Source organism: Malaclemys terrapin, chromosome 3 (assembly GCF_027887155.1).
Source record: "Malaclemys terrapin pileata isolate rMalTer1 chromosome 3, rMalTer1.hap1, whole genome shotgun sequence".
Taxonomy (NCBI): Eukaryota; Metazoa; Chordata; order Testudines; family Emydidae; genus Malaclemys; species Malaclemys terrapin.
The window spans coordinates 187,747,872-187,819,960 of NC_071507.1; the positions used below are offsets into that span (position 1 = coordinate 187,747,872).

At 39.5% G+C, this 72,089-nt stretch overlaps 1 protein-coding gene across 1 annotated transcript; it reads right to left on the reverse strand.

Annotated features, from left to right (window-relative positions):
- Nucleotides 1–1,472: 1,472 nt before the first annotated feature.
- Nucleotides 1,473–46,481, reverse strand: APOB (apolipoprotein B). Its single transcript, XM_054021617.1, has 29 exons — nucleotides 46,356–46,481; nucleotides 44,635–44,670; nucleotides 38,936–39,051; nucleotides 37,372–37,517; nucleotides 35,333–35,486; nucleotides 35,016–35,171; nucleotides 33,678–33,802; nucleotides 33,443–33,528; nucleotides 31,774–31,993; nucleotides 30,032–30,259; nucleotides 29,739–29,856; nucleotides 29,476–29,622; nucleotides 27,959–28,170; nucleotides 27,395–27,632; nucleotides 26,648–26,824; nucleotides 26,103–26,294; nucleotides 24,890–25,057; nucleotides 23,794–24,005; nucleotides 22,953–23,135; nucleotides 22,596–22,717; nucleotides 21,701–21,911; nucleotides 20,079–20,254; nucleotides 19,711–19,898; nucleotides 19,308–19,453; nucleotides 16,596–16,969; nucleotides 7,862–15,445; nucleotides 6,745–6,859; nucleotides 5,693–5,879; nucleotides 1,473–3,472 (listed from the first exon to the last, which is right to left on the reverse strand). The coding sequence occupies exons 1-29, from the start codon at nucleotides 46,414–46,416 to the stop codon at nucleotides 1,655–1,657; spliced, it is 13,896 nt and encodes a 4,631-aa protein (XP_053877592.1). The 5' UTR covers nucleotides 46,417–46,481; the 3' UTR covers nucleotides 1,473–1,654.
- Nucleotides 46,482–72,089: the final 25,608 nt, after the last annotated feature.

Here is a 72,089-nt window from a genome sequence, read left to right on the forward strand (position 1 = left end):
CGGAATCAAAAGTCTGTTTGCACTCAGGAGATGTCATGAAAAGGGCTTCTTATGGCAATGTTCTTCCCAATTCTCAGGAAGCGAGGGAAGCAGGAAGGTGTCCGGATCCTACGTTAGTCCTATTTGGAGAAAGAACTCCTTTTACAGTTCACAACCCAGCTCTTCCACTGAGCATTACTGCATTACTTGTCATGACTGAGATCCCTGGGAACACAGGACCTGTGGACACAGCTGTGGTAGTTTTACTTTCCAAGGGTCAGTCTTCCCTCCTAATGACTGGACAGATGTATGCACTTGATTGGATGTGGCTGACTCTTTGTTTCTCTGGGTTAGTCTTGCCCATCTGATTCCCATTATTAATGGTATCTGATAATGGCATAGCTCACAATTACACCATGGAAGGAACCCTGCCTCCAAAAGCATCCAGATCAGGGTGGTGTAGAGGCACATGAGAAACGTGTGCTATACAAAACCTCATATAAAAGCACCCCTTTCCCATGAATAAACAGAGAAAAAAACCCAGGGTGAACCAACTACACCAAAATAAACATACTCACTCACAAAATGTCTAGTGACATTTTTAAAGAGTATATTTTGAATGAGGCAACAAGGAGTAAAAAGCCCATTATTTCAGCCTTTTCTGGGTGTTTTTGCAAGGACTATCTACATAACATTCTAACTGCTGTATATAAACCTGAAAAAAATTATGTCCACATGTTTTCCTCTCAGAAATGGAAGTATTCATATTTTGGTGTTTCTTTCATATGACGCCTGACCCCAAGGCCATGGGAGTCAGTAGTAAAACTCCCTTTGACTCCTATGGTGATCAATGTTGGCAGTAAAACTTGTGAAGAATAAAATAATCACACAATTTGATGAAAAACCTAAAATTTTGCAGTGCACAAAAATAAAAAAATCCCTAAATTTCTGGGTCACAAAAGTAGCCCAGAATATTATTTTATTTTTTCCTGAAATTCATGGTCTATTTTTCTAAATAATACTGCTAGATACACATATTGTTTATTATTCGTTTTTAACAAAACATTATTTATTTATTTAATTATTATTTTTTATAATTTAGTGGAGGAAACTATCTGACTTTTTTTTACAATGGGAGGAATTTTTCCTTCTTGATTTTATTCCCAGAATGTATTTACTTTCCTCTTTGGTTTGTTTGCAGTGCACATATTCATCTCCATTTCTTTTTCTCCCAGAGATAACTATGAGGGTATTTTTGTGGTTAATTTCTATACTTTGAAATAATTGCATTTTTATTTCCAAGTTGTTCTTTAACAGGATCACAAATCTGACCTTTATCTGAAACCCTAGGTTTTGAGACTATTTACAAAATTTACTGTACATTACTGACTTGGTCTAACACAAAGTGAAGTCAATGTAAAGACTTCCATTGTTCCTAATGGATCAGGCTCATGGCCCAAGTAAAACTGGTTATAATGAATAACACAACAATGTAATAAAGAATTCATTTATTGGCTTTTGAAGCACATTAAAATAACCTGCTGTAGATTATTCAGTTTCATTTACAAGTACAAACTCAGACAGTATCTTCCCTAAGTTCCAGTATGTTGATTGCTGTCATCTTTTAAATACAGTGTGATACAAATTTGTGATTTTTGCTCTTCTACATGTCCATTCAGGTTCTTATGCGCTGCTGTACATTTTCAATAATCTGCTGAATATTCAGTTGCTCATCAGCAAGCTGCTCGTCAATAAATGTTTGCAATTCTATCCATGTCTTGGAGTCTTGGTCCATGCCTTTCTGAATCAACATGCGTGTTATTTCCAATTTTTTTCTGAGTGACTCCTCATATAATTGGGGCATTGATTGCCAGTCAAATGGTGTAGGCACATCTATTCTAAGCTCTCCTTGACGAACAGCTATGTATGGCCTTATGCTATCAGTTGTCATTTTCTCAAGGTGATGGAGAAACTCTGTGATGTACTGGAGGAATGTAGAGTACTTTTCTATAGTCAGATCAATTAATTTTTGTGTTGCACTAATTAGCCTTTCATAGGCTTGGCTGAGTTGGTCATAGGCATCCTGTATTTTCACTTTGAGCAGTTTGTTATATTCAGCAGAACTCTTTCTGGCAGTTGCAGACCAAGATCGGATCTTTTCCTGAGCAGCAGAAGAGAGCTCAATGGCTTTCTGTTTTCCTTTTCCATCAGCATCAGTAACCAGATCATAATACCTCCGGCCATGGTTTTCCACAAATTCTTGTACTTGATCAGTCAGACGTGAAACCAAGTCAGCAGTATCTCCAATGTATTTGGCATGCCAGTCCACTAGAGCATCTATTAGATTATTTAACCAATCTAGCACCTTGACTTCTATTTCATAGTATCTGACTGACCACCCAACTAAACTTGGATCAAAATATTCCTCCCGCAGTGCTTTTACATATAGAAGAATCTGATGTAACTTCTCTGAAATCTCTTGAAATGTCTTCTGGCTAAAGTCTTTTAACTGAGAAAGGTGTATTTTAATATTCTCTGTCGAGGATCTCAATTTTTCTGCATAGTCTGAGTTGATGGCATCACTGTACATCTGTTGTGCTTGAACTTTAATCTCTTCAAAGTTTGTCGATTGTAAGTTTCTAATAATTTCTTCTACGTTTTGGAAAACTTGCTGCACTAATTGTTTCAGTTGCCTAAGCTTTTCTGCAAAGTCAGCCTCATGAAGAGTAGCAAATATCTGTCTGGCTTTGTTCTGCAAATGTTTTAGCATTTCTTTAATTTGATCAAGCACTTCACTGCCTTTGAGAATTCTGTCAGAAGCAGGAACTTTAACTTCCATCTCATTGACAAATGCAATCAAAACGTCGAAATACTCCTGCATTTTTGAAATGCATAGATCAGTAGCTTTTGCTGCCTCCTCTGTAGCCATTACGTAGAGTTCTTCACCGGTGTACTTCTCAGCCAGTCCAGGGACCCGGAATTTTGTGATCTTCAGGAATTCGATGGTTGAGTCAATCAGATGCTTTACCCTCTTGTGGTATTCCCTTATTACATCCATTGTAGCATCAAAAATCTTTGCTCTTATTTGCTGGTAGTCAATCTGGCCTGCTTGATCTGATGCTTCTTGATATAACTGTTGAGCTTTGACTGTCATCTCTTGGTATTTCCCAGTGGCCTGGTTGGCAGCTGTGCGGAGGTGAAGATCCATTTCAGCTATTTTTGTTGTGGCTAATTGGTATGCTTTGTCAGCCTTGTTTTGCATGATGTTCTTCAGCTTTAGGGTGGCTGCACTGATTTCCATCCCTGTATGCTCGCGGTGGTACTTGTTAATACTGTTATAGAGTGCCTCCGTAATTGTAGGTACCTTTTCTTTTAGACCACTCAGCATGTCTGTAGCAGCAGCATCGTTCCAGTTAGTTTTGATCTTAATCAGGTCAGGTTTCTTGAATGATATCTCACTTTTTAATAGGTCAATTTCTTTCTGAGAGGAAGACTGAAAATCCAAAACGGGATAAGTGAAAAAACAGATTCTGATTCAAACAATTAAAATATTATTACATGCTACTTCTGTTCTAAAAACATGACCCTAAATTATAGAGGGATTTTAGATAGGCATTTTCTTATCTTGCATTCAATTTTAATATAAACTCAGTTTTGTCTATCATGTGTCTGCATATTTTTAATTGCTGTATTGGATTAAATTCTGTCCTTACACCTAAAAATAGTGGAATAAGAAAGTAAATCAGGGCAGAATTTGGTCTCATTATTTTTTATGACATCTTTCTGATTCCTTTGTATTACCTGTTAATTGTATCAAAGCAAGATGCAAGAATTACTTGGAAAGGTGTCAGTTCTGCTCATTCACTAAGCTCCCGTCATACTATTGTTAAGATTCTATTTAATTATTTTACATGATGAATTGAAAGAGATCCACTATCTTAATACAAAAGCATTACAAGTATGCGATCCTCCAATGTTTTAAATCAACAAGACTACTAGCATAAATGTTACTCTAGTTTTGGTCTCCCCACTACAGAAAGGATGTGGACAAATTGAAGAGAGTCCAGCGGAGGGCAACAAAAATGATTAGGGGGCTGGGACACATGACTTATGAGGAGAGGCTAAGGGAACTGGGTTTATTTAGTCTGCAGAAGAGAAGAGTGAGGGGGGATTTGATAGCAGCCTTCAACTACCTGAAGGAGGGTTCCAAAGAGGATGGAGCTAAGCTGTTCTCAGTGGTGGCAGATGACAGAACAAGAAGTAAAGGTCTCAAGTTGCAGTGTGGGAGGTCTAGGTTGGATATTAGGAAACATTATTTCACTAGGAGGATGGTGAAGCACTGGAATGGGTTACCTGGGGAGGTGGTGGAATCTCCATCCTTAGAGGTTTTTAAGGCCCGTTTTGAGAAAGCCTTGGCTGGGATGATTTAGTTGGTGTTGGTCCTGCTTTGAGCAGGGGATTGGACTAGATGACCTCCTGAGGTCTCTTCCAACCCTAATATTCTATGATTCTATGATACTCAATATGATTGAGGGTTGTTAAATCAGACCCTAAGAAAGTAAATACATTTCTCTGATTTCAATTTTACACAAGTTAAATTGTGAATTTTATGTGATACCTAAATTAATGTATCGCAATCTTGGAATATTAAGTCTGTAATTGTGAAGTTATTGCAGTAGACTCTCAGGAATGGCATTTTTGGTTGCCAAACCCAATAAATGGCTTTTAGCTCTGTTCCTCACAATATACCTGAGGTGTGTTAATGATTCCACACAAGAACCTTGACAGGGACCTAGAACTTAGGCTCATTATCTCATTACCATCACTTCTAGGTTCCTGGTTCTAGTTTGGGCTATTGCTACAGTAATTACAAGTACAGTAGAACCTCAATTTTTATGAACACTGATCTTACATATGACCAGTTATACAATCCATTTTCCCCAACAGAAGAAAAATCACATAACAAGAGATAACAAGGAGTCCGGTGGGGTTTTTCACCCATGAAAGCTTATGCCCAAATAAATCTCTTAGTCTTTAAGGTGCCAGAGGTGGGTTTTTTTACCCATGAAAGCTTATGCCCAAATAAATCTGTTAGGCTTTAAGGTGCCACCGGACTCCTGATTGTTTTTGTGGATACAGTCTCACATTGCTATCGCTCTGATACATAATAAGAGATGTCATGAAGAACAAATCAACATCCCTTCACATTCCCATGCCTTCAATGCATTGGAAATTGCTTTGCAGTGATTTGAAGGACAAAGAGAAAGTAGTGCAGTGCATCATAGAGCAAATTTTGCACCACACCTTCTGTAACTGCTCAATCCTCAATTAGTTCATAAAATAGGGCTTCTACTGTAATCTGATGGTTGTACCGTGGTTTATACGCAATTAGTTTGATGCCCTTTGTTCACTTCCTAATGGATGCATATTTTTGATCTCAAAGCTCTGCCAAGACTAAATAGGTAGGGAGCTTGAACTATTTTCTTACCTCTAAAAGTGTTTACAGAGATATTATTTCCAGACTGGGGTTAAGTCATATTGATGAGATTGGATGGTGTAAAGGAAGCTCACATTGCAGGGTTTATGGTATATTTTCTTTGGACAGAAGTCAGTTTTCAAAACTATCACTCTAGCCCCTTTAGTAAGCATTACAGTCACTTTAAAAGGTAAAAAACCCAAGCCCCGTTTTTGCTTCATTTCAAGCCTTGCCTACCTGTTGAGTTTGGTAGTAAATTTTCCCCCGGAGAATATCTGTGTCCCTCTCAACACGAAAACCTAGGGTGCCCGCAGAAGGTGAAGATATCGATGAGGAGATCCTGTGGATATCTCCCCAATAACGCATCTGAACATCAGTAAAGGTTGGGCTGGTGATCTTGAGTGATGCAGTGTGGGCCAAGACACTGGTATAACCAAGAACAAACAGCGTTTAAGAAACAAATGAATGCTAAGCTACAGGGCCGCTCCTAAAGAAATACATATTGCAGTATGATTTCTTACAGTATCTCTGGTGATTAATAAAAGTATAAACAAAGCCAAAGCAAGCAAAAGAAAATGAAGAGTTTTACTATCAACATTTTATCTTGGGACTCTGACTAACACATATGCAAATTCAGGGTCATATCCTACACTGTTTTCTTAGGCAAAACTCCATACTGAGGTTGGTCAGGAGTTTTGCTTGAATTAGGACTACAAAATAGGCCCTTGATGTTGTTAGCTGATTCTTACAGCTTATAAAGTCAGATTTTTACAAACGAGCCTCCTTCTTTTTCCATCTGTGTACTGCAGGCACAAATAAGTGTAGGTAGAAATTTTGTGCCCACAGTTATTGTTGCTTGCAGTCACTGTTACTAAGCCCCTGATTGGCAGATGAAATCAAGTAGTTGGACATCCAAGTCACTGTAAATCTGAGCATAAATAATTGCGGGTGAAAATTAGGCTTCTAATGACTTGTGCTCACAGAAAGAGAGCCTCGGTGGAGGCTGTGTTGAAAATCAGGATCTTTGATTATATGAAAACCTTAGTTACATCTCACCAATTATGTGAAATGGCAGGCTCTTCAGAACAGTCATATTAGAAAAGAGTGCTTTCCAGCTTCCCAGTTATCTAATGGGAGTGGAGTGGTGAGGGGTAGCCCAGGGAGCAAAGGGAGCACATTTATTCTTTATAATTACCACGAAGCGCTTTGTAGGAGTTAGGTTTCTAATCCATAGTCTGTTTCTTATCATTTTGTCTATTATAAACCATGTCACCTGAGCAAATCTTTACCTAAATCCTTGCATAGTCACATCTTCCTTGTACTCCACACTCATGTCACGATGTGAAAAGCTGCTTGATGTCTTTGCCACAGACACATCAGCTTCAACTCTGTAGGTTAATAGAGCTGCAAAAGAGAGATTTTGCATTGTGTGAATTTCTGGAATCACTGCAGAAAACAGATCACATGGTATCCTGTATTTCAGCTGGATACATCACTGTGGTTCCACAGTCACACACCACTGTGTGGTAAGAAGTTAGATGCTCACAATGCAAAATACAAAAGGTCATGCATGTATCTGTTTTGTCCCAGACATTTTAAAATGCAAGACATGTACTGTAGCTAGAAAAGTAGGGAAAAATAGGGAAATAAAAATTGGGAATTTTACAATTCCTTCTTCATGTCTTTTATTGTAATTTGGATATAAAAGGCCCTTTTGCTTTGCTTTTTGCCCTTGATGTAGATTATAAATGGAGCTTTCTCTTCTACGGCATGTCATTTTAAATTTACTTCATGTTTTTACTATAACTTTGAAGTTTCGTAGTGCTCAGAGAAGTGGCTTTAAAAATGTTTTTGTGGCATTCTGAGTGTGTGTTTCAATAATTTTTAAAATCAGATGTGTTCAGTTTCCAAGCAAAAAGATGGATGTTTTTTTAACTGACAGCCTTACAAACTGAGCCTGGGATCAGTCAAGCTGGATTCTGCATTACCACCAGTGACAGAGCCTAACTAATCCAGATCCCATTCAAATCAATGAAAAACTTGCTACAGAACAAATTATTCCCTTAGTTAACCTGTGCAACCCTCTGAGCTTTCGGTTGATTTGTACAGGTGTAAAAGATTGAGCCTTTAATTGATACTAAAAATAAATGGGTTGATGATGTGCAAGAAGGAATAGATACTAGCTCTCTTTCTTTTAGCTGTACTGGCTAAGCAGGGCTAACAGGAGTGAGAAGATATAAAGTTATTTTGCCACTAAAATGAACACAGAGAAGGAAAAGGGATCCTGTTTTACATTCCTCTTTCACAGTACAACTGCACTTCAAACACAAAATAATTGTTGGGAAAAAATAATGTTAACATTTTCAACCCAAATTTTGGAGTATGAAATTCCAAAGTTCATCTTACCTTCCAGGTCATATTCCAGGAACTGTAGTGTTGAACTGGAGGTAGAATCAATGGAATGTGTAAAAGAGTCCTTGTTGTTTTTTAGGTCTGTTTTCCAGGTGACATTATACAATGGTGAAGCAACTCTGAAAGATCCAGTCAAAGCACCAAATGCAGGGAAATAAATTCCAGCAGGCAAGGACATTTTGAGAGGTGGGATCTCTATTTTCTGCTCAGGAATTGTAATTGTTGGCAAGTCAAAGTCTGCAATCTTATTAGCCACATCACTCAGATCCACATACATATTACCAAGGGAAATGCTTTTTGGAAGAGTGAACTGAGATAGAGTTATTTGGTACTGAGGTACTGTCACCTCGAAGTATGGAATTTTATATTCTTCCAGTGTAATGTACTTGTTTCCTACATCTACTTTGGGGAATCTCATTCTTGGCAGAGAGGGTAAATTGACATCAAAAGGCATTATGCTTAGCTTGTGTGGAACTTTTATATTGCGCAAGTCAATGGTATACGATGGAACTTGCAGGGTTGTGAAAGGAACTCGAAATTCTGGAGTTGTGAGAACTGGATTTGGAGCTTCTAGATGCATCTCAGGAACAGTGATTGTGAAGCCATCAGCCAGTCTGTTCACATATATAGGGAAAAAGTAACCATCTTCACTTTTTGTATAAACTATGGATGCAGAAGTATTTAGGTACTGCTTTGTGTCAGCACTGGTAGTGAGGTCCAGTTTCAAGATATCCCATAAACTCTTTTCATAAACTGGAAGCACAATGTTCCTGAGGAAACTGACCTGTCCTTCCAAAGACCCAGAAATGTCAAATTGTACCTTTGATTTTTCATTTGATAACTGCATATCATGACTGAGAGATAATGACTGAATTTGGCCTTCACCCTTCCAGCCAAGTTTTTGGTTTTCAGTGTTGATGTTCATTAAGACTTCCTGATTAACTGAAGCTATGTCCAGGAAGGAATTTGGTTGAGTAGCTTGTAACTGAAGAGATGCTGACATACTCCAAGGAACCAGTTCTAAGGTTACTCTGCAGCTCTGAGTTCCTTTAGTTCTCAGAAGAGGGGTACATTGTGCATAGTTTTCCCCATTGTGCTCCCAGACTGCATAAACACGATGTGTAGATGCTTCAACAGCAACTTTTTCTGTCATTTCCACATTCCAGATTCCATCTGCTTTAGAGTTAGCCTCCAGCTTGACTGAGGAGCGAGCTCCATTAGAGTTCAGGTAGGTATTTGCCTCATGGATTAGCATCCCAGAAAATGGATTTCGGGTGTATAACATTCCATCGATGTTTCCTTTTGTTGCTGTCTCTACAGAAATGTAAGATGTAAGACTTTCTAGAGTAAGTTTGTGATCAACTGCACCTTTAGCACTGGCACCATATCTAAGAGTATCAAAATCATAATTTAAATTAATTGCTGAGGAAACAGTAGGCTTGGACTTAGTGTTTCCTGTAAGCTCTTGCTTGAAATTCATTTTAAAAACTGGCATGTTGATCTTTGCATTTGTTGTCACTGAAGCTTCCATGTTCCTCTTTGTGAGGCTAACAGTGCTGTCATGCTTTCCTTCCACAAATTTATTATTACTCAGGGACAATGCTGTGGCCAGTTTCAAACCCCTTTTCCTCGTCAGGCTTGTTGTAGCATCTAAATTAAACTGTAGTGCATCAATGACAGAAGAAGATGAGGAACTGAAGCGAGTAACAACATCAGACTGGTTGAAAAGCCCAACATTTGTATTCAAGGTAATCACACTGGATTTAAATGAAAAGTCATAGGTAATGTTTCCCAAGGCAGGAATCAAGATATGGTTTGATGGGCTGTGCACTGTGAATTTAGGAAGCTTAAGTGTGCGCAGATCTTTGGGAACATGAAGGACCGGCATCTCCAGTGATGGTAGGACTAATGTGTAAGATGGTACTGAAAACCCAATAAGTGGGATGGTGAAGCCTGTTGTGCTTATTTCTTTGGGGATCACATAACCAAATGCTGGCAGCTCTGCTGTAAAGGGAGACACCTCAATGTTCATAATTGGAATGGTATATCCAGGAATCCTGAAAGTCCGTGGTAGTTTGTTGAATGAAGTTTCTACTTTATATTTGTCAAACTCTATCTTGGCTTTGTTATATGAAGTGGTGAGAAAATCTAATGCATTGTCCCTTCCTTTCTCAAAATATCTATTGAAGAAGATGATGTACTGATTAACTGCTTCATGCACTGCTTTTAAAGGAAGCGGGAGTGAGTGCATGTCTTTGTTCTTCTTATATTGGGCATTCAGATTTAAATCAAATGATTGCTTTGTAGTCTTCAATAAATCCTTCAGGCCTGTCTGTTCCCACAGTGAATACCCTTTCATCATCTGAGAAGTTTTGATTCCAACATAAGGAATGTGAAATTCAGGAATTGATAGAGGAATATTTAGGAAGTCCAGGTTGGCTTCACCGTTCATTCCCACATGAGCTTCAATTGTGTCTTCAGTGTTCCCAGCAGACATGCTGTGGGAATATTTGTACTGATTGAACCTGCCACTAGCTTGCCATTGGACTTGCTGAACAGAGGAACTAAGCACCAGACCATAGTTATTCAGAAATTCAATTTTGCCAGTCAGCTTCACTGGAAAACTAACTTTCACATTCCCATCATTGTTTGTTGATATGCTAACTTCAAAGGGCTGCACCAAAAAGGCAACATTATTATTTATGGTCCCAGCAACTCTCCCACTGAGCTTAGCCACATGATTTCCTTTTATTTCTACTTTCATTGTTGCAAGCTGCCCTGTGCCTTGTACACTTAAAGTGCTACGACCCACATGTTGCAACTCAACTTCAGACAGAAGCTGAAGTGTTGCATAATTTAGGAGACCACATTCATAATTCACATTCTGGTTGATTTTCAAGTATTTATCATTTATCCTGTTTTCAGCAGCAAATGCAATAATGGGCCCCTCCATCGTAAAAGTGACACGGGAGTCATGGGTGCCTTCATCAGAGAAATCAGGAGAAGCCCATTTCCAGTTTCCTTTACCACTGGAAGTAAATGATATGTGTCCCGCTTCTAACTCTGTTATCATGTCATTCATCAGATCAGCCTGGCTGGAGAGATCAGCTTGTGGGATGTTCAGTCTGTGAGAATATGTTGTCCTGCTCTGCATCAGAATTTTCCTCTGTAGCTTGACTAGTAAGTTGTTGTGTACTTCCATCAAATTCTTTGTAGTACGTAAGCTTGTAGTAGTTTCAGCTTTCCCCTGTACAGAAGTCCCCAAAAATATCACTTCACTGTTGTGATCAACTTTAAGGAGTGTATGGGTGACCTTCATGGTTTCTTTCAGGATCAGTTGCTGCATCTCAGGGGCTGAGAGGCGTGCATCAGCGTTCACAGTGAAAGCAAGGAAATCTAATCTGGATGTTGCTTGAGCTGAAACAGTGGCTACAAATTCTGGGCTGTTTACGGAAGCTGTAGTGTTCTGAATGCCAGCAAAAGTGGACAGTGTGAAGAATGGAGAAGCTATTCTGAAAGCACCAGACAGTTTGCCGAATGTAGGGACAGTGACTGTGTGTGGAATACGTGGCAGTTGGTACTCTGGTATTTGAATGTTAGGAATCTGGAACTCATTTAGATTTAGTTTAGGGATCAAGAATTCTGGTATTTGTGGCTCAGGTATATGAAATTCTGGGAAAGAAATGTCAGAAAAAAGCATATCTTTCATCTTTAGTTCTCTAAAATACATGTCAGGTACTGGCAAGTGAAATTCACTGGACATCATTTGGTCTATTGTTTTCACAATCTTCAGTTTGATTTCATTCAGGTCAATTGTATAGGAAGGAACCTTATAGGTATTTAGAATAGTAAATTCTGGGGTAGTAAACCTGACTGGAATTTGTATGTCTTTAAGTTTCTTTATGTGGATTTGATAAGAGGGGATATGCAGGTCAGTTAATGGAACTACGAAATCTGGTGTTTGAAATGTCGCTTCCCGGAGAGCTCGGAGACTGACTTCAAAGGCAGGTATGTTGACTATGCCGGTTCTGATTTCAGGAACATTGAAACCTGTTTCAACAAACACATTCACTTTTTCAGCCCAGTCTTTTACATCATACTGCTCAGCTAAAAGAGCAATCTTCTTAGAAGCAATGTTCCATTGGTCAGAAATATATGCGACAATGGTATTGTAGAACTGGCTTGCCTTCTGAAGATATCTCTGGCATTCTTTTGGAATGTCCATTTGATAAATCCTGTCTCGTAGATCTTCCAGGTTTTCATTTAGCTTGACTTTCAGATCAGCAAACGCTGCTGAATTTAGGAGGTCCCTGAACCAATCAATGACTGCTGTAAGCTTGGTGTCTCTTAATTGTTCCATGAATTTTGAAACTGCAGCACTGACATCCTTCATATACTGTTTTAATGCTTCTGCTTTCTGTGGGAGTTCTAGGGTTCTGATTTCATCATTGATTTTCTGGGTAATTTCCCGGATTTTGTTGTTTGTTTGATCTACAAACTGGTTATAGTCAAAATGCTTTAGCTGTTTTATAACCATGTCAAGGAACTTGTTGACTTCATCCATCAATTTTTGATAATCAAATGCTTGCACTTGCTTGACAGCATCATCAATAATACTAACAATTTTATCAAAGAATGATTTTATGTCAATTTTTTTCAGGGAAACGGTTAGCTTTTGGACAGTTTCTTTCATTTTATATTGGTCAGACAATTGTATCATCCTGTCCATTAGAAACTGAGCCTGCTTGTCAATCTCATACTTCATGATCATGTCATGCATTTTGCCTCGGAAAGCACTGATCTTCTCAGCAACTTCATAATCTTCCATCAAATTGAGGAGAATATCTTTAATTTGTTCAATAATTTCATTCATTTTTTGAACTGGTAATGAACTCCTGATTTTTTCTAGAAGCTTTTTAATGTCAACAGTCTGTACCTGTTGTTTCAAATTTTCTGCAATACGTTTGGCATCAATATTGTGAATCTGACTCTTGAGCTGTTCTAGTTTTCCTTGTACCTGAGCTATGATTTTGTACTCAGCGTCCATATTTTGAATCCAGGCTTTGGCACTGCTTTCTAGTTTGCTTGGGTCATACTGAGCAATAATGGACTGTAAGTCTTGAATAGTGTTAATCATCGTTGCACTGATTTTATACTGTTGATCCAGAACTTTCATTTTTTCAACTATTTGGTCAATCAGTTTTTCAATAACTGTTCTAATGTCATACTGATCATAATTATCTCTGATAAGTTGCTCAAGTTGTATCAGGTAAATCTGCAGCTGAAACAGTGCTTCCTGCAAATTGATTCTGGCATTTTCCAGTGCACTTTGGATGTCATCAGCTGTTATTCTATAGTCCTTTGTGAAAGCCACCAATTTCTCTTTCATGCCGTTAACCTTGCTTTTGAAATCTAATTTGTTCATGTAGTCATTTACCTGCCGTGGGAGCTTATCCAGAGTTGCCCTGTATTTCCTCATATATTGATCTATATTTATGCTTTTAAAGTACCTTTGTATAGACTGCAGACTGGATAGAATCACACCCCTGATTCGTTCAAAGTAAGCGGGCAGGGATTCTAGGAATGGCAGGTTGATAACGTGCTCGTCCTTGTTCTTATCATATTTCACAGAACCAGAGATGCTGAATTCTTGAGGCTGTTCCATGGCATCCCTCAGACCTAGAACATCAATTAAATTAATTGGCTCAGACTTTAATGGCACTTGAATTGGTGAGTCCATTATAGTGAGGTCTGCTAAAGCCTGTCCGCTAAGTTCCACACCAGTTTTTTCTGCATCATTGTAAGCACCAAGGTCCTGTGTGTATACATTATTGTTTACTTGACTCTTCAATTTCCAGGCACTTGACTGCTCTGATGGAGTGAAAAGCATGTGGATTTTGTTATCAAGTAATGTAATGTATTTTTTTCCAGTAGTTAGGCTGTGGCTGGTAGATCCTTTGTAATCATGGGAGAAAGTGAAAGCTAGGGGCTCTGCTTTAAACAGGAATTTGCTGTACAGTTGTCCAGTATGTTCTCCCATAGCAAATAGTCTCCCATCACCAGTGGTGTGTACATCAGCACTGACAGTAAATGGGGCCATAGCAGAACGTACTACATTGGTGAAATGCAGGGATTTTGCATCATAGTTTGTATTGATAGTAATTGAGGAAGCCAGCCCTGCAACATCCAGGTTAATTTTGTGGATGAGTGCTGTGCCTTGAAGTTTTGCAGCTGTGTCTGTTTTAAAATTTGCAGCCAGATCAGCATAAGTGATGGCGTATGTATGCTTCACTTCATCTGTTCTGTAGGCTCCTCTCACATTACCCGTCAGCGTCAGCTTCAGTGGCTCCAGTCGTAACTGTGCTTTGTTGGTTACATCAGTTTCACTGTATTTTAAGTCATTGTTCAATTTAGCTGTGAGTGAATAGGGCTGCAGCTGTAGCTCAAAATTATGCTTGTGGGACTTGTCAGAGCTGATGGTATTGTCTAATTTTGAAGTAAATGTTAGGGATAAGCCAGGAATGTTCAGCTCATTCACATGCTCAAGATTCATTTCCTTGTATGATCCTATCAAGTTATTTGAAAACTTGAGTCCTTCTCTATTAACTCTAAAGTTTAAGACATTTTTGCTGTCCACGCCCCGAATTGTGCTCTGATATACACTTCCTAGTGCTACTTCCATTAGGGCCATTCTTCCATCTACGCTGAATTGTGCATTGTGTTTACCATAGCGTCCCTTAGCAATAACTGCCAAGGTGCCTCCAGAAGCATCAATTCTAGCATTCATTTCTTTCTGCAACATTAGTGGATTAAACTGCACGTTTGTGGTTGCGCTGCTGGCCAAACCGTCCTGGTTAATCCTTAATGTAGACTTATGTGCTGCTCGGTTTCGTTGACCATTCACAGCAACATCACAATTTAGTTCAAGACCCTGGGAATTAAGGGAACCTGAAAGGAGGGTGTAATACCGGTTTTCTTCATAAGTTACTTGGTATTCAGAGTGAACTGCAGCCATCTGCTTTGCCAAACGTAATTCAAACTTGTTGAGACCTGCGAGGTTTTGGTATCTTCCATTTGTTTCCGACTTCACATTCACCTGGCTCTTTTCATACTTCAGTGAAGCTGTGTTTGTTATGATACCACTCTGAATATTAGAGACTGAAGTGACTGACAGTACATCACCAGTTCGCTTGCCAGTTATCTGATTGGTAGCGTGAAGGTAAGATGAGTCAAACGTCAGATTGGATTTCCCAGTTAACTCATGGCTGTTTTTGTTATAGGTGCTTGAGAGAGTGTAAATTCCTTTAGCAAAGGCTGAAGCAACTCTCAACTCCCCTTCCATTTGTACTTTGTTGATATTCAAATTATTTTTTTGGCTGAAATCCGTATCTGTAGAAAAGGAGAGCTGAGTGCCCAGAGCGCTAGATGCCATAAGTGAAACGGTCTGTTTTACAGTGAGAGTAGGTTCATATTTGTTTGTCCTGATAAATTTAAAATTTGAATCTAGGAGTCTGTGATGTAGGGAACTTTCATATGTGCAATCAAATGCATTCTGATCATAAAATGCTTCTCCAGAACCTGGAATAGGAGATAGGGAAGGGGGAAGACAAAAGATGTAAAGGTATAATAAATATCTTACATTTCTAAGACAAAATAATATACTATAGATGATATCATTAAGCTTTCAGAATTGCATATTATTTTGTTCAAAAAGCAAACACTGTTTTGGTAAAGTAGATACTAAACATTTCTATAATACTGGATATTTGATATCTGGGGCTAAATTTTCAAAAAACAACCTTAAAATTAACTCTTATTGTGATGTTACATATCAATCTATAAGATGAAATAGGCCATGCCATTGTTTACACTACGTGCCAAACAAATCATCCAAATCACAGTGTTCTTGACACATCTCTTTCATTGTCTTCATTTTTATTGTGCTTCATGATGGGATTTTCAAAAAAAGTCTAAAGGTGTTAGGCAGCTAACTCCCATTGAAATTTAGATTTGGATGCTTAGTTGCCTTTGAAAATCTCAGTTTCATGACCTAATCCTTAGAGTAGCTAACTGTCTAGACCACCCATTGACCGCTCACTAGGAGTTTGAGTTAATTCAATAGGAATTTGTGGCACCTAGATCCTTTCAAGATCAGATCCTTGGGCTGTGATTTCCTCAGGGCAAGGTCTTTGTTTACATACGTATGTGTTTTTGTATATATATGTATAGGCACACATACACACACACTATGGGGCTGTATAAATAATTAACAATAATAATAGCAATACAACTGCACCTGCATATTTGCATGGAAAACTGTTTGTGCACATAAATCAGTGTTTGTGATCTAACTATCTGAATTGCATGCACAAATAATTGCAAATACTAATATAGCCCCTGATTCTGCAGGCACTTAAGCATATGACTAGTCCCATTAAGATCAATAGGAATCTTAAGTGCTTGCAGAATCAGGGCTTCAGAGGCTGGGTTGGGGCCCCTTGGAAAATTTGGATCTGAAATTTTTATTCAACTATCTGGATTTATTTTTAGCACCTAATTAAATAAACTTCATATTACATATTTTAAAAAGAAGAAAAGATTTGAGTTTACACAACCATTTTTTTAAATAAACAGTTTGCAAACGAATCTGCTTTTCATGGTACATATAAAAATATAGACATTTTAAAAGTAGATGTAAAAGTGTAACACTATTAACAAAACTTCTTACCTTGCATACTATATGAAAGTAGGTCAAAAACAGAATCAGCTTTCATCAGATAACTAGTTCTCATACTGGAAACATTCTTTGTGGTGTTAGCCACTGTATAAGATGCAGACCAGTTGTAATAATTGCTGTATACGTTTGTGGAGACCTCTAAAGTGCCCAGTAAAGGCACACGAAGTTGGTAGGACTCTGGAACAGTAAATAGTGGAAGTTGGTACTCCTGAGATGGCACATTTATTCCAATTGATTCCATTACCAACTGAGGTGTTTTTACAGTCTTTGGCAGCCTTATATCATGCGATGATCTTCCGCCAAATGGCAATGGGATGTTAATTATAACATTGTCCGTGTTCCAAATATATTTGATCCGGCCATCACTGTAACACAAAAATTACCCACTGTTATCATTATGTAAAACTCTATGAAACACACAAAGTAATAGTTATTAGTAATAATGATAATGAGGCAATTCATAGATACATTAATTTTAAGGGAAGAAAGAACCATTATAATCACCTAGTCTGACCTCAGCACTCAACATACATTCACTAATTAAAACTCTATGCAGGTAGGTATGTAAATGTTGTTATCCCCATTTTACAGACAAGAAGACTGAGAGATTAAGTGGGCCAAGTCCACACAAAATGTCACTGGCAGGGACTAGATCTTTCCCCCAAAAATAAATTGACTAGATCATGCTGGTTGCGTCTCTAGTTATTTTTTCCAAGGACGTTAAACACAAGACTCTTATTTTGCTCCTGATTTTCTATCTAATTAATACTTTGCACCTGCCATTTGAAAATCTTAATCTGCTTTATGAACATTAATGAACAGAAATGTTGGTATGAGAATGGGTGTCAGAGACAGAGTGATGAAGATATAATATGCATTTTATAAATGAGGAAACTGAGGCACAGACAGAAAAAGTCTTTTGACCAAGGTCACATTCTAATAGAGTTATAAAAGGACTCCAGTTTCCTAACTCCTAGAATAATGCCCTAAGTGCTCTAAATGGTATCTCTTGATTTGAAGCCCTTCCTTTCTGATGTCATTGCCATACTTATGCAATATGCTATGTGGAATAGTAGAAAACAGGATCTGTTCATATTCTTGGGAATAAAAGTGATATGTTTGTAGAGTGTTACATGAAGGGCTTCATTATTAATTATTATTATTATTATTATTATATTCTAAGATAGCTGCTGGTTATTTACATATCTCAACATGTAATTAATTTTAGAAGACATTATTTATTCATCCAAAAATTCATACTGGAAAGTGTGTTTAGCATTATACACTACTCATTACTCATCTTTCAGTACCTGTTATTATTTTTCTTTAAAAGTTCCAGCCATCCAATCAGGTATCAGAAACAATACCACGTGACTGTGAAAAACTCTGACTGGCGGCTGTAAACAGGGAAGTTTGGTGGTGCTGGGGGATATTGTTATGCACAGAGAAAAATGAGAAGAAATTGTACTGTACTTTATAAGATCTGTACTTTTGGCGAGTTCTTTTTGTTGTTGTTTGCCTGTATCTGTTTCTCTAAACTGGCTTTAGATTATATGATGTTTGGGACAGAGACTGTCTGCTATTTTATGTATGCTCCGTGGCTAGAGCAACTAGGGTTGGAATCTTTATGTGCTACCAGAATATTAATACTCATAATTTAATGATCCATTGCACAGCACAAACAATGAATACCAAATAGTTAAAGTGAACAGTTTCCAACACCCATAGGCTGAAATTATTTGCATAAACTGTTCTGTGAATACTAACAAATAATAAATTCATTTGCTGAAATCAAGACTGATTCATAAATAATTTGCAAACAGTAAAAAAGGGCTATATTCACAAGCATTATTTGTAATGAATTATTCTATCAGCTGTACTTGATTAAGTTTGTTTCTCTCTACATGCCAATAAGGACCACTCCAAAATTGGAGAAAATATTGGCACATATGACTGTCTACAAAACAGTTTTACTGAAGCATAAGAATTGGAAATGTATTAGAACCTTTGGGGCATCACAAAATATGTTATATAAGATATGGTCCTAAATGGCAGTCAGATACCACAGGGGTATCTAGGCAGAATGTGTTGCTGTTGAATGGAAGTGAATGGCACCAAGGAGCGATCTGAAAGTCATGGAACCCCAAATACAAAGGTGATTTTTAAGAAATGGCCAATAAACCAGAGGCACTGAATCTGAAATAGTTAACAAAAATGTAGTGTAGGGCAGCAGAATTACCCACTATTATAATGGGCATAGTTGGTAAGATTGTAGGAGAAAGATCACTTGGTTCCCAACCCATATTCAGCCCACGTACAGACTGAAAGCAATGAAGATGCTTGTGCCTAATATGAGTTTCATGTTGCCACAGTGAAAGAAAGCAGAAGGAAAAACAATTTGTTTTCTGCTAAGGGATATGGAGTGCATGATATATTTATATGTGATGGGCCAGATCGTCAGCTGGTGTGAATTGGCTTCGGTGGAGCTATGGCAAATGTCACTAGCTGAGGATTGGCCTGTACATATTAATTATGTATGCTATTTAGTAACCATAATTATATATCTCTGCTCTTACCATTCTTTGTTATGGTCATTATGTGCTATTGTCTAAAATGAAGTCTAATCATATTTTAAATAAGAAATACATGAGAAAGTTTCCAGAGTCAGTTCCCTGTGGTGACTGTTCTCATTTCTCCGTTTACCTTTTCAGGAAGAGTTCCTCTGGAATGGTGATAAAAGGCAGCCTCATTGTTTGAATGTTCAGTTCCTGCAGTCCATTTAGCTTGTCTTGTAAAGTTTGGGCATAAGGAACATCCTTGGATGCCTTCTGTAGCCAGGTACGGGTTGCCTGCAATGACACAGTGGATGTGTTTTCCAGAGTAGTATGAAATAAGTATTAGCTTTAAGCCAGTGGGACTACCCATGTGCTTAATGTGAAGCACAAGATTGAGTGCTTTTCTGGAGAGGAGCAGATGGACCTGATAATGCAACTCTTACACACCCTAGTGATTACTTACACAAGTAGTCCCAGTAAAATGTGTTGGACTGCTCCTCAGGGTTGCATGATCAAGCTGTAATATTTTTAGAGTAAGTATTCACACTTACCATGATGAATTGTGAGACAATGTGCCGCAATGTCATATCTGTATTAGCCACTTTCCGGTCCAGCAGCTCATTGGCATGCTTCTGTAAAGCCTTCGGGTAGTCTGCAAAGTCAACAGGGAAGTTGGCAGACATCTTTTTCACTGCTGTGCTGGTGCCTGAATTCCACTCTAGTTCAATTTTCTCATTATCTGAAAATCATGAGTTCAAGGGAGGGGGGAAAAAGGATAAAAATTAACAAAATCACGTTAGTCTTGTATGGCTCATGGTGTATAGAGATGTACTAGATAACAGATGTAACAGGAGGTTACATGTATGGTTTTCAGTTTCACATATGGGTGAAGTTTCTACATCATGATAAATGCCCATACCATATCTGAAAACAACTCTCTCTGAAATCGAATTCCCATAAGCTGTTGCAGATGAGTCCATCTGAAGAGAAACCCTGTTCGGTGAATGATGAAGCAATGCTTCGGTTACGAATTCAGTCCGTAGGCGAGGGATAGAAATGACACCTCCCAGCATTGCGTCTTTCTTCCCATCATATCTGTGAAAGCAAACCAGTAGCAAACGTGAACATCACCTGTTTGACTATACTATGGCTGGCACTTTTTCAGGAACAATTATAGTAATTAAAACTGGAAAAAGGAATTCTAGGTCTTACAAGGAATGGGTTTATTTGACCCTTGAACTGATGAGTGCTCTGAAATCCCATTGATTTCCTTGGGACTTCACTGATGAAGGAAAATTATTATAATACTATTGTGGAGCTCTTTCTGTCCAGTATATATGGGCCAAATACTAAAATCCTTACTCAGGATAAACTCCCATTCATATTAATAGTAGTTTTATCTAACGACTGAGTAAGCACTAAAGCATTTGGCCCTCTATGGGCAATAGTCTACTACTGAGTCTGATCTTCCTCTAGCATTGTACACTGTTGTAATTTGCTGACTTGAGTAGACTTAATCCTGATTTTACATTGGTGTAAATGAAAGGGAATCAAGGTACTTGAACTTTGTTAATGCCACTGGTGTTAAAGGCAGCCCTGCATGAGGAACATCCCTGGGGCAGCATCAAGATAAGAGAATTCTGTTGAAGAATGAAGGGTATTAAACAGTATGAACAATTCACTTCACTGTGGGTCTGTGAGGCAGATAATTTTTGGATCAAGGGAGAACCGACATTAATTATAAACTCTTCCATAGATGCTACAGGAAATATTCTTATCATGAAGAGCGGGGATTCTTATAGATAGCTCTCTTATGTTTTTATTCGTATTATTTATGGAGTGCCAATGGCACATTTGACACTCTACCAGAAGATATGGGAACTACCTCAAAGAATTTGTAACCGAAATTATATATGCCATATATAGTGTGAAGAATCTATTATGAAGCTGGATTGTACTTATTTTCTTTGTATTTATCTGTGGTGGCTTATAACTGAATGGCTTTATGGTAGAAGTGTGTTTTAAACAGAGATTTGAGTGAAGAGAGAGAGAGAGAGAAGTCACATGGTGCACGTAGATGATGGACAATCTCTGGGTATCTAGAACAGGGGTCGGCAACCTTCAGAATGCGGCCTATCAGGGTAATCCACTGGTGGGCTGCGAGACATGTTGTTTATGTTGACTGTCTGCAGAAAAAGCCCCCCACAGCTCCCAGTGGCTGCAGTTTGCCATTCCCGGCCAATGGGAGCTGCGGGAAGTGGTGGCCAGCATGTTCCTGTGGCCTGCGCCACTTCCCTCAGCTCCCATTGGCCGGGAACGGCGAACCGAATCCACTAGGAGCTGCGGGGGGCCGTGCCTGTGGATGGTCAATGTAAACAAAATGTCTCGCAGCCCACCAGCAGATTACTCTGATGGACCGCGTGCTGAAGGTTGCGGACCCCTGATCTAGAAGAACATACTCATGAAAACCCTACTGTTAATAAAACATTCAGTTACCTAGTTTCAGAATATTCGGAAAGTCTAACAGGATGTCAGGATTACCTTATGCGACCAGTAAGAGTAACTTCGGGAATCTTCTTGTTATTGATGTCTAAGATAAAGGTATATGCCCTCCTTTCCAGAGTGGATTCATCATTGACTCTGAAGTTGGTACCAAAGTCAATATCGAAATTTGGAATTTGGACATCACTGGTCAAAATCTTCTTGTCTCTGTTGTATCTGAAGGTCAGCGTGGCCTCACTTTGTCTTGCACCTGAAAAATGCAACATTAATGATGTCTTTTTAGGCTTTTATAGAAGGAAGGATGAAAAAAATGAGCATCTGAAAATAGCATTACCCCAAATATCTAAAGCAGACAGTGAAGAGAACAATTTGAGTACACAAGTTGAAATTTGCTCTCCTTGTTCTTTCAGATTTCTAGGGGTTCCATTCAACCTACTGGAGATGCTATATTGTCTCTAATTACCTCTCTGCTTGCTTTCTCTCTTTATCTATCACTGATCTTCTTCAGTTTGTCTCTCCATACAATTTGATGTTGGTTCAACTCTTTTTTTCTGTAACAGATTTTCAGTATTTCTGTGCATTATTGACTAACCATTTATTTTCATATTTCACCTAACAATGTATCTTTTCTCTTGCTTATATGGTGCCTCATAATTTCCCTTCTTTATTGCTTTCATGTATCAATGTAATTTTATTATTTAACATAGCAAAACATTTTGAGATACAAAATATAGCTATGGTCCTTTATAACACCTGTGCACTGGAACTACTCATGTACATAAAACCGAAGACATGCGTTTGCAGGTTTGGGTACAAAGATTGTTTTGTATTGTATGTTGTAAATAGCAATGCTAATTTTGTTAATCTGATTTTTCTTCATGGCATTGTCACAATTCAAAGATGAGCTAAGTCTGATTGTTCTTTACATTCTTACCTTTTGCCTCAGTGGTAAATTTCAAAGTGTCTACCAGGTCATTTTCCTCTCTCTGTAGATCATAGTTAGCATTTGCAGAGTATTCCTGTACTTGTCCTGTAGGCTGTATTTCAATTTCAATCCTAGAGAATTCATAATGGGAAAAAGGTCACCTATACTAGTAACTAACAAATCCAATTAGTATAGCAAACAGTAAAAATCACTTCAATTCCCAACCATCTTGTTTCTCAGTTGATCCTGCCTGTCTTTTATTAAAGTACATGACAAAAAAGCAATATGTACTGCAGCCGTAATAGGGACGGTTGACTTTTGTGGGGTAGACAAAAAGTAGATACAGTCAAGGATGACATAACTGACCTGCTTTCTCCAGTCAGTGGGTAGTATGGTGCTGCATCTGTGTAGCTGGCATTAGAGTAAGCTACTTTAGTACAGTAATTTAGACCAACAAAGAAAGGTTTGCAAGATGTCCACGACTCTCTGTTCTCAATCAGAGGTGGAATCACTTCAGTTTTGGTTGGAGAGACCAAATGTAATGTATTACTGGAAAAGAAAAATAAGTCTAGTTATTCTCAAGACATGTATCTAAATATTACTGTTATTTGATAAATCCTATTTATGAGATTACTTTTCAAGTGAAAACCTTCTGAAAAAATATATCTATTACAAGCTTAAGTAACACAGAGCTTTGGAAATAGCAAGTAGTGAGAAAATGATAAAATTATGTATTAATAATTATTATATAATAAATAACCTGCATGCATACAGATCCTTTCATCTTAGAATCTCAAAGTGATTATGATGATTAAGTATCACCCCATCACATAGATATGCATTGTTATTACCAAAATTTTATGAAAGGGGAAATTGAGGCATAAACAGGTTATGTGTCTTGGCAAATATTATGAAAGTGAGTAACAAATTCAGAAATCTTTCAGGCCTTACTCCCAGGCCCTAGTCTGCTCTGACTACTACATTACACCAAGAAGGAAGTTATCCTAGCTTTACAGTAGCAGTCATTTTCCAGAATAGCAAAAAACAAACAAACAAATAAAGAAAGAAATCCAAAACAAAAACAAAAAAAGCCAACCACCATCAAAATAAAATCCAGTACAATATTTATCATTCAGAAGCAAAAAAGCAAGAAGGAAAGGAGGATGCAATCTTGAAAGAGCAAATATTGTTATCCAGGTCCAAACACCTGAAGCTGAAGAGCTTGGTAGGGGTCTTCGGAGCAGGAATGCTGAGTTTTAATTGTCCTGCTCTCAAACCAACCCGGGCTTCAATTCCAGACTCATGGTAGATGTTGGAGATCATCTGCACGCCACTTCTAGCAAATGCCGGGATGTTTGCTCCCACATGAGTTATAAACTCAATTGCCATCGAGGGTTTAATGACCAGGTCTACTTGCATCTATGGGGAAAAGACAAAATGATATATTTCATTCCCCAAAGAACATTATTTAGTTCTGATAATATCAATGTAAGAGTAATGTTCTCATTCTTATTGATGGACTAGATCTAGATATTGGTAGCTTAATTTATCAAATTAATGTTGTTATTCAGTAAAGTTTGGTCACTAAGACACACTATAGAATCTGAAGGAAAAAGGAAGTGATGTTTGTGGGGCAGCAAATATGGGGGGAGATAACTCAGGTTCAATGAACTTTCTTTATAGTTGAAGCTGTTCCCACTGCAGAGAGACTTTGAATAAAAAAATAGCTCTTTGGAGAGCCTCAGGCAATTTAAATCCAGTCAGAAGAGACTTTTCCACAGTGGGAGGATTATACTAAGCTCCAGTGAGTAAAAGGTTTGACAAATAGGAATGGGTCCAAAGATCTATCTAAACTTTCCCAATGTATAAGAGCACTCAGGCTGAAGGTTTTAATTCAGCTGATTACCAAAATAGGGGCCAGATGCAAAATCTGGATGCAGATTCAAAAATTTACAACCCCAAATTTCAGAGGTGTTTGGACTGGAGATTTTGTTTCAAACCTATTTCTGGTGACTCAGGATTTCAGAGAAGTTAGCATGCTAACTTGGGTTAATTTGGATGAATAATCTTAGATAGCTATATAAAACTCAGGTATATTTTAATATTTGTTTTGTTCAATTTCTTAGTTTAATATTGCCCTCACCCAATGACAACCTGGAAGTGTTGTAATTAATAATTTTAATCTTTGTTTCTGGAATATTCTGTATTGTCTTTGACAACCTGCTGATATCTCTGCTTTATTCCCAAAGGAGATGGCACACTTGTTAGGGGAATATAATATCATGACAGGAATTAAGACTCACATTCTTTGGTTGAATCTTCACCCCAGCCTTGGCTCCAGGAGTTGCAATTCCCGAGAAAGCAACTTGGAGCTGCAATCCTGCTCCGGTTGGGAGCTCAAATTCATTGTCCATAAAGATGTAGTGAACAAATAAGTCACCCTCTGTACCTTTTGAGATGGCCTGCACAATCTGTGAATCAAATAAGGAAACACTGAATAATGAAGTACTTTAATGTAGGCTTTGTAACATTAAAATGAATCCTAGGATGAGGTATAAAGGACCTTTTAAAATATCCTTTAATCATAATCACATAATCTAAGACTATAATTCTTATACGGTACAGAGACCAAGACTGCACAAAAATATTACTTTATGAGGCACAAGTAAAAACATTCACGAAGAACATTTGTCAAAATCTGTCTTTTAAGAAAAATAAATATAATAATTTCTTCACCTAAATCTGAGGAAACAATAGTGACCATCTGATTACATGGTGATAGGTGTAATATAATTACCTAGGTGGATCAGATTAGGTAGAAGGGTGAAATCTTGGCATCACTGAAGTCAACGGTAAAACTCCCACTGACTTCAATGGGGTCAGGATTTCACCCAATATCCCTCGAGTGCAATACATTTCCTTTACTTTTTAATATTATAAAACATTTAACAATATTCCTGTACATTCTACCTCCATTAACCCTTTAGCAATATCGCACATGGACAAACATTAAGATTTTAGGGATTACTCCCATGTTGGTCCCAATCCTGCAATGGGATCCTTTTGGAGTCAATAGGTGCCTCCTTGTGTCTCAGCAGACCCCCACTGGCTTATGTTCTCTGGGACTCTGCATGGATCTCATTGGTGGATTAGATCCATAGCATGTGAAATCAAATGGAATGAAGATACGGAGATAATCATGATATTGAAGACATTATTCTGAATCTCACATTCTTCTGTTGTCGAGATGCACAATTATTTTAGGTCCAGATTCTCAAAGGTATTTAGATACCTAATTCCCATTAGCTGGATTTGTTCCAATGGGAGTTAGGCACCTAAATAACTTTGGGGATAGGGCCTTTTGGCTAAATTTTGACACTCCATTTTAAGTAATTTTCTTTTTAAGTGACTAGTACTCCATTCAAATATCTGTGCTTTATTTGGAAGATAAATATAAAAATATCTGATAGAAAAACCTAATGTGAAATATTTTCATTCTGCACTTCAGAAACATACCTTCTCTGGAATGGCCTGCAGAGTTTTAATGCTCTTTAAAATCACATTTCCCAGTATGTTGAAATCGTTGAGTTTCATGTACCCAAGTTCTTCTCCCAGGATTCGGAGGTAGGCCCTAGCTTCAGGAACTTCTTTGTTTCCCATTTCTTTTATCAGTTTTTCAAAGTTCAGCATTATTCCTTTCATCACATCCTGAGAATTCAATCAAAAAGTACCACAAAATGAGATCTCCTTGTAACAGGTCTAAGAATTTGATACACCCAGTACAATTACATAATAGCTGCCAGCTGATCTGCACAGATACCCTTATTGGAGACAGAACTCTGGAACTTTGGTTCCTAAAACAAAGGATTCTACGAAATGCAATAAAGGAAAATCACCTTTAGTTAGGTGTAACTAGGGATTTTATCTTCTGTAAATTAACCACAAGAGGGCAATGCTCCAGATATACAATACATTACACATGCAGGAAAGTACTGAACACAGATGTATGCGTATACTAAATATTAATAAAACACTGTCTAAAGAACAGTCTGAAAGTTTACCTGATCCTGTCTATCGTCCTTGGAGTAACCAAAATAGTCAAAGAGCACCTTGGAGACATGCTCTGGAACTCTGCCGTCAACCCAGTACAAAGCCTTACTGGCGCTGTCGGGAAAGAACCCTTTCGGGCCAAACAATGCTTCTAGCATTGGCTCGAAACTCTTCCCATCCATGCCAATCTGAAACACAACAAAACAATGTAATGACTGAGACAGATTCCCTGCTTCTAGGGAGCTTTACAGCAAAGAGACTCTCTGGTGAACAAATGGTACATTTTAAAATGTACACTGCAATGACAGAAAGCTACAGAGAAGGCACATGCGTGCAGCTGGGGAGCAGAGCATTTGATCTCTCTTTGGGTGAAATTCACCCCCATCAGCACAAGACCTATGAATTGCTTACACCCTTCTAAACCATAATATGAGTGTTCAAGTGTGACATTAGGATGCATGCACTTCAAGTGGGGCTTTTGCATAGGGGTGAATTTTAAGCTTAATGAGATCTTGAATGACTCAACCTAAGCCTGAAATGCTCCCAGACACAATGGTACTGGGTGCCAAGAAAGGGCCAGGCTGATCCAAAGCCTACTGAAGTCAATGGCAGGGCTCCTTTTGACATCAATGGGGTTTAGATCAGGATCTTGGTGCTTGTAAAAATAACATATTTAGTCACTGCAAGTCAGTATAAGCAAACAGAAAGAAAATATGTAAAAACTGAGTAATAGTGTAAGGATTTGACATCTGTTGTACCTCAAAGATATCCATTGGGCTAAGTCCATACAACTGCAGAGTAGTTTTTAGCATGGTTTCTTTAGGAATGTAGGTGTTTGGATCGAATATCAGATTTCCTTCTACTTTGGCTGAGACAGGATCATTCCCGGGCAGGGAAATACGTTTGGAAATCTGATAATTTTGTGAAAACTTTCTGAAGTCATTGGCTGCTGGAATCTGAGATCCTTTAAGAGCTTCTTGTACTTTGTTTTTAAGACTAAGAAAAAGAAAATGAATTGGAATACAGTTAGTAAACATTCCAGAAATCAGCTAGTCTTCAAACAATAATGATTTCTTCTGCCACGTGTCTTGATTGTACTTAGTGAATGCTCTGCACTTGTTCACGTAGAAAAAGCAAGGGTAAGAGCCAGAACCTAAGTGGATGTAAGCTGGCATATCTGTATTGAACCGACCAATTTATACCAGCTGATTATCTGGCTCTCTGACTTTAAATTGTTTAAATGAGGCTATTTCAGTTCACCATTCCCATTAGGGTTAGAACTTTGTTCTTATGTCAACAACGTACAATTTAATTGTACTTACTCTTCGATGCCTACTTCCTCAGAGTCCAAGATGTTGGCAATGTGGGTTGCAACAAAGCTTTTCACTTGTTCACTTTTGTCCTTTAGGAGCGCTCTAGTGATCTTGTTGAGATCAGATGTGGAAGGACTTTTCATCAGCATAAGATAGGCTGCCAGACGTTTATCAACTGGAGCATCGGCATTTTGGAAAGCTTTAAGAAGCACAGTACGGTCCTGTACCAACAATGAAAGGTACATTAGTGCACTGATAATCTGGCTAGGTGATATTGCCAGTCTCTGATTGGAACATGTTGGGTCAAATGATTCCCTTAATGACACCGTGCAACCTTGTTGCAACTTTATTGGAGTAATAGAGGAGGGAAGCTACTTACTTCTAGGACTGGTAAAAAAAAAATTCATTAAAACTTTGTTTTGATGGAAATTTTCATGAACAAAATCTGCTTTTGTCAAAACTGAAATTCATTTTGGTTTCTGGCAACTGAAAATGAAAACTGTTGTTTGTTGGTTGTTGAAAACCAAAACATTTTTAGTTTTTATTTTGTCAACAAAAGGCCAAAAACTTCTGAAGAAAACTTTAGATGAAAAATGAAAAGGTTTTTTGCTTGACATTTTTCTTAGGGAAAAATAAATAATTTCCCAACCAGCTCTACTTATTTCATGTATATTGCATAATAATCCTGATTACTTCACCTTCATAGTACACAAGAAAAACATTCCCTGTAATGTTTGGGGTGATGTACAACATCTTAACAACTATTTAAAATATGAAAAAAGGTCCTGTCTTGTAGACTGTAAGCTCTTTGGAGATGGAACTGGCTTTTTCTACATTTCTGTAAAGTGTCTAGCATGATGCAACCCATGTGGTTTAAGCAAACCTGATGCTGCTGTAGTGCAAATACAAATAATACCTCGCTCTTATACAGTGCTTTTCATCCATAGATCTCAAAGCACTTTACAAAGGAGGTCAGTACCATTATCCCCATTGTATAGACAGAGAAAATGAGGCACAGAGAGGCTGACTTGCCCAAGGTCACCCAGAAGGCCAGTGGTAGAACCAGGAATAGAACCTGAATTACCCACTAGGCAACACTACCACAACAAATATCCACCCAGTAAAAGCAATGAGCCCGATTCTTCTCCTCTCACTGCAATTAAACCTGTGTAAATCAGAGGTAACTCTCTTGAAGTCACTGGGCTACATCCTCATTGTAATTACTTCATTGAAGACACCATCCAATAGCAATGGACATATCCAATTCTCCTCTCACGTAATTAAACCTGTGTAAAGCAGGAGCAACACAATGGAGCTATTCCAATTCACACATGCCCATTGAGAATGCTGCTGTGAGAGGAGTAGCAGCCCTGGTAAAATCAAGGAAGGGGTTCTAAAGAAAGGCAGGGGAATAGGTAATGGGGAAATAGCATAAAATATTCATGGATGGAGAAAGCCTGCTTTGTTTAATCATTAACTTGAAGCATACAACTGAGATGAGCTAGAACTATACAAGATTGATTTACCTCATCAGTAATAGTCATTCTTCTCAGTGCCTGGATGGCTGCTTTCTGAACAGAAATTGATGCAACTTCACTTTTGATACATGTCTTCAGAGCAGATTTCAGGTTTGGATTAGCAATCTCCATTGCCTTGCCCATGTTTCCAATAGCCTGTGAATTATGAAAACAAGGAAATAAATATATTTCCCCAATCAATAAGAATGCTATACTGCATGCTGTGATTTTAAAATAATAGATTATATAAAGAGAGAGGAAAATTAAAATACCCTAAGTGTGAGGTAGGTTAACTCATCATTCCCAGAGCACTCATTGCCAATCATTGACTCCATAAAGTTTGCAACATCCATTATTTCCTGTGTCACAGTTTTCTTGTCCTCATAGAATCTATGGGAAGACACAAATGAACCAGAAACCATTAGAAACACCTTATTAGGGAATCCTTTTCTAAGTCAATTTGCACAAACATAGTAAACTGAATGATTAAATCTCCAAATAATGATTGCTTTCAGAGTGTGTCCTAACGCTTCTTTTCTGTATACGTATCTGCACATATACTCACTTGGTAACAGCATGGCTTAAAGCATAAAAAGTAGCTCGACTTTGCTGATACTGGGCCATGTTAAGAATTTCCCGTATTCTTTTGGTACATGGAAAAGGCAGGAGTCCAAGGCTGTATGTGACTGCGTCCGCCACCAGAGGATCGACATTTCCAGTTCTTATTATCTGAAGTATAGAACCGAAGCAATCTGGGGTACCACACTGAATCAGACCCTGCACTGTGATGGAACTGAAAGGGAAAGAAATTATTGACATTAGTCCAATGTTCTTGAGTATATGTCCATGTTGCATATTAGAAAGGAACATGCAGCCAGTGTGTTACAACTATATTCAAATGAGGATAGATATTTTCTACAACAGAAATGTTTTTAGGTCTCTATGGAGTCATGAAATTCAGATTTGAGATTCAAATCAGAACTTCGTGAAATATGGAGTGGCTCAGAGTCAGAGTTTTCCAGTCAGGTCCACTGTAGAGACTAGTCCAAACCTGAAGTTCAAATCTAGATCCAAACTTCCACAAAGTCCAGAGGAGGGTTTGGAACTGGTGTTTTAGTTCAGGCGTATCCTTCTCCATCCCTATCTGTATCGTCGGTATCTTTTATATCGATGTATTCTGTGTCTGTATCTAGATTTGTATGCATTCTAGTGTGAGTAATATATCCCTATATCTCTGTGTGTCTCTAAATAGATCACACAAATGGCTATTAAAAATCAGTTAAAATCGTATTATTTTTACAAATTATGCTAATATCATAACCAGCTATGGACCAAGGTTTATTACATAACTGTTATTACTATTCATTATTTGTATTATTGTAGCACTTAGGAGCCCAATTCCTGGACCAGGCACTGTACATTGTGCTAGGCACTGTACAAACGCAGAACAACCAAGATATGTAGTCACATGTTTCTCTCTTTAACCATCTCGCCCTCCACACATCCACAAACCAATCACAATCCTCATACAGTGTAACATGAGTTAAACGGAGGCTGCTTTTTTCCTGTGTATGTGTAATGGAATAAAATGCAGCCAGAAGGGAAACGGTGGAGCAATAGATTTGTGCCCCACTCCTGGACCTCCAAAAATGTGCTCTCCACAACTGGAGATTGGGTAGTGGTAGCACCTGGTGCCAGGGCTTGCAATCAGTGCATTTTAACACATCTATTCCCTGAATAGCCTACCCAAGGTCTAATCCAGATTTATCTCATAGTAGTAACCTATTCATGGGGGAGCGGAGGGGAGGAGTCACAGGGGGACTGCTGACGTCTGTGATAAAGGCTTATTATGCTGTTGTGCAGCATTTATTACGTGACCATTTAAGGGACAATTGGTACAAGTTTTGGATTTGATTCCATATAATACTGAGCAGTGCGATTTACATTTAGGAGTCTACTCCCCCAAAAATATATTAGGATTTATATATATCAAAGTAACAGTTAATGAGCAAATGAAAAAATATTACTACCTCGTGGAAGGTAAGAATAAACCTGTTGAAGTAAATTATTACCACACTGGACTTGTTTGTTTATGGGATAACATTTAAATAGCTTTCTGTCTCTCCCTCAAGCACACATACTCTTAGTAGTCTTTCCCAATGTCCAACTATTACAGCATTTAAGATATTACTTTAGGCTATGATTAAAACTGTTTACAGGAGAACATCACCTCTGGAATTAAATTTGATTCAACATTGCCAGGCTTTGTGTTTACACAACGCGAGAATTACACTTTTTATACATTACCTTGAGGTCTCCATCATCTTTCGTACAAGAGACCCTAGAGTGTCATTGTGTAAGCCTCTAAGTCCAGTTACAAATTTGTAAAAAAGGCTTGCTCTCTGCTGGTTCTGCTGGGAGACTGACAACTTCTGCAGATCCTGGAGGACCTTCAGCACAGCGTCTCCATGCCGGCGGGATTTGGTATCAGCACTTTCCAAGGAAAGTCTTTTCTTTTCCAGTTTATCTAACAAACAGGAAAAGCATTATTTCTTTCTGTAAGGACTGTGATCTACAAACCTCACACTGGGTAACCAGGAGCCCAGAGCAGCTCAGCTAGCCCCGCCCTGCTACACTTGCAAGACATGAACAGACTGGAGGAGGAGTTAAAAGGGAGCAAAATAGCTCACTGGTGGCAGATCAGGGAAGAGAATGGATCTGAAACTTGCAGCTCCTGAGGAAAGGGTGAGGGAAGGCAGGACCTCTCCCAACAACAACTTGCTGAGGGAAGGGAAGACTGTTAGAAGGCTTCTTGTCACGCAGACAGAAAGCAGAAGACCAGAAGTCTGAAGTGCAGGCAATTTGATGTTTATTGAGGTTAGTTCCAAGCAAGCATATTCATAGCTCCTACACGCTGGCAGGGTCTGTTTCTCAGTGTTCTGTTCCCAGCTCTGACACCACAGAGCCTTTACCCCATGCCCCCCTTCCCAGCTCTGACGCCACAGACCTTTTACCTCATATCCCCCTTCCCAGCTCTGACACCGCAGAGCCTTTACCCCGTGTCCCCCTTCCCAGCTCTGACACCGCAGAGCCTTTACCTCGTATCCCCCTTCCCAGCTCTGATGCCGCAGAGCCTTGCCTGTGTCTCTGTTCCCCATTCCCACCTCCTCCTCCTTAGCAGGCCCAAATATACCTGCAGTGCACGCCCCTAGTCACACCCCTTACAACTTATGGTCCTATTCCATTTTCAAGGGTCGTGAGTTGGGGTCCTCATTCCGCCCCTTTTGTACCCCACGGGTACAGACTACCCTGACAGGCAAGAGACTGGGGACTGACCTGGCTAGGGCGCCAAGTCACAGGAGGAGGCAGCTGCTGCCCTGAGAGAGATAGAGAGCATGAGGAAGTGCCCAGCGGTGAGCTGACCCCCTTCACACCTTCTTGTCACAGACTTCAAACTTTGAACCATAGTGGGGTAGTAGGAAGTTGCCTAGGGAGGGCAGCCTTAAGGATTTCCTGGATGTCAGACCTTTGATAGCCCTCACAGGGCCCTGAGCTGGAGCCTGGTGGACCCCTACACCCCCCACCCCCCGCATATCTAAGGGCCTAAACCCTGACCACTAGGCAATGCTGCCCACAAGAGCAGGACATCACAGAGACATTTTAGTTTCTGACTCCTTGAAGCATCCTTCCTGTTTAACTAACAGGATCTTTATGAAGTTTTATATAGGTACTGATGTAGCTGAACAGTGCATTTGTTTCCCCATATCTAGAATTATTTCACGTATAGGTGAATACACACCATTGCTATTTCCTGAAGGTGATATGCAGCTTTTTTTATCGTAGGTGGTTAGGCATTTCTTAACAAAGCTAATCCAACTTGGTCAGTGGACATGTTTTATGAGGAGTGCATGCTGAGATTGGAAGCCAGAAATGTGTCACGATGAAACGGAAAAATGTTTCAGTACTGCAGACCTACCTTCATCAAAGTTTCTGTTGTTGATTTTGGGGGTTTCGACAAGTTTCAGAGTCTGCGTGACTTGTGCCATCATACCATACTGATTTCTAGTAAATAACAGAAAAATGCAGTCCTTCAGTTGTGCTGAATCCTGCCGGCCATTGCATGGGCAGTAAATCAGGGCAGAATTTGACCTATTATCATTCATTATGACTATTTACAAAGGAAGGGTAACGATATATAACATGCCACCTACTTGTATGAGGAAGGCAGAAATAGGTGTTTTTCTTTGCAGTTTACTTCAGCCACATGCCTTCTCCTTAAATCTATAGTGTACTGACAGGCTTGACTGCTGCTGAGCAGGGTGGCTAATGGGCTGTGCTGTAAAACATAGTTTGAGGAACATTTAGCATATTTTGTTTTAGTGAAATGAGCACATTTCTGATGGCTATTGTTACTGGGCTGCAACATTAACAGTGACAGCACATTGGGAGTGGTGCTGCCGTTTAGTTCATAATTAAATCACAGCCTTGTCTAAAGAAAAACCGCGCCAATATCTCAGTCCGTATCCTGCAGTCTCTTCACAGCCAACACTCCTGAAGATATCTTGTCCTAAGTGTCAGTGAAGTTATTATGGTGTTTGCTTGAGAATGTACTGCAGGACTGAGCCCTTACAGCCTACAGGAAAGGACACGGCCATATCAGTGCTTACTTTGTAATGAAAGAAGTTGCCCGGGCTCCAGCAATTAGGTGCTAGGGCTCAAGTATTTTTTTGACATTCATAACGGATGCAACAAACCCAGAGGTGCCAGAGCTATGGACTGTCAAGCCTAGAGGTGCCCAGGCTCAGCCCTGGCAAACTCTGGCACAAATTAAGCACTGGTCCTTATCATTATGAAGTAATTTGCAATGGGTAGAATAGTTTAGACACTTTAAAACAGTGTATGTACTTCACAGTCCTCCTACGGACTCTGTAGTTACAAATGGTTTAAAGATTTCCATCAGCAACGAACATTAAAAGAATAAGCACACGAGCATTCGGTACCAGGAACAAATCTTTCAGTGTGTGTGTTTGCATGTGTGTGCACGTGTTTGCACCCAGCCTACTTGCACACACAAATACCCTGAGTGCCTCGGAGGATGGGGCTTGTCAAAGGATTTATCTTGGTGCATGCAGAAACTTCAGCATGCACATGCACATCAAGGTACTTGTATACGTATACTGGTTATATGCAATAGGCATATGCATGTTGGAAGATTTGGCCAATAAAGTTTAATGGGCTATCTTAAGGTGCCTCACTCCTGACAGTATTAAGCCCATGGGAAAGTATGATTACATATATATAAAATCAGTGATTCCGAACTATTCTCTTAAAAAACAAACATAAAACAAACCAAAAAACAACACATCACTTTGAAGTATTTGTGAGAACAATGTGAAAGAAGTTGAGATGATATTCATTTCCCAAAGTTCAGATTTTTCCATTGACTACCACTAATGGCAGGAAGCAAAGGCAGAGGGTCAGATTCTGAAAAACTAAAATAACTATAATGAAGCACTTTCTTAAATAACATTATGCCCTGATGTACTTACCAGTCCCTTTATGAGGGCAATTGGGCTGACATAGTCTCTGATGGGATTGAAGTTATCGCAGGTTTTCAAGTTTCTATTAATTGAAATAACTGATGCTGTGTTCCCTTTCCTATCCTTGACTTCAACTTCACTGTCGCACTTCCCATATATGGTATCCTGGAGAGCGGGAAAAATTAGCATCATTGTTCATGTTACCAAAAGAGTTCAAGTCTAGTCTGAAATCCCATTGTCTGAGTAAGAACTTCAGGACGGGGCCCACTTAGTGGGTTTTGCTGAATTTGTTAAAGAAGTAAATTAACGGTTGCTCAGCTTCCTACCATGGAGATTGTTTTTAGATTGTCTTCAGTTTCCATTGGCACAATAAGTGCTGAGATGATCCCTCTCTTGATGTTAAGAATGTTCATTGGTTCATCCTTCTCTGAATAAAGCTGGACCTTCTTCCCATCCTGAGTGCTAAATTTCAGTTCATACCTGCCCCCCAAAAAAACAGTAGGTGTGAGACAAAAATAAAAACAAGCTAGCCAAGAGCTTACCATCTTGATTATTGCCAAATGCTCCATGTACATCTAGATGTAAAATTATTTATTATTATTCATTTGTATTAATGTGGCTCCCAAAACCCCAATCAAGATTGGGCTCCATTGTGCCAAGGACTATACAAACACACACATTCCAAATCATTTAAAACAGCATTTAAAATGTTCCCTAATAAACCAGTTTCTGCATCTTTCCCTTCCTCTTTTTCATGAGAAATAGTGATCTTGGGCTCACTGCTTATTATTTTATATTGCTTTGTTCTTTCCCCAATTCTGTATAGACTATCCCCAACCACAACTCTACCTAGTATTATTTCTTTGAATACTGAGTAGGAGACTACTGACCATTAATACCACCTCAGTTCTGGTGTATACACTCAAAAAGAATAAGATGTTGTAATCTTTGAGGACATTCAGTGAAAAGCAACAAGAATGATTTGTGATCTGGAAAACCTAATTTATAGTGACAGTATTAAGGAGCTGAGTCTATTGAGTTTATTGTAGAGAAGCTAAGGGTAAACTTGATGGATCTGTAAGTATCTATACAGGGAGAAGATTTCTGACATTAGAGCGCTCTTTAATCTAGTAAAAAGAAGAACAGGAGTACTTGTGGCACTAACAAATTTGTTAGTCTCTAAGGTGCCACAAGTACTCCTGTTCTTCTATTTGCGGATACAGACTAACACGGCTGCTACTCTGAAACCTTTAATCTAGTGTGCAGATGCATAACAAAATCCAATGGTTGGTAGCTGAATTTAGACAAATTTAGACTACCAAGCAATGTGGTTGATTCTCCATCACTGGAGGTCTTTAAATCAAGACTGGATATCTTTCTAACAAATATGTTTAGCTCCTCAACCTCAAGTTATTTTGCTTGATGCAAGAATCCCTGGGTGCAACTCTATGGCCTGTGATGTGCAGGACAGGGTAATAGCATTAGAGACTTCTATAGGAAGGGTGTTCCATGCATAAAGGGAGGCATTGAAACAAGTGTGAAAGTTCATGTGGAGAAATGGACAAACAAGCAATGGAAGCTGGTTTCACTGGTGGACCAGAGGGGGCAGACACAATAAATTACCAGTGTAGGAAGGTGCTAAGTTGTGAAGGACATTAAAGGTCAGTAGCAGAAGCCTGGGCTCTATGCTTAGGTGGGCTAATGTTACTTTGTGCTGTGTAAGCCAAGCAAAATAGTCTGCAAAGTGGCTGGACACGGCCATTTGACAATTCCTCATGTTCAGGGGAACTTTCCTCTGGTAGAAAACTCAGAGTGAACTACACTAACTACTACACAAGCACTCCCTACACTCCTGATATGAAGGAGAGAAGGGAGCAGGCTGTGAACATTCCAGCATCAGAGGGTTTGTCTCCACTTACCGGTGGATCGATGCTGCGGCGATCGATCCACCGGGGCTCAATTTAGCGGGTCTAGTGAAGAGCTAAATCGACCCCTGGTGGTTAGTTGCTAACGTAACTCAAATTGTGTAGCTTAGATCGACTTTCCCTCGTAGTGTAGATCTGCCCAGAGTGTGGATGGGACAGGGAATTGAGCTCTGCTACACCCAGGCTTTCAGTGACACAATTCAGGGCTGTTCCCATGCAGCCCTAAATTGTTCTACAGACAGGTGGCTCTGAATCAAGGAGTTGCAACTAGCTCCCTTCAGCCTCCTGCTCTCTCAGCCTCACAGTTCAATCCCAAGTCTGGGACAGCACTGCCATACACCACCCCTTCTAAAGGACAGAGCAGGTTGTGAAGTCATAGTCTATCCCGAATTATATAAGGATGGGTTTGTTAGCAAAGGCTCTAGTAAGTTTTTGCTCACTGGGCCATGGCTCTGGCAAAGTCATCTGAGTTCTTTGACTGTTTCAGGAGACTCTTTCCCTCAGCGTCCACACCAGACATCTCTCGCAGGGTACATTCGCTTGTCTTCAGGATGAAGCTACACAGCTGTGGGACCTCCAGCTCAACCTGAAAACATACACAGCACATGTTTGCTCCTTCTCTTACTATCACTCCTGAAGAACTATGTGGTTCATATTTTTAAAGATACAGGAGATTTTCTTAAATTTATTTTTAAAGTAACACTGTGTGCAGGGCCGGCTCCAGCTTTTTTGCAGCCCCAAGCGGCAAAACCGCCCCCCAAAAAACCCCGATTGAGTTGCCACCAAAGTGCCGCCGAAGCAGAAGACAGGGAGTGAAGGACCCGCCGCCGAATTGCCGCCACAGACCCAGACGTGCTGCCCCAACAACACACGGACTGCTGCCCCTTTCCATTGGCCGCCCCAGGCACCTGCTTCCTTCGCTGGGCCCTGGAGCCGGTCCTGACTGTGTGCACCGTGCACTTGTATAGCAGTTTTTGTGTGAAGATCGAAGAGTGCTTTAAGTAATCTCACAATATCCCGGTGGAGTAGAGGTCATATAGATTTGTAGAGTACCTAGTATGTAGGAGTCCTGGTCTATGACTAGGGCTCCTAAAAGCTATGGAAATACGAATAATTAATAATATAGTCCTCATATTAAAAATGGGTAAACTGAGAGACAGACACATTATGTGACTTTCCCATGATCACATAGTAAGTCAATAGCAAAGCCTGGAACAAGTACCCAGGTCTCCTGCTCCACCCATTTCACCAAACTAGATCCATGAACCAGTTCCTCACTTTCTGCTGGTAGAGAATTTTCAGTTAAAACTATTTTTCAACAGAATATTGGGTTTTCAATTGAATGACTTTTTTGTTGAAAAAGTATCTGTTTTCCATGGAAAACTTTGATTTTTCATTGAAAAAATGAATGTTCCAAACCCAAAATATTTCTGTCTCATGGAAATAGTAGTTTGGTTGGCTCACATTTCTACTCTCCTCTAAGGACTGGGTTCCCCAGCCAGGTTTTATTTCCTCAGATACATCATGGCCATTCAACTCCCATGATGCACTGCCTCTCCTCACCAATAGGGGAGAGTAGTCCAACCAGGGAATCCAACTTGTAGAAAAAAATGGGAGCACAAGGCACCCAAACTACAACTCCCACAAGGCACTGCAGTGACATTCTGGAATAGAAATATTTTGGCTAAAATAGTTTGGATTTTGGCCAAAATATTTCAGATTTAGATTTTTTTGCCAAAAATTAAAAATTTGCCACAGGATGGGAGGACCATTTATCCAACCAGCTCTTTCTCCAGTTTTCTGTTGGAAAATAAATGGCTTCAGACTTCAGGGCGGTCAATGTGTGCATTTCACAAGCACTACATTCACTAAATAAAAAATGGAGGGGGAAAGGAGATGGAGGGCATAGGAAAATATGAGGGAGGAGTTTCCAATTGTTAATCCCCATGTTACCCATTATCTTTTTTTCTGATTGTAGTCAGTTCTTTCTTCCTCTTTCCTTACCTTGCAATTAATTTTAGAGCCACTTCGTGAATCTGCTGTTCCTTTCACTCCACTTGCTATTTCTGCTTCATAGTTGTAAACGTATTTTCTGAGATGTTTAAATCTGGTTGCATCTTCTGCAATTAGAAAAACAAATATTTTTGATTAATAGCACAGACAGATGCATATTTAGATAATCACAAAACAGACCAAGATAGCATTGTGCAAACTGGAAATAATGCCAGAAATGAGGGAAATATTAGCATAGCAAATATGGCTGATTTCTTCTGTGGTTTTGTACATAAGTTTTTTTTTTTTTTTTTTTTTAAGATAAATCTGTAGAAGGGATATGGTGAGTTATCATTACTTGAAGCTTTTAAAGCAAGATAGGATGTTTTTCCAAAATATATGCTATAGCTCAAACAGAAATTGTGGCCTTAATGCACAAGTTATTGGATCCTTTGTCTTGTATTATGCAACGTCAGCTTAGATGATCATAATGATCCCTTCCTGCTTTAAAGTCTATGCATCTCAAATTCCCCCCCCCCCCCCCCCCCCGATTAAAGTCAATGGTAAGCACAGTTGGGAACTTAGGCCCCATCAGAAGAAAATGTAAGGGATAAATGAAACAATGCAAAGGAAAGAAAGCAAGAATAGTGAAAGGCCAATATGGCTCCATCAGGAGCTCTTTAATGTCATGGAAACCAAAAAAGAAATTCTACAAAAAGTGGAAATGTAGATGAATTGCTAAGGAGGAGTAAAAAGAATAGCATAAGCATGTAGGGACAAAAACAGAAAAGTTAAGGCACAAAATAAGTTACACCTAGCAAGGGATATAAAAGGCAATAAACAGAGGTTCTTTAAATATATTAGAAGGAAGAGAAAGATGAAGGAAAGTGTAGGTCTTCCACTTAGTGGGGAAGGAGAGCTAAAACTCATGACATCAAGAAGGCTGAGGTGTTTAATGCCCATTTTGTTTCAGTGTTCATTAAAAAGGTTAATGGTGATGAGATACTCATCACAGTTAATATTAACACAGGGGAAGGAATGCAAGCCAAAATAGGGAAAGAACAGGTTAAACTTGGAACTGTTGGCAATTATGTTTGAGAACTCATGGAGGATATGGATGAGGTCCCAGAGGACTGGAGAAGGGCTAACATAGTACCTATCTTTAAAAGATGAGCAAAAAGGACTTGGGGAATTACAGATCAGTGACAAAAAAACAAACAAACTATAACTATATTGTTAAAAAAAAATTAAGTATCTTTCCAGGTATTAGTTACCTGGAAAGATACTTAATTTTTTTTTTGAACAATATAGTTATAAGCTCACAGAAAATAATAGGGTTATAAGGAATGGCCAGCATGGATTTGTCAACAATAAATCATACCAAACCAACCTAACTTCCTTCTTTGACAGGGTTACTGGCCTAGAGGATAGGGGAGAAGCAGTAGATGTGATATATCTTGATTTTAGTAAGGCTTTTGATACAGTCCCAGATAACATTCTCTTAAGCAAATGAGGGAAATGTGGTCTAGATTAAATTATTATAAGTTAGGTGCAAAACTAGTTGAAAGACCATACTTAAAGAGTCGTTATCAATTATTCACTGTCAAACTGAGAGGTCATATCTAATGGGTCCCACAGGGTTCAGTGTTGGGTCTGACCCTATTCAATATTTTTAGGTTTGACAGAATCAATTTTTGTTATAATTTTGATTGATAATATACATATTTATTTTAAGCATTTTAAAAAATATTCTATTTACATCTTCAGTTTTGCAAAATTATGGATTTTAGGCCATTTTAAAAAAAATGATTTAAATTTTCACAGTTGTTACAGGAAATTAAGGGAGGAAGTTTAGACAATAATTATTTAATGACATTAGATATTGAGATTTAAAAAGTTAAAGCTTTATAGCCATTAAAACACAAATTGTCAACATCACATGTCAAAATATACAAAGTAAATATCCTTAAATCAAACTCTAATAAGTTCTCAAGCAGCTCTTTTCTCACTTGTTGGTAAAAAATTTACAATATTATGGCTGGGAATATTTTTTCATTGGTTTCTGTGTGTATGGTGAAATTGAAAAAAATCTAAATCTAAATCCTTCCAAATTTAAATACATTCCTTAATGACTTGGATGATGGAGTGGAGAGTATGCTTCTAAAATGTGCAGATGACACCAAAACTGGAGGGGTTGCAAGCATTTTGAAAGACAGGATTAGAATTCAAAATGACCTTGATGAATTAGAGAATTGGTCTGAAGTCAGTAAGATGAAATTCAATAAAGACAAGCGCAAAGTACTATACAGTGCACATGTACAAAATGGGGAATAACAGGCTGGCCAGTAATACTATTGGAAAGGATCAGGGGGTTACTGTAGATCACAAATTGAATGAGTCAACTATGTGATGCAGTTTCAAAAATCCCAACATCGCTCCAGGGTGTTGTATGTAAGTCATGGGAAGTAACTGTCCTGCTCTACTCTGCACTGGTAAAGCCTCAGCTGGAGTGCTGTATCCAGTTCTGGGCACCACACTTTAAGAATGATGTAGACAAATTGGAGAGAGTCCAGGGGAGAGCAATAAAAATAAGAAAAGGTTTTAAAAACCTGACCTATGAGAAAAGGTTAAGAAAACTGGGCATGTTTAGTCTTGAGAAAAGAAAACTGAAGGGGGACCCGATAATAGTCTTAAAATATGCTAACAGCTGTTGTAAAGAGGACTGTGATCAATTGTTTTCCATGTCCACTGAAGATAGGAAAAGAAAAAAAGGTGCTTAAGCTGTAGTAAAGAAGATTTAAGATAGATATTAGGAAAATCTTTCTAACTATATCTGTAGTTAAGTTTTAGAGTAGGTTTCCAAGGGAGATTGTGCAGTCCCCATCACTGGAAGCTTTTAAGAACATATTGGACAAACATGTGTCAGGGATGGTCTAGGTTTACTTGGTCCTGCCTCAGCACAGGGGGCTGGACTTAATGGCATCTCAATATCCCTTCCAGCCCCATCTTTTTATGATTCTATGCAGACAATTAATTAGATTGTTTTTAAAAAGTCTGTATTGGGTTTCTTTAAAAGTGGTGTTTACTTCCTTGCTAACAGAGTTCAGCTCAAATTTGTTCAGTCACAATTCAAAGACAAGTATAAGAGCCAATTTGTCCACGAATTTCACACGATTCAAATTTACAAAGATAAATGTGGAACTGGAGTGGAAAAAAAGAACCCCCGAAACCAGAATCCCTAATTGTAATTCTGCAAGAATCTAAAGAACTGTCCTCCCGTCCAAAAGTTTCTGGGAACATGAGATACTTTTCTGAGTCAAACTCACACCTGAGTTCATGGACTCCCTGGAGTTCTTCCTTTTTATGTGAGTGGACATTTTTTTTGATGTGTACAGGACCCAGATCAGGTCTGTGCACTGTTTAAGTCCTTGAGACAATATCAGGCAGGAGGAAATGTGTTTAGAAGCCTCTCCTAAGAGCTCAGAGGACTTAAGTGGCGCACAGGCCTTGTGCTGGGCCGCTTCACACAGGGGGATTTCACCTATCTGTCCCTACTACCTGCAAAGGAGATTCAGGTTTAATATTATTATTATTATTTATTATCTGTATTGTGGTAGCACCTAGGAGCCCTCGTCATGGACCAGGACCCCATTATACTAGGTGCTGTATAACACAGAACAAAAAAGATGGTCCCTGCCACAAACAGCACACTGAATTCTGCTTCCAGATCAAATGAAAAATCAATGAGGTTACATAGATGCAAATGAAAGCAGAATTCCGTTCACTGTCTCACAGGGATATGAGATCTTCCAGTGGCAGGCCTGGAAATGGTGGGCCAAATTCTGTTCACAGATAACTGCCATTGTGTCTGCAGGCAGAATTGGAAACTAACCCTGATCCTCCTTGGGAGGAAGGAAAGTCAACTTCATCTTGGAGTCAGCACACACAACTCCAGTGAAATCAATAGTTTTGCCTCTTTATGCCAGCACTGTGTTTGGCTCAGTGAAGTGTATTATATTCTCAGCCGCGCTCCTGTAACACATTTTATCATGTCAGCAGGGAATGTCTCAATCGAATCTGGTAGGAGTTTGACTGCTTTCTTTATATTTTGGTACAAGAATTACGCTTTAAAGGGGAAAAGAGAGCGATCTTAAAAGGAAGCTATACATCTTAGAAGAGGAATATATGAGACAGACTAAGCAATGGAAGTGCGAACTGAATAATTTCAAATCAGAGAGCCAAATCCTCAGCTGATGTAAATTAGCATAGATCTGTTGAAGTCAATCTGTGCCAGTTTACACCAGCTAAGGATCTGGCCGAGAGTTTACTCTGACATCACTGGGGTTGTAAATGAGAGTAGAATTTTGCTGTTAGTATCCTGTTTTTTCCCTTAAAAATAGAACAAGGAGTACTTGTGGCACCTTAGAGACTAACACATTTATTTGGGCATAAACTTTTGTGGGCTAAAACCCACTTCATCGGATGCACGCAGTGGAAAATACAGTAGGAAGATAGATATTCACAGAGAACATGAACAAATGGGTATTCCTTGGATTTCCAGAGTCTGTAAGCCTTATCTAGTTTCCCCTTGATGTCAAGTATTTTATTTCAGACACCACTGATTTAATTATTAATAAATATGAATATGATAGCAATAAATACTTAATATGATATAGTTCTCTTCATCCTCAATTATTTAACTAATCTGATTGGCCAATTATATTAATTACAATCATACAAACAGTTTGAAGGCTATCCAAACTACCTTAGACTCTACCATACTATAATTGTTTGTATACTTTCACCAATTCTCACAAGACCGATATCTGTTGTACTAATTCTAGGAGACATAATTTCCCTTCAACTACTGCTTCATTTCCAGTGTTTAACATGAAGCTTATCTGTAATAAAAGGAATAAATACTGATGAAAATAGTAAATAAAAAGAAAGTTGAGAAATTGACAGCAAAACCCAGAAAAAAATCTCTGAATCGGTTCAGATGGATGAATTAATCCTGATCGCCTGTAGATGGTGCTATAGTGTCAAATAAGAAAAAGCAAAAGCTCATCAAGGATAAAGATCAAAACAACTCATGGGACACTGACCCTCCAGAAGAACATTCTGTATCCAAGCAAGCTGTCAAGGCCAACCAGGGTTCATTACAAAGGTTGTGCATAAAGTCAGCATTTCCTGTTTCTTGACTAGGTTGGTTTAATAAATTATTATCCCAGCTGATAGAGTTATTGACATATTCTGTAGGTATTTGGTTAGCTATTTGAGCCAAATACCTGGGTGTAGCAATAACTGAAAGGAGTAAATCAGGAGTGAGATTACCAGTGTACATTGAAATGAAATGCATACGATTTCCTTGTTAAATCTTCAAAGTTAGAGAAAGGGAACTTCCAAAATAAGAGACCTTGAAAATCAACCAAGCAAATAAATGTGGTATTTCTTTATGGAAAGTTTTTTTAAAACTCAGAGCCACAATCACTGCTATTCAGGCTGATGAAAAATCTTAAAATTCATAGGGCTAAGTCCCTGATACCTTCTAGGTCCTGAAGTCAACAGGAGTTTTGCCTGAGTAAACATCTGTTTTAAACGAAGGGATATATATGGAAATGGAAAACAAAAAACCAAAAACCTCAACTTTGGGAGGTATAGTCAGTTAAAACAATAATAGAGCAAAAGGAATACAAAGGGAGAACCCTTACTTGAGCAAGCTGGATTTCCATTTTCAGGCCCATCTTCTGTAAAAAAGCAAAGCATAAAATAAAACTTTTACAAATTATTAATATCAAACAAATAAAATAGAAATACATATGTACATTCTGCGTCACAGTCCAGAGATGGCTATGCAGACACAGTGGGGCCTCACTAATTTGTACTAACAACTAAGGGCTTAGTTCTGCAAACACTGAGGTAAAAGACAAAATTCCATCTACTTAAATGGTGAAGTCGAGCATTAAAAAAACACTGCAAATGACTGAATTTTGTGAATTAGCAATTCAGGGCCCGATCCTCAGATCACTGAACTCAGTGGCAAAATGCTGCTTGATATTAATGGTGTAAAATGCACTAAATGTACAACATGATAATAAAAAAGCATTGTGATGGGGGAAGTAGTACAGTTGATAGATGACAAACAGACCAAATGCATCACGGAATATACTTTCTTTACAACACTGAAAATTATAGGTTGGTTTTAAATTATGAAATTATGAAAATATTAAATAGTAGACTAATAATTGTACTGCAGTAATATTTCTTTGTAAAAATAATGATAGCTTTGCTATATGAGACCTCTGCACAGCTCTCTGCTATTAAATCTTGACTAAGAAGCAGGGGAAGACCTCCGTTTTTGTGTCTGCATTATAAAATTTGTGGACTGGCGAAAAGTAGATAAGTAAGAGTCAGCTGTATTGATAACAGAGGTAAATATATTTGTTGAAAAATGTGTTTAATTTAAGCAATATTTGGATTCACTTAAGGTTAGTTTGAATACTGAGACTTTATTCTTTCACATGCCCTGATTCAAAGCCCACAGTCTTAACTGATCAGATTGACTTAACTGATCAGATTCATATTGTTTTGTATTAGGAAAAAAGTAACTTATTTCATGTAATCTAATAACAATAACAATACTAGTAACAATGTATAGGACTAACTACATCCTTAGTGTAACTCCGGTGAAGTCAATAAAGGCACATTGGTGGTGAATATTATCATTACCTGCATATAGGACCAGATCCTGCTAACCACCCATTTATTTCAATGGTGAAGGATTGGACCCATAGTTCTATCCTCCTGAAGGATCCCGAAACATTTTACAAACTAGGGTACCATTGAACAATCTGAACAGACACTCCTCGGCCAGGAGAGAATTATCTTACAACTCCACCACACCACATTCTTTTCCCCCCCAAATTATACCAGGTGTATCTTTACTGAACTGAATCAAAATTACTACAGAGCTACTGTCATCTTTTAATACAAATCGCTATTTCACATACAGTGCCTCCTACCAGACACATCATGTTTTATCACTCATATCCCATCGCACTTGCAGTAAAACGTATTAGCAACACCCACACTAAATCTGCAGAATACTATACAATGTCTCCTTGCAGGTGAGCAATGATCACTGTAAAGAAAAGCAGCTAGGCAAAAATAAAGGCTGATGATACCACCACACTTGTAAAATAAATTAAAAATAAACCAGAGAAATGGTGAAATTTCCAACTTTTCCTTGGATTCAATATGGATCCTGCTATTAGGACACATTCCATCACAAAAATGGAACAGATTACGTATTTCCCATCCTTGGCTTCTCTGATTCTGTGATTCATAGTCCCACAGATTTTTCCCTCCCTGATAGTTTAATAGATTTACCCATAAAGCAGCAAAAAGCCCTGACATATCAATTGCTACTTACGAGTGAGAACATCACTGCTGAGCAGCAACAGCAGCAGCAGCCAGAGCTGCGGAGGGCCCATGGTGAGCACCGGACCCTACTGCTGCTGTCCCCTCAGTTCTTCTCCTTTCTCCCTTCACCTCCTCTACCCACGGTTCAGGGAGAGAATGAGCCTTCTCACTTGGACCTGCATTTATATAGTCTGTCGCAAGCAGCTGAGCCAAACGGGTTAGAAAGTTCAGAGCAAATTGCAAAAGGTCCAAAGGTGAGAGTCCTGGATCCTCTTTGCAATTCTGCAGAAGGCTCAGCCCGGGCTGCTGAGGCCCCAGAATGCAGCAGAAGACTGAACATTTATCTGTGGTAAATGATTGTGCCGCTTCAATTGCATTTTTCTTTCTTTAACTGAGTTTTAACAGCAGAAGATAATATTCCAACAAAAAGGGATTTCCTCCTTTTAGCAAGAAATAAAGTAAATCATGGAAATTACTGCTGGGAAAAGCTAGCACTACAGAACTTTGAATTAGTATCAAGGCTGAGAGGCTTGAATGGTACTTATACATGACAGTAATTAGATTGTTGTGCAAGTTGGGCATCTTCTCTTTACTTAATGTGAACATGCTGTCATGTGGCCAGAAGAGGCAGAACAATTAATATTAAGGATGCCCTTTATAGGGCCAAAATTTGCTTCAGACCTTGCTCAAAAGCAGATGCATTTCAGACAGGCTGGTAATATCCAGGCACGACAAGCCATATCAAATGTTGGGATTAGAAAATTCAGTATTCTTGCTGGTTTCAGTTAGCCCAGATTTTTAGGGTTCATCTCCTTGTTTGGTAACAACAACAAAGAAATGAGAGATAAGGATAAGAAATTATCATTATTATTCAGAGAACTAAATGAAGGAAATTCAAAACTGTACAGTATTCGTGAACATTTAAGTGCATATTAGAGCTGGTCAAAAATCAGGATTTCCATCCCATAGGGAATTCCAATATTTGGGGGAAAATTCCCAAATCAATATGAAAAGCAATTTTTTTTTCAGAATGGAAAGTTTCCAAAAGTTCAATTCAGTAATGTCAAAATATTTGATTTTGATTTTGACATTTCTGACCACAATGAAGTTGTGACATTTCCAAATCAAAATATTTCTTTTTGTTTTCTTGAACCAAATCAAAGCATTTATTTTTAGCTTGGATCAACAGTAATTTGGGTTCCCCTAAACTGCCAGGGTGCCTCCTTGGAGTTGTAATTCAGGTACCTCATGACTTGACTCTTCTCTGTGGGGTAGGCTCTGTTGCTAGATTAATCTCTCATGATACACCATGTTCACATAACTCACATGACATACAGTGTCAGTTCAACCAGAAGGTAGGTACTGCATCATGGCAGATATAGTTCAGCCAGGGAGCCCAGCCCTTCTTTGACATCTCTGGGGTTAGGATTTCATCTAAAGGCACTTGGATGGGCAAGCCATTTTGGTCAGACCAGAAATCTCATAAGAACAGACCTTCCGTGATTTGGGTTGAAAACGCCACAAGAACAGCTTTTCTTACATACTTCTGTTTCCATTGCTGGGACTTTGTCTAGTACCCGTCAGATCCACCAAAGTATTGGAGAAAAGCATTTTTGTTTTCCAAAGAGCCCATTGTGATCATTGCTGCCCCAAAACACAGACTGGCCTGTTGCACTCTTTTTACTTTGAAATGTGACTATCAGAAAAGCAACTACACCTCTACCTCGATATAACGTGACCCGATATAACACAAATTTGGATATAACGTGGTAAAGCAGTGCTCCAGGGGGGCAGGGCTGCACACTCCGGTGGATCAAAGCAAGTTCAATATAACGCGGTTTCACCTATAATGAGGTAAGATTTTGGCTCCCGAGGACAGCGTTATATCAAGGTAGAGGTGAATGTGTGTTCTGTGTATTCAGTCATGTCTGATTTTAATGACACATATAGATCTTTTTACTTTTTACTCCACTTAGCACTACAGGTGAGCACAGCTCTGGAAGAGTGAAAAGTCTCTGGATTGCCGACCATTAACAGGATTGTTAATAAATTCTGCTGTATAACCTCATTTTCTTCAGTGAGGATTCCAGTTGTAAATCAGGGCAGATTGTTTAGACAATGGGTTGGATTAGTATAAATGAGGGCCAAATTTGCCCTCAATAGTTCACCTCAAACCAGAAGCATGTATGTGACACACTTGCATTATTATTAATAGTGGTAGTTAGAATTACCAGAGCACCTAGGAGTCCTAGTCATGGGCCAGTATCCCATTGTAACCTCACAACAATATATGCTACAAAATGCTACAACACTTTATTGAATCCCTGTCTCCCAAGACCTAGACTAGCGCCCTAATGATTGGCCCATCCTCCCTCACCGTCATGCTCATATAACGTTCCTGGGCCATATAACTTACAGGGAACAGTAATATCAGGAAATTTTAGATACCTTTTAATGTAATTTAACCATTAGAAACAAGAAGGAGGTGCTAGCACCATGTAGCCAGCCGGAGATCACAGACCATAGTTGGGGAACATCTGCATTAAAATATTTTACACTCTTGGTTCAGCTGTTGTTGTTTTTTATCTTAGATAACAGGCAGAGAGACTTTTTTTTTTTTGCTAAGTTATTGATGAAATATATGGAAGAGAAGAAGAAAAACTATTATCTTCTACGTGGCATTACCAGAAATCATAGTCATAATGAATGAAACATTAAGAGATAGAGAGCAGATTTCAATGCTAGGTGGAGACTGAACTTTAAACAAAATATAGAACAGATCATAAATTCCTGTATCTTTTGTCATTACTGGATGATGAAGTGCTACCTACTATGCTCTACTCTTTGCGGAATCAGGGAGCAGGTAGTTATATAATGTCTGCATCTGTCATTTTCACTCCATGCATCTGAAGAAGGGGTTTTTTACCCATGAAAGCTTATGCCTAAATAAATCTGTTAGTCTTTAAGGTGCCACCGGACTCCTTGTTGTTTTTGTGGATACAGACTAACACGGCTACCCCCAGATACTTGACACCAGGGAGTTAAGGTTAGTAGTAATGATATTAATACCCTTTCACTTAAAGGTTTCCTTTTTACAAGCAACCTTAGTGAATACTAGTCTCAGTTCAGTTCCTAGAGGACAGAAATTGACAGCATAAAAAAACATTACTGTAACTAGCACTACTTTCATACTTTGCAGAGGCCAAGGATCAAAGGGCCATGGGAAGCAAACTGTCCTTTCACCCTCTAGAGAGATTCCTAGCTAAACTGAGGACTTAGGCCCCGATTCAAGAAGGTTGTTGACTTTAGTCATGTGAATAGTCTTACTGAATCGTGGGGCTTGCTCCTGGGCTTAAAGTTACTCATGTGCTTAAGTATTTTGCTGATTCAGTAATCCAGTTTATTTAACCAGAACCACAAATCATATGACTTTTAAAAAAATATATTTAAAGAAAGACAAGTATCCTAGAAATTAGTGTCAATCAAAAGTTCTTGAAAAAGACTAGGGGCGTCATAGATTCTAGTGTCTAAAACAGGCTGCATACAGCCAAGCAGTGTTTTTAATATCGGGTCATTAGAATGTATTTAATCATTAAATTCTATTAATTATATCCAGCCTTTATATACAGCGTAACATTACACATCAGGAAACTGCAGCATTTTGTAGCATGTAATATGCCTGTGAATAAAGTGAGAGGCACCAATAACATACATTTTCATTGTGGTAACTCATCTAAAATGTGCCATAACCTTATTAGCGATCCCTTGATATTTGTTTACTGCAGGAGATGTCTTTTCATATGGCCTTATGATTAATACTTCAGTTATGAACATTAGAAGGCGACTGAAGAACTCACCATGTCAAAGTGACTTTATTTGTAAGGCCACTACCTTCTCCTCCTTCAAATCCTTCCTAAAGACCCCTTTCTGTTGTGATGCCTACAAAAGATTATCCAACCAATGATGGCTATGTTGAGAGAGATTATTTTTTTTAAAATAACATTCAGCTGATTTTGAACCATCAAATTGTGAAATAGACCCGCTTGATCTATTTTTTGTTACCATCATCTTCCCTTCTCTTTTGAGCCTGATCCAAAACCTTTTAAAGTCAATGGAAGAACTTTCACTGATTCACAGATTTTAAGGGCAGAAGAAACCATTGTGCTCATCTAGCCTGACCTCCTGCTTGAGGCAGGCCATAGAATCTCACCCAGTAATTCCCACATCAAGCCCGCCTCTTGTAGTTTAGCTATAAAACATCTTTTAGAAAGACATTGGCTTGATTTAAAGATTTCAGGGAGAGTCCATCACATCCCTTGATAATTTGTTCCAATGGCTTACTGCTCTCACAGTCAAAAATTTACATTCTATGTTTAGTCTGACTTTGTCTAGATTCACTTTTCAACCTCTGGATCTACTTATGTCTTTTTCTACTAAGGAATCATCTGCTATCAGAAATCTTTGTCCTATGTATGTGCTTATAGACCAGAAACAAATAATCTCTTAACCTTATCTTTGATAAGCTAAAAACATTGAGCTGCTGAAATCTCTCACTAGAAGACATGTTTTCCAGACCTCAAATACTTCTTGTACCTCTTTTCTGAACCATTTCTAATTTTTCAACCTCCTGTCTGAAGTGTGGACACAACATTCCTGTAATAGGCTCACTAACACTATATAGAGAGGTAATAGCACTTCTCTATTCCGATTCAGTAAATGCTGCTTATACATCTAAGAAGCAGTATTAACCCTCTTAGCCACAACCCCGCAATGGGAGCTCATGTTGAGTTGGTTATCCACCATGACCCCTAAATTCTTTTTCAGAGTCAGTGCTTTTCTGAATGCTGTCTCCCATCCCGAAAGCATGGTCTTCATTCTTTGCTCCTAGATGTATGACCTTGCTTTTGGCTGTACTAAAATACATATTATTCAGCTGAACCTAGCTTATCTGGCAGTGCTGCCTAATGAACAGGACACGGGACTCAGGAAACTGGTCTTATTGCTGGCTCGGTCACTAGCCTGCTGGGTGACCTTGGGCAAGTAACTTAACTACTCTGTGCCTCGGTTTCCCCATCTATAAAATGTAGTTATTGGTACTGACCTTCTTGGTAAAGTGCTTTGAGATCTACTGAGGAAAAGTGTTAATAATTGTTATGATTAATTATCATTATTATTTTATTTTATTTTATTATTATTAACATTTAATTCAGATTGCTTTGTATAACTGACCTATCCTTAACATTATTTACTACTCTACCAATTGGCTTCACTGAGCGTTAGATCAAGTGCCTATTGCTTGCTAAATACTTTTGATGTGTCTTGTTTTGAATTAGACTCTAACCTCCTGGGGGTTGGGGCTGGCCTTTTTTGACTGCCAAAGTAACACTGTAACAGAAGTCCCTTTAAGGGCTAGGAGGCCTGGAGCTAATCAGCCCTGTTCCATCAACCCCAGCTGCACTATAATTAATTAGCTGCTTCCCAGCCTGAGGGGTAGGGTGGGGAGTCAGCTGATGCCAAATGGGCCTTATAAAAGGGCTGAGAGAGCTCAGTGTGGGGGAAGTACTAATAGAAAGCTAAGTGGGGGCGGTTCATGGTTCTCTGAAGCAGAGTCTGTAAGTACTTCAAGGAAGTGGCCTGGGAGTCAGGGCTCAATCCCAGAATACAGAAGATGGAAAGATAGCCCAGAGGGGCTGAGTCAGTGAGAGGGACTCCCAAGGAGTAGTATGGGAGTTAGGGCTGTAGGGATTTAAAGGTAGCCAAGAGATATTAGGGCATGGAACTGCAGCGAAGTAATTGAGGATGAGGGGGAATTATTCATAAACCCAAATGTGTAAAAATTGAATTATATCAGAGTTTTATAGGGTACTTTATAGAAAGTGAAGAATTTAATTGCACCCAGCATCTCATTATAGAAATGTATTTCATCATTAAAATAACTTTCTGGTAATTAATTGCCAAAAAAATGCAATGTTTATATTGTGAGCCACCAATATAATTTGCATATTCTGCTTTTGACCTTACAAGATACTACATGCTATGAAAGAATAAAAAAAATCATGCATCTATGCAACTATCAATACTGTCTTATGAGAGGCTGTTTTGGGTTACATAATGAATAGTGAATAATAATCAGTCTAAGGTAGAGTGTTGTTGCATATATTATGCACAGCCTCCTGGAAATAAAATATGTGATTACACGAGTAGCAAGGTGCAAAAGACTCTGAAGTTCATTGTTGGTTATTATATTTTTAGGGTTGAAAATCACATTTTGGACTTCAGAGAGGAAAAACCCATAGTGGCATTTTTCAGTTTGTATGGATTACCAGTTATTTGTGTTTTGTTAGTGTATTCTATAAATCAAGTGTAGTAAAGTGGCCTTGCTAGGGATGGCGCCATGCCTATCTATCCATTATCTGCTGCATAGTTAGTAGTAATTCCCCACCCCACACTCTATTGTGGTGCAGCTAAACAAAACGGCAAGTTCCCAGCCCGAAATCCTATAAGTACATTTATTTTTGTTGCATTGAGCAATCCCTTACAAAATCATGGCTCATACTGGATAGTTCCTGAGCTTCACAAACTTGGGGTTCATCTTTGATTCCTCCCTCTTCTTCCTTTGATTCCTTCATCTAGGCTATTACCAAGTCTTGTTGTGTCTTTCTTTATCAAATTTCGAAAATCCAACCATTCTTTTCTGTCTCAATGGGCAAATGTCCTGGCTCTGGTCACTTTCCAGATTAATTAGTAAAATCTCTTCTGTAGTCTTTCCAAATCCCATACTACAGGGATGAGTAACTGGGCAGCATGAGGGCCACATCTGACCTTTCAGATCATTTTATTACCCACCACAGCTCAAAATGGGGCAAGCAACCTGGTGGTGCTAAGGCCTAGAAAGGGATGGGGGAGGGCCTTGCCTATGTGTGGATGTGTGTGTCATGTGATGCTGTGGCAAGAGCCAACAGGATGGAGTAGGAATCTGCGCCCAGCGCCAGAGGATGGGAACCAGCTCTACAGAATGAGGGCAGGCAGGTTCCTTCTCCAACTGCTCCCCCACCCCTGGACCTCCCACCTCCTAGGGGCAGGACTCTCCCCACATCATACCACCTATGGTGAGGATTTGACCTCCCTCCCGCATGTCACAGCCCCTGGCCTGCCAAAGGGTTTTAATGGATGTTGTGGCCCTCTATTACCTTACAGTTGCCCTTCCCTGCCATCTGCTGTGGATCAAAGGAAATCTGTAGTTCTAAATTTATCTGAGGCCATGGCCCATAATAAAATTGGATTTGTCCCTCTCCACAAAATGAGTTTGATCCCTGGCATTAGACAAATTGAGTTAGCCCACTGAAACTAATTTGGATAAAGAAGCAGCCAGGGGTGAAAGTAACATAGAGGACTTACCGGTACGGGGGCCGAGCTGGAAGGGGCGGGGCCTCAGGTGGAAGGGGCGAGCCTGGAGTTAGCGTACCCCAGCCAGCCCATCCGCACTGCCTGGGCTGTGCCAACTGGGGCTCCAGCGGCGATTTAAAAGGGCCCGGGGCTCTGGCTGCTGCCGCTGTAGGAGCAGCAGCTACTGGGAGCTCCAGGTCCTTTTAAATCGCTGGTCTCTGGGATAGCTGCTCCTTTTACACACACACACACCGGCAAGGCTGCCGACGGGGGTAAGGGTGGATTTGGCTTGGGGGAGGGAGGTTGGCATGGGGGTGGGGCAAAAAGGGCTGTGAAGTTAAAAGTGCTGTCATGGCAACGCTTTAATGTCAGCTGCGTACGGGCTGGTACCGGCAGCCACTTCTTACTTGTACGCCATACCAGCCCCTACCGGCCTACTTTCACCCCTGGAAGCAGCAGTCATCTAATTAGAATGAACCAACTCTCTATGTAATTTGAATATATTTGGAAAAAAGCAGCTTCTGAAATCAACACCGCTAGCTACAAGAATTGTATAGATGAAACAATAATGCAATTGGTTTGTGGACTACTGTCCTTCAGACTCTCACCCAATATGAGAGAGGTCCCTTTATTCAGAAAAATAAGATTGGGATCTCACTTGGAAACTATTTCTGGAGTTGTATTGTAAGCATATGGCATCTGGAATGGCAATGTCTTTATTTGTCCACCGCACGTGCTCATGATCATTTCTGGATACACACTTCCCCACAAGCCCAGGTGTTTCCAAATTTGAGGGTTAGGTTCAGCCCCATCTCTGATATTAGTTTGTTTTAGCTGATGTTGGAAAATCCATGCTATTCTTGCAAAGACACGCTCCTTTGTATCATCAGAAAGAATGATGATGAAAACAAACATGCTGTTGTTTACCCACTTTGCATGTGTGTATGATGATATCGTGTAGAGCTAGATGGTCAAAACAGCTCAGCTCCTGTTTAGGCATCAAAATATATGGCCTGATTTTCACAATGGTGCGGACCTATTTTGAAAATCTGGCTTGAATTTTGGATCCTGAGTGCTTGGAAAATCAGGCTCTGAGGTCTTTTGAAAATCTGATCCTTAGTGTCTGACCTACAAAGATCACAGAAACCTAATCTTATTGCCAGAAAAGCCAGAACTCCGTTAGCTCAAGAGGTAGATACCATTGTTTTTGAGCTGCAGAAGCAGCATTCTAGTTCATGTTATGCTGGAGTGTGGATGATTTTTATATGTCAGTCTGTCTACAGCACAGCAATTCGTTACAATGGTCTTTCTTCAACTGAACTAACTTTTTAAATTAAGATAAGCCATAAACGACATAATTAGAGTTTATCTTCTGATAACAACTAGGGCTGTCAGACAAGAAAAGAGAGCATTCTGTTGTTCAGATGTTATTTAGTAACAGGAACAAACCTTCCATCAGTTCATCCTTTTTCAGTTCTTTGAAAAGAAGGTTTACTAAAGGTAAACAGAGCACCTACATATTTATTTAGTAGTGAAGGACATAAATCCACACCGTGTCAAGTAGGAAAGAGCCAAAACTTTCAGAATTATGTTGCTCCAGTCATTTCAAATTTGAGGAATAAATGGATTATCATGTAACATAAAACTTATCTTGCCTTGTTGAAAAACATTGAGTTATTTTTAGAGAAATAGGAACCCTGACAGATTCTCTGCTGGAGTGAACTGATGAGGCTATGCTTGTGAGGATCTAGCCGGATACTTTTTTCTTGATAACAATATCAGCACGTCTGAGATTTATGGAACCAGTTTCTTAGCTCTTTAACTGTGCCCATTAAATTTGCAAGGTTATCCATTTTTCACTTGCAAAATCCTATATTTGCATAGGCAAATAGATAATTGTGTTTCTAAATTCTGTTTTTTCCTCCATCGCCAGCCCCTGTTCACTTTCTAAACTGATTCGCTGTCTGTTCTCATTCAGTTCATTGGGCTCAGCTATCACCTCTCCCAAATTTACCTCTTCACACTAGAACTTTCGCCACCCACCCTTTGTCTCATTTTCCCCTGTCCAGTATCTCCTCTTGGATGTTTTGCTGGTACATTTATCAAAGCTTTTCATCTTTCAACCCATGCCCTCTCCTCTTCTCCCTACTGCCTTTCTCTGCTACAGCACAATGCTACAGACCTCCTTGTCACCGAGGCTTACAAGTTTGGTGTCACTTTTGACTCCTCCCTTACCTTCTCATCCAATATCTAAGATCTTGCAAAATCCTGCATAGGTTCCACAGTACTGTAGTCTCCTCCTCCTGTTCATTTGTATTTCACCAGTTCCATCCTATCCAGAGTTCCATTGCTAGGGGCGTTTTCCACTCCAGCTGCTCTCACCAGAGCACCTGCTTCCAGTTAATGGTTTCGTATTCTACATTAAGTACAAGATAATTGTACTTACCTTCAGAGTGCCACAGAATTCTGCTCTCCATGGAGCTCTCCTCCCAACTGTGACCCCACTCCTGCGCTCTGATGTGATGAGAGCCTAACGCCAGCACAGCAACTCCTTCAGGGGTTTAGACTGAGTGCAGTGACTCCTAGGCTAAGACCATCCTTGCTGTTGGTGAATGGCACACAGCCCAGGGAAGGTGAGTATGCCCTACTCATGCTGGAGAGGGCTGTGGGGATCATGGATGTCGGAGGGAAATGGAGGAGGTAGAAGTGGAGGCTTTTATCCACGTGGAAAACTTTTATGTGCTTAAAGTTTTACACACAGAAAATTGTTAGTGTTTTATGTTTTTAATGTGGGTCTAACTGTTTACTTTCCATCACTCACCCTCATAACTTCCCTGATCTCCTAATCCCATTCCTGACTCTGGACTAAGGGGGAAAGTGCAAAAGTGACTTTAAGCCACCTTTGAACTTCCTCAGTCCTAGGTCCAACCTGCACTGGGCCACTTCCTTTATTTCAGATTAAGTAGAGCATCAAAGAGAATAAATATTGAGGGCCTGGTATTCCCCTGCTTTAGGGCAACTTTGTGCTGCTCCACCAGCACAGAGCTGCTTTAAAACCACTTACACTAGCCACAGGAGGATCATCCCTTTGTAGGGGGATGCTAGGAGGAATAGAGCTGGCACAGCACTCCTTTGCCAGCGCCTGCTCTGAATCTCTCTAGGCAAAGCTGTGAGGAATTTCAGAGAGACCTAATACAGCAAAGTGTATGGACAGCATAGTGGCAAATGAAATTCACTGGTGACACATGCAAGGATATGCAAATAGGAAGGAATAATCTGAATTTCTCATACATTTTACTGGGTTCTAAATTAACTATAAAAACTCAGTAAACATACATGCTTATATCTGTGTCTGAACAGTTCAGTGAAGACCTCTGTTTAGTGTGCAGTGTGTTGGAAGATAGCACAGATGATACTATAATGGCATTATATTAATAAAAACCAACAATATAGAATCATAGAATATTAGTCCAATCCCCTGCTCAAAAGAGGACCAACACCAACTAAATCATCCCAGCCACGGCTTTGTCAAGCCGGGCCTTAAAAACCTCTAAGGATGGAGATTCCACCTCCTCTCTAGGTAACCCATTCCAGTGCTTCACCACCCTTCTAGTGAAAAAGTTTTTCCTAATATCCAGCCTAAACCTCCCCCACTGCAACTTGAGACCATTACTCCTTGTTCTGTCATCTGCCACCACCTAGAACAGCCTAGTTCTATCTTCTTTGGATGTTGTCATCTGGGATATCACGTTCAATTCCTGTTATCCTGTCTCAAAACAAACATTGCAGAAATAAAGGGGATTGAGAGACAAGCAATAAAAATGGTCAGAGGCATGGAAAAACATCCAGTCAAGAGAGATGAACAAGATTGGGACTATTTGTGTTAGAAAGGAATCAAAGAGGAGGGGGCAGGATAAAGGCACACACAAAAATTAATAATATAGAGAAAACATCAGGCACTTCTATTCACCCTTTCTCACACTATGAAAATGAAGGGCCATTCAATGAAACTGAAAGTTGGCAGTAAATTTGAAACTGAAAAAATGAAACATGATGCCCAATTGGCCTCTTGAACTAGTTGCCACAAGATATTATTAAAGCCAAGAGAATGACAGAACTAGAAAAAAAAGGGGACTGGACGTTTACTGGGATAATGAAGACATCCAATGTTTGGAAAAAATATACATTTTCATGAACAAGAGACAAATGGGGATGAGAGGTTTTTCTATTATGGCCTTCTTAAGGGCTTCTTGCATCCTTCTCTGAAGCAGCTGGCATTGCTAACTGTTAGAGACAGGATACTGGGTAAGAGGAACCACTACTCTGTTCCTGCATGGCAATTTTTATGTTCCTGTAATTCTAATTTTTTTCTTTGAATTCATAAGACATGGTTCTAAGAGAGTTTGAGTTTATTTCTATTGGAAAAAACAGCACTTCTCTACTTCTCATATACTTGTTTTCTAGTGACATAATTGGAATTACATATGATTTACCTGAGGGTGAGAACAGAGTCAGGTCCTTGACATGCGAGAAGGGAATGTTTGATAGTTATAGAAGGAGAACTTGATACTTTTCCAATGGGATAGAAAATTAATCTTGGAATGGGAGGTCAGCTTACAGATTCAGTAGTTAACATTTCAGTTATTCATTTTGATATGTGCTTTTTTCAGGGGTTAGTATTAAGATGAATATTGAACTCTAATTATTTAAGACTTAAGTTGTGAAAGTAGCTGTTGACTTTTTCTGATGACTAAACTCTTTGGTAAGGAATTATTTTGGAATAGGGTAAGAAACAGGCTTAATGTTTCCTTCATATTAGCGTTGCAGTTTTTGATAAAATGGTACTACTATGCAGTGAATTAATTAGGAGATTGCTGAAAACATAGGGTGATTATTCCTTTGTTCTCAGCTGTACAATAGATCCATGGATTCTTTACACAGAGATCTTTCTGTTTGACTAGTTTCTAGTTTACATTTATACCTAATGTCAAACATTAACCTGAAAGGTGAAACCCCTTATTGCAACATCATATGATAGTTTTTCTTAGAAAAGTTGTGGTCGTTTCTATACTATTACCCCAAATGATCTGAGGAATGCTGTATCTCAAATTAGAATCATATCTAATTTCAAAGGCTGACTGCTAAATAATGCAGAATAACATATTGTTCAACTAATAAGATACATACATATTTAGATCAGTCCTGCACCCATTTATCAGCAGTAGATGCACCATTGTGCCAGGCAATGGACAAACACACAAGAAGATATAGGAGTAGGCTTTCGAAGACACAAACAAGAGTTAGGTTCCTAAGTGCACCTTTGAAAATCTACTCCATAGTCTTTGCTAGAAATCTAATTTGATATATGAGGCTACTAGTGCGTGTAAGATCTTACACAAATAGAACTCCCACTGACTTCAGTGGAAGCTTTACCTGAGCAACTGTTGTAGAATGTAACCATCATACTTTATTTTCACTTGGGTTACTAATCCAAGGGTGTTTTCCATTATATAAAAATAAATGTACTTTGAGTCCTGCAACAACTGTATGATTAAGATAATTACGATACCGCAACTAACAAACATTGAAATCAGCTGTAATAACTGATGCACAACTGGGCGTGTTCCTTCTTTGGATATAAATTGAGAACCTGTCTTTTAAAATCTGTAGCGCCTACTTCTGGCATGTTTGAGGAAATTGGCATCATCTCACCACAAACAGGAAAACATACACTTTATGATGCAAAGGAATGCCAATTTATAACTGATATTTGTAGCATGAGGAGTGGACTAGACAAAGAGATTCAGGAGCAGCCTAATTTGGTGTGACACTTGGAGCACAAGATTGCAAATTGGTGGCATGGCTGCAACCAGACACAATCAGGCCTCCCTGCATGTGTCGCTGGCCTCTGTATATGCTCCATAGAGATCTCTTGCTGGCAATTCTGCTTGCCTGCTATATCACTTAAGATGAGTAAACCTATTCACCCCAGTACAGAAGGCCTAGAATTCAGACTCCTTTTCTGGAAGCCCTATATTCTGATCTGAAGTGAAGGCTGAATGGTTCCTGCACAGAGGTGAATTTCAGCCACTGTATGATGCCACATATGGCTCACCCAACCCAATGATCCCTAGAAGTAGGATGAAAGCCACATTCATTGGACCCCCTCTGTGACTTTTCTCCGATGCAGACTGCCAAGCAATTTCTCAATAGTGGGGCCATCACTGAGGTAGCCAGACTTTTCTCTCACATTCCTGCCCCGGCTACAAACTTACTGACACATTACCCGGCATTTCCTCAATAATCTGTACCAGCAAGCGACAGCAAAAGTCAACAAGTTCCGTCAGCACTTTAGAAAATCAGGTAACTTATTTTGATCTCTAAATATAAACTTGGGAGCCTAACTTTAGGCACCTATTTTTAAAAACTCTTGGCCCTGTTACACAACCACTGATTCATCCCCTGTAACTAAGGATTGTCTCCTTATTTGTATTTTTCAGGCCTTTGTCTAGTTTTATGGACACAGGCAATTGGGTTTTGCACTCACCATAGGAGTTGAAAACTATTCTACAGTCTGTTGCATTTTTTTCATGTTGGAGAATCTTTGATACACTCCTCATTAGCGAAAGTTTATCCCCAGTGTCTGAGGTCAACAGGAATTCAACACCAGCAGGCCACCACCTTGAAGTAACCTCAGCTGCTGGACCGAGCCCAGTACTTTTGGTGCCAAAGCACAAGCCTCAACCACTTGAGCTAAAGAAGCTACTCTTATTATTACATACCTATTGACTATTTAACTTCACTACTTGTTCCCCTCTCTTTACCGTCCATTATCTCCTCTGTAAATAAAATAGTCCTAATCTTTTAAAATCTCCCCATATGGAGGATCTTCCTTCCCATGTCTCCGCTCAGTTTTGTTTTTGCTTTTTGGAATTTTCTCTTCCCCTCTGTCTTCTCTGAAATGAGCTCCAAAGTGAATAAAATATTCAAGGTGGAAGGTAGCATTGACTGATGTGACATTAGAATATGTTCCCTTTTTAATGATATTGTAATAGTGGAATGAAGGAGGTATTAATGGTCCACTATTAAGAAGCTTGGATGCAAAGGTCATCACAGACGTTTTTAAAGGGAAGGGAGGGGGCTTTAGCACACCCATTGTGGCCAATGGTAGGAGCAGCTCAGGCCCTTTGGTAGTGTAGAACAGCTGGATATAAAGGAGGAGGCTGGCACACCAAGACCATATGTTCCAAAGGGAGAATGTGGCCCTGATAGGGGTGCCTAGGTTTCAAACTCAGCGACTGAGGGGTGGAACAAAACTTTGTGTTATGCAGTCAGCACACCAAGTTTGGCATGGTCCCTCAGAAGGAGCAGTCGGTGTTTGGCTGAGATTCTGTACAAGCCCTTGGAGAGAGGCAGAGGCTCAGAATAGCTGCTTTGTGGGAGAAAGTTATGGTTCCTTACCTGAAAAAAAGGGTACAGTCCATGTGCAATTGGTTCCGCCTGCTGTCCAGGGAAACAAGACTGGGGTACATTTTGAAAATAAACAAATTACACTAAGAAAATATCTGACTGTGTCACTAATTTTCTTTTCCAAATGGAAAGCTGATCTGTAAAGCCCTGCATTTCATCTGTTGCTTAGTCAAGGGGGCAGTAATACATTCTATACATTATTCTTTAAACTCTGTTTAATGCAAGCTAAGATCTTAACTCATGTTTAAAACCATTGCTACACACTGGGCAAACATCTACAATGAGATGTCCTAAATAACACCTAGATCTTTCTACTGAGCAGTTTAGTTCTGTCTACTGTGCATTATCTTGCAACTGTCTATCTTGTCTAATGCTTAGTTAGTACCAAAGTCTGCCATGGAATGAAGTACAGTAATTAACAGTTTTTTCTTGTATTACACACAGGAGATAGCATAGAGTGGTATCAGTAGGTATGGGCTTTGCCCATCTTTAATATCCTATCTTGAATTTATACTGATATCAGTACAAAGTGCGTTCTCAGCAACTATGGACATTTAAGCCAATGTCTGACTTCAATTATTTGTTTCAGTTCTAAGGTTTTTTTTTCAGTGATTAATGCATTCAGAGATGGGATTCAGATATATTTTTTTTGAGTGGAATACAAGTAATTACAGTTGTCATATTATATTATTATTATGAAGAATATTTTCTTAGGTAAAGCCAAATATCCCAATTCTGAGTTCTGTCCGAGCTGACCCCAGCAGAGCTCAGGAAGAGGTCAGGGAGCAAAGGGCATGGGATAAAAAGTAAAATCAAAGTAAAGAAATTTTCCATAATCGTGTTAGATAATGAAGGCATAAAAACAAATAACCACATTTTGATAAATTATGTACTTAAATCTACCAGCATTTTGCAATTGATAAAACTGTAGATAAAAAAGATTCTGGACTGAACGATGAAGGGAAGCCATGCCAGGCATCATTACTGTGACGGTACACCCCATATTCTTCATAGAAATATGGTTATGCTATGCATATGGCATAACTAAGATATACTTTATGCAAGATGTCTCATGTAAGATATCATTGGAAAGGTTATGATTTACTGAATGTGATTATCCAATTTGTATGTATCATTTCTGTATCTAAAATTAGGAATATTGACTATGTAACAATTACAACTGTGTGTGTATTTGTGAGACACCCACCAGACAACCAGCCATCACAGCCTTGATGGGTCATTGAGAAGAAACAATAAGACTGTGAAGATACTAATCTCTCTCCTTCCTGAGAGGCTCCTGGAATATAGCTCTGACACTACCAGGTCAGGTGGTCCTGTCACCTGATACAAATACCACCTTGGACACTGCTGGCACTTTTCTTCTGGAGGGGGATGGGAATCAAACAAAGGATTCCTGCCTTAGGTAAATCCTTTTTAAGAGCTGGGGAGGGGGTTGATCTGGACTCTCCTCCATTGCTTACCCAAGAAGAAGGACTGCTGAAAAAACCTGAAGGGACAAAGGAACTAACCTGAAGGGAAAGGCAGGGGAGAGTCCAGACTGAGAAAGGGGTCCAGTCTTTAAGAAGAAATAACTGGAACTCTGAGCTACAGAAACTCTGCATCCTCCATAAGTCAGGGTGAGAGATTATATTTTGTAATCTGTTTCTTTAGTGAATCAAGCTTAGTTTGTGTGTTGTGTTTTATTTGCTCAGTAATCTGTTTTTTTCTGTTTGCTATCTCTTATAATCACTTAAAATCTGCCTTTTATAGTTAATACAGTTGTTTTGTTTATAACATTACCCAATTTGTGCAATTCACATCTGGGGGGAGGGCAAGAAGCTGTGCACATCTCTCTTCACATTGAGGAAGAGGGAGGATTTTTATGAGCTTGTGCTGTGAAGATTTTTCTGTAAGGTGCAAGACAGTATTATTCCGTGAGGGGTGTTTACGTGAGTGCTGGGTGAATCCTCTTGCACAGAGCTGACTTCAGTCTGTGTCTGCAGCTGGGTGAGGCCCTGCCTGTGTGTGTGCTGTAAGAGACCGGAGAGCCTAATTCAGCAAAACAGGGAGAGGAAATCCAGGCTGGTGGAGCAGGAGGGGCTCAGTGAAACCCTAGTACATCCCGGGGCATTCCAAAGAGGGGTCCAACCTGTCACAATTACTACAAACAAGGTCCCACCTACAGCTGCAAATGATATCATAGACTTCTGGACAGTCACAAGAATGTTTCATGACCTAGAAAATTCAGCCAAATGTATTGTTACTGTATTTATTACAATAATCATTTTAACTTTTGAAAATCCTTTAAAAACATTAATTAAGCTTCATGACACCTCTTTAAAGAATATGTTGCCATTTGACAGGAATAATTGAGTGCACAGACAAGTTAAGGCCAACAAAAGTGACCCTCTTTTTGGGTGCTTCAGGATTTGGGAGCCTAACCTGAGATATCCTGGACCTGATATTTGGAACTGTGGAACAATCAAAATGTGATTTACATACAATGGAAGGTACTGATGTTCAGCACCTCTGAAAATCAGGGCCACAGTGTCTCAAGATGGGCATCTAAAAATGAATGCATCCAAAATCAGAGGCCAATTTTGAAAATTTTGACCTAAGTGTCTTCCCAAAGGTGACACAGTGAGTAAGTGGTACAGCCAGAACTGGAGCCCAGCAGTTCTGACTCCCACCCCCTTTCTGTATCCTTTACATAGTCATTCCTTACTACATTCCACTAAGGATCAGGGCAAAATTTATAATTTTCATTGTTTTTGGCCTTTGTCTTGCTTTTGTCCTTTCTAGAGAACAGTCTACCCTCCCTTAGTCTTTAATGTATATCTTCTCATTTTCCTCAATACTTTGCATCTTGGTAGCCTTCCAGGACTAGATAAAATTAGAGCGATTTCCATTCACCCCCTAACAAGCCCCACACATAACTACTGTGTATAACTATTCACTGCTAAATCATGTGATGCACCCTGTTGTCCTAGGAACAGTCATTGAAGACACTTCAGGAGAAATCTTCAAAAGTGTCCGAGTGACTTAGGAGCCTAATCCCCATTTTTCAATAGCAGCATAGTCACAGGCTCAGGTTCTCAAAAGTATTTAGGATCCTAACCCCCAATGAACATTGTTAGGGTCCTAACTCCCCATGGGCCTAGACATTTTTGAAAAGGCTATTAGGTGACTATCTGTGTCTTTAGATGCCTAAATACCTTTGAAAACCTGGCCCTTAGGTGGCTAAGCTTCATTGAAAGTCAATGGGACATAGGCTCCTTGATCATTCAAGAGTTACCCCTCTTCCTCTTAGGAGAAGTTAGAGGGTGGGAGGTCAAGTTAATGTTTCATAGAAAAATAATTTGGTTTTATTTCAGACTTTTGTATGTTTATGTCACAACCCTCATATTTTTAAACACATAATTAACTTCCCACAAAAACTACCACCATTACTGGGCACTTTACTCATCGTTGAGAGGTAGGCCGTGCCCAAATACTGAATGGGCCATAGAAATCAAACCAGCTTTATCATCTTAAATGTGGTCCTTCTAGCCCAGGCCTGTAGTACACTTGCATTTGGAGGAGATCGAATTGCTGCTGCCCAGGGCTGTCAGTTCACCTTAAACAAGTACTATGTTCATATGTAAAGGTTATCTGCTTATGTAAATTATAAATGTAAGGCCATTAACCCTTGGTCACATTTGAAGCGTGCAGACCAGAAACCAGCCCTGATTCATGAAAAGTGATGCTACCAGATCTAAGAGTGTTGGAAGTCAGTCATTTATGAACTAGAGAAATGTCTCTCACAGGTAATGCATGTCTCTTCAGTAATGTGCAGCTGTGCACATTACAATCTCCTAGAATACAATCTTCTAGAATTTAAAACAAAACTAGAATCATGAGCAAATACCATCACTGCTAATAACTACAAGAAAAATGATTTTGCTGACCTCCGCGGTTCCCTGTACCCTCACCCTACAATGCTGAGTACTTGCTCCAGACTTGCCAACTTTTTCATTATGAGAAATGGCATTGGAAACTATTAGACAAGGAGGATGACTTTCCAGGCTTATCAGTCCCGGTAATAAGGTTGCCGTCACAACCCCTTGGCAGGGTCATCATTCCACTGAAAATAGGATAGTGTAGCGGGGTGATTATCCTGCTTCTGCCCTGAAGGGCTTAAAACAGCCCTGGGAGAGGGATGTGGCAGGGGAAAGGCTGGGCTGATTGGAAAGCAGCCACAGCTGTGGCTGGCTTAATAAGGGTGGGCCCTTATAAGAGGGCAGTGGACCAGGAGCAAGAGTCTCCCTCTAGCTGAGGAGAGAGATGGACCTAGCTGCCTGAGTCCTAAAGGGTACTGGAGTGAAGCAGGACTGGGGAAAGGCCAGAGGAGCAGTGGAGCTCCAGGCTGGCAACTCCCCAGGCTCCAGGGCCTGGTCCAAGGCCCATAGAGGTACGGAGAGGCACAGGAAGGCAGCAGGTCTGAACCCCTGTTGCCTATGATGAGTGGCTTTTACACTGCAGTCTGCCCCAGTGAGTGGGGGCTTGGTGACGACTGGCAGCCCAGACTGAGACAAGGTGGGGATTAGAGGGTTGGGGGTTCCCCAGAGAGGGGAGACCCAGAGGCAGAGTGTAGGGGTATTGCCAGGGGGCAGCCCCAAGGTAAAGGGTCACTGGGGCCAGCGGCAGCGGGACACCGGCCTGCAGAGGGTGCTCCAGAGGCTGGAAGAGCTAATTCCCGAGATGACCAGCAGGAGGCACTGCAGGGGTGAGTCGCACACACGTGCAGATAGAAAAAATACAAAAGCATAACAAAGAACCCTCCCCACCAAACCCTTTGCTTATAGTGCATAGAACAGTTTTGCAGGGAACCCTTCCTGCGTAGAAAAGAAGAACAGCTCCTGGACTTCCCGTAGCAAGGGTCATTAACAAGTAGATAACCATAGAGGTAGTCTTTTCAACTGGGTTCAACTGAAGAGTTCAAGGTTTCTCCTGAACTGGAGAGAGAAAGTCAAGAGCACTGCACTCAGATACAGGTTGCAGTACACACTGAAGTGACGTCTCAATAGTAAATCATGGAATCTTTGGGGGTTTGAATATATTCACATGACTAACAGAGTTCTATAAGGAAATATTAACTATTTTGTATATCTGACTTTTCTCATTTTCCAGCCATTAAAATTGTCACCTTTTTTCACTTTTTGTCATAATTTTGAAACTCTGACTCCACTAATCTTCAAACAATTAGTTCCATTTTTTCTTTTCCACTTTCTCCAGGGAGAATAATGGAATCAGCACTGTACAAAATGGAACCAGCTTTCCGTGATTAAAAAAAACAACTATTGCTTTTAATGGCTATAGTGCCATTACATAAATAACATCATTTTACCACTTCTTTATTAATTATTTCCCTTTGAACTGTGATCAGTGAACCCAGATGTCTGAATGTGAGAAATTTTAGCTGTGGCATCTTGGATCCTTCGTAGACTCCAAAAGCAAGTCTGCTATTAGCATCTAAACTGCATCACTCTCTTTCAAAGAACTAATACTGCTTTTGGCTTGGTATGTTACTGGGACTTCTTTAATGAGAAGCCTGTTTGCTTACATTTTGAATTAGGAATACTCTATGCACTTTGGATGAAATCTTATCCCTACTGAAGTCAATGGGACTTTTGCCACGGACTTCAGCAGAGCGAGGATTTCATCCTTTGTGCTTGTGGCTATGCCTACATTGCAATCAAAGACGGGATTTCCTGCACAGGCTGTACAGGCCCACCTGGGGAACCTAGGTACATAACGGCCTTACTAGACTTTGCTGAAGGCTCTGCTGTCAGATTTTCAATGCCGTTGTTTGTTAGATTAAAGCTAGCACAACTACGCCTACCCGAGCTGTAATTGCACCTCTAGTTACAGGGTAGACAGGCTTTGTTCACAGGTAGAAAATTATAACAGGATCCTAGGCAAGCTCTCTGGAAAGCCTTGAATTCTAGGTGCCTTTGTGCCTCCTCCAGAAAAACAAGCTAAAGGGGAGAGATTATGAGAAAAAATCAGTGGTTGTTTTGGCCTTATCTTTTCTGCATTTTCCCATATTGCAGTGGGACTGGTACCAGCACATGCATGGCATGTGGCCATCAAACTGCACATAGACTGGGAGACTGCAGGTAAAAACTATATGAAATTCATTGATCCTGGAGCATAGGTTGTAATCAGGGGCATGTGCAGAAATTTAACTTTGACCCCGGCCTCAGGAAGAGCTAGCTCTGCCCTCCCACCCCCGGCCCCCAGCATGAACTTGCTCTTCGTTCCCTCCTCCTGTCCCACCCCAGCTCAGGCAGGAGCTCACTCTCTTCCTTCCTCCTGCTCGTACCCAGCAGGTGCTCGCTTCCCCCACCCGCCCCCCGCCACCATTACCCCAGGGCCAGACGAGTTCTGTGCCCCTTAAGTTTATTGGGGGGGGCGTGCCCCTGCTTGCTCCCCCCACCCCGTGCACTCCCCTGGTTGTAATTCATCTGGCTCCATTTGGTTCCCAACCACACCTCATCCTTCTCATTGAAAACACAGTCACATATGCCATGCTGTCATAGGATCCCCTAGCGTAAGGTTTGTACTTCTGATCCCTCTGATGTGGAAGCCGAATATTTACAATGGAAGAAGCATTATTAAAAAGAGAAGATTGTTTGGGATTCTGATTCATCATGCGAGGATTTAGTAGATGACTGAAGAGAAAGCAAGACACATCAACCTTTGTGAAATGGATACATTAATAAATAGTGTAAAATAACAAATAGTAAGTAATAAGTAGTAAGTAATAAATAGTAAGTAAGAAGAAAATAAGGTGATTAACAGTTAACATGGATATGTCAAGAAAAAATCATGTCAAACCAACCTAATAGCTTTCTTTGACAGGGTAACACGTATATGTGGTATATCTTGACTTTAATAAGTCTTTTGATATTGTCTTGCGTGATCTTCTCATAAACAAAATAGGGAAATACAACCTAGATGGAGCTACTATAAGGTGGGTGCATAACTGGTTGGAAAACCGTTCCCAGACAGTAAAGTATCAGTGGTGCACAGTCAAGCTGGAAGGATATAACAAGTGAGTCCGACAGGGATCAGTTCTGGGTCCAGTTCTGTTCAATATCTTCATCAATTATTTACATAATGGGATAGAGAGTATACTTACAAAATTTGCGGACAATACTGATCTGGGAGGGGTTGCAAGTGCTTTGGAGGATAGGATTAAAACTCAAAATAATCTGGACAAACTGGAGAAATGGTCTGAAGCAAATAGGATGAAATTCAATAAGGACAAATGCAAAATACTCCATTTAGGAAGGAATAATCAGTTGCAGACATACAAAATGGGAAATGACTGCCTAGGAAGGAATACTGCGGATAGGGATCTGGGGGTCATAGTGGGTCACAAGCTAAAACACTGTTGCAAAAAAAAAAGACCATCATTCTGGTATGTATTAGTAGGCATGTTGTAAGCAAGACACAAGAAGTAATTCTTCCGCTCTAGTCCGCGCTGAATAGGCCTCAACTGGAGTATTGTGTCCAGTTCTGGGTGCCACATTTCAGGAAAGACGTGGATAAATTGGAAAAAGCCCAGGGAAGAGCAACACAAACTATTAAAGGTCTAGAAAGCATGACCTGTGAGAGAAGATTGAAAAAATTGGGTTTGTTTTATTCTGGAGAAGAGAAGTCAAGGAGGGGAGCGGGGAGGGGGACATGATTATAGTTTTCATGTACATAAAAGGTTGTTATAAGGATGAGGGAGAAAAATTGTTCTTGTTATCCTCTGAGGATAGACAAGAAGCTATGGGCTGAAATTGCAGAAAGGGTGGTTTAGGTTGGACTTTAGGAAAAACTTCCTAACTGACAGGGTAGTTAAGCACTGGAATAAATTGCCTAGGGAGGTTGTGGAATCTCCATCATTGGAGTCTTTTCAGAGCAGGTTAAACAAACACCTGTCAGGGATGGTCTACTCTAGATAATATTTATTCCTGCCCTGAGTCCTGCCTTGAGTGAAGGGGACTGGACTAGAAGATCTCCCAAGGTTCCTTCCAGTCCTATGATTCTATGATTCACAAACACATTCTGTTTGAAAACAAAACAAAAATGATACTACAGCTATTTTTCAATAATTTGCAGGCAATGTTTGATAGCAACTTAAGCACAGAATGCTGGGTAGACTTCTGTGTGCATTTCAGTGTCCTGGAAATTCTGCCAAGGAAACCCAGGGCAAATTTATTTTAGTTAAACATTAGTTTGGTCAGTGTTTCTACACTGAATATTTTCTGCTCTCATCATTAACTATTTATTTCTCTAAATCTGAATAGCTGCAGCATTAAACATCTAAAACCCCTGGTTTTCCAGGTATAAGAAGCATGGAAACAATATGATTTGTTGTTGGTGGTAGGTATAAAGCTAATGTTCAGTATTGGTATTCAGGGTTCTATATGAACAGCTCAGCACAGTTTAGGAGCATGGTTAAATTCCTATCTTTCCCTACAGAATTCTAAGCCATAGCAAGCTCTACTGATGGGTAATGATGATATGTAAATCAGTGATTCTTTGACTTCATTTGTTCCCCTGGCCAGAAGACATCAACTCTCTCTTTTTGATCCATTTGGAGATACCATGAAGAAGAGTGAACAGTGCAATATTGTAAATAAAATTTTAAAGAAGACTTAGGAAATGTTGCTTTTGACAAGGAGACAGCAAAGTCAGTATACTGAGTATTATTAAATTCAGAGTTAGCACAGCATTCCCAGATCTCTTTGGCTTTTGTTTCAGAAGTCTGCTTCTTCTCTTCAGGTCCTGTAAGATCACATTTTTCTGTGTTGCACATGGGCCATTGTCTAACTCTACGACCCTGCACAACGCTCCTGCACTGGTGCCAAAAGTACTGGTATAACAAACTGTCACACACAAACCTAAAATGATCTGAGAAATCAAGCACACATAATTCAGGCAATGCATTAATGTTGACTCAACTCTGTACCTTTGTGCATGTGCCATAAAATATGGATATTTATGACTATGAATATATAAAATACTATTTTTTCCTTTATGGCATTATATTCCATTTGTCAAAAAATTCAGGGCCCAGTTGTGCCACCCTTAGGCCCTATGTGTATAATACAGTACAAACTGGAATTTCTGGTAGTCTCACACACAGTGCACGTGCTGCATGCACCATGTAGTATTACAGTCTAATAAAGATTGTGCATCTAACCTGATAACATGGAAGTTTAGGAGATAAGAAATAGAATGTGAAGTTTAATATAATACACTCCTTGGTGTTTTGTTCATAAAACTAGGACAACGGCCCTAAATTTTTGTCCACTCTCTTCCTGTTCCAAGTACTAGCTATTGCGTATTATTTATTGTTTTACCCAAAACTGTGCTGGGGCACTATCCAGCACATACGACTGGCCTCTTTAAACTTTTCTGGGCAATCTGAGTCCCTGATTATAGAAAGCGCCCACATTCAGTAATTGCATTTAAGCACATGCTTAATTTTAAGCATACACTTATCTCCCACTGAAGTCAATGACACTTAAGTACATGCTTAAGAGCTTTTCCTGAATCAAGGCCAAAGGTCTCACTCCTGCAAACACTTATGCACATGCTTAAACTTAAGCAAATGGGTAAGTGTTCGTGTGATTGGGCCCTAGATTTCACACAAGATGCAATGATGGGGGAAAGTGGGAAGGAGATGAGGAAGGAAAGTCAGTGGTCTCCCAAGTGGATGGTTTGTAATTACAAAGCTACTGGTCCAGTATTTGTTTCTAGGCAGTAGCTGAACAATTCCTAGCCTCTTTCTACAACACTATGAACAGAATAAGTAGCAGATCTCAAATTAAATTAAATCTTTGTTTTTGTAATAGGCAGGGATATATCCAATTATTGATTAGTTCAGAGTTTCTTGTCCAAGGCTCATCATTTTGGTCCAGTGATTAGGGCAGTGGCCTATGATTTAGGAGACTCAAATTCAATCCCTGCTCTGCCACATACTTCCTGTGTGACTACGGGCAAGTCACTTAATGTCTCAGTTCTCCCTTTGTAAATTGGGGATAGTAGCATTTCTCTACCTCATGGGAGTTGTGAGGATAAACATATTAAAGACTGTGAAGTAAATTGAGATTTATTGATGAAAGGAACTAGATGTGTTATCTTTATTACTTACTATGTATACTGCATTAAGAGTCCCCATATCCTTTTCTCTAAGCTGCAAAGCCTTAAAATCATTGGATCATCATCATAACCAAACATTCCAGACTTTTGATCTATTTTAGTATCTCTTTTCTTCTGTATAAAGTAGTGTGACCACCTCACTCCCCATTATCAGACAGCTCCATTGGCTCCCATATACTTGAACATCCAATTCAGAATGATTCTCCTTATTTTTAAATTCTACCATGCACAACTTCAACCTGTCTCATAGATCTTGTCTTTCTCTACTTCCTTCCCTATTTCCACCACTTGCCTCCTTCCTACTCCAGTGTATGTACACTCATCATTATTGTAAAAGCCTGTTCTCCTCTGCATTTCCTGCCTCTTGGTCAAGATTCCTATGATTGCTCAGGCCAGAGAAACAAGAGGGTGCTCTTCAGCCATGCTGTATAGAGTATTGATTAATGCTCTGTATGTAGGCCCACGCAGGGAAGATCATGAGACAAGAAGGGAAGTTGCTGGAGTATGATCAATACTCACTACACTGCTTCTGCTGCCACCTTATCAAATCAGTCTTCCTAAGCCTGAATTCTACATAATGGGACACAGTGCCAAAGACAGATGCCAAGGTAATTCATATGCAATTTCACATGTGAAAGCATGAAATTCTGAGTTGGGAGTGGGGTTTAGGTGTCAAGCTTTAATG

Coding starts and splice junctions, on each gene's coding strand:
- APOB (XM_054021617.1), bottom strand. CDS start 46,416: ATGGGCCCTCCGCAGCTCTGGCTGCTGCTGCTGTTGCTGCTCAGCAGT. Junction 30,260..31,773: donor AAGATGATGGAGACCTCAAG/GTAATGTATAAA, acceptor TTTCCCTTTCAG/TTCCATCACAGTGCAGGGTC. Junction 25,058..26,102: donor TGCAGGCCATTCCAGAGAAG/GTATGTTTCTGA, acceptor TTTGATTCACAG/ATTGTGCAGGCCATCTCAAA.